Raw genomic sequence first — 61,821 nt, 5'->3', positions numbered from 1 at the left:
TGTACATATTTTAACTTGTTTTATGCTATTGTTAACCACCCAGAGACAAAAGTTTGGGGCGGTGTACAAATTAGATAGATAGATAGATAACATTTAAAACAATGTAAAAGTTTACAGCCATGTAAAAACCCTGGAAGGCCAGGCCAGACAAATAGGTTTTAACCACTATGACCATTAACCATCTTCTCTTCTCCTTCCAGGAAACGTGCACACCACCCTCCTCGTGACTGTCAGTGTGATTGCTGTTGTGTTTGCCCTCTTTGGTGTCTGCTTTGCCTACTTCTTCTTCTACGAAATTGTCGACTGGATCAGGGCTTGTCTGCATGCCCGCAGAGAGCTGCAAACCCCACTGGAAGACCCCGACAGCCCTTCCTTCAGGCTCTCTGTCATTGACCCTCCCCCTAACTATGGCACCTGCATGAGCAGGAATGCGGAGGACCGGCAACAAGGTACCTCTCGGGTGCCCTTGGACAATGACCCTCCTCCCAGCTATGAATCCTGTGTGAGCACAGCACCCTTGAGTGCTCAGGGTCTTCTAGGCACCTCTCTTTTGCCTTCTGCATCTGCCAATACGCCGGCTGTGCCGGCCATGTAGATTCTGCAGCTCTTGAGTGGGAGGAACAGGGATGTAGAAAGATTGGAGTGGGCCCAGAGACAAGAGTTTAAAATGCCCCCTCCCCTCACTGAAGCTCAGCTCATGAAGTAAAGAAATCTTAAATGAGGCTGAATAGTGGTAACAAAAAGCAGAGTAAAATTTACACACACACACACACACACACACACACACACACACACACACACACCCTATGTGCCACAATAGAACATCATCCTAAATTATTTTTAAAAGGTTTTGTAAGTTGTGGACAATGCAAGTCATTTTATGGTCCTAGAGAAAGACATGCTGTTCTGGCAGCTCCAGGTCTTAACACTCATATCAGTTTCGGAGGAGGAATACAACTGAAGGAAGCCTGAATGGCTGTGTGGCTGGGGGAGTCAGTCATGTGACTTGCCTCTAGGGGGCCCCTAAGGCATTGGGCCCCCAGACAACTGTCTCCCCTTGCCCTATTATAGTTACGTCCCTGGGGAGGAAACCACCTTGTCTCCAGCGGTGCTTCAAGTGAGAATTCTTTCACCACCACCACCTCCTCCTCTTGCAGAGCCTATCTTCAATCCTCACATTGGGCCTGTCCTCTAATGGGTCGGGGGGGGGGATTTGTTCTATTTTTTCTTCATTTTAAGGTATTTTTCCGATTGCGATTCCCCTAACCCCCTGTTTCCCATTACACTCAATGTCTCCCTTACTGTGAATTCGCCAACCGCGAGGGTTTCCAGGAACAGAACCCTCACAGTTGGCAAGGGACAACTTTATTGATGTGTTTGAACTTGGATGCTGGGGACGACCTTTGAGGATACCATAGACAGCCAGGAAAACAAACCAATGGATCATAGAACAAATCCATCCAGAATTTTCTCTCAAAGCACACCAGGCCCAAACTATCATACTTTGGACACATTATGCGAACATCCAGCTCCCTTGAGAAGTCCATAATGCTGGGGAAAGTTGGGGGAAAGAGAAGAAGAGGACAACCAGCAGCAAGGTGGATGGGCTCAATGACGACAGCCATGAATGCACCACTGAGAGACCTTAAAGGCTAAGTTGAGGACAGATCATCCTGGAGAGAATCTATGTGGTCGCTAAAAGCTGACACCGACTTGACAGCACTTCATCACTCACTCAGTCAGTATAAATGATATATAAATAATTGAATTGGCTGGTATAATGGTGATGAGATACGCATGGTGACACTCAAGGCAAATTCCTTTGTAGACCGTTGAGACCTCTCTATGTATATGTTTTGATACTCTTATTACCCGGTCCTATGTATGATTTTAGTTTACTTTAATTTTATTTTCAACCTTATTTTTTTATTACTGGTCACTGACTGTAATAATAATAAATTCAAATTCCTTTGTAGACCTTCTTTTTATTGAGTATAAAAGGGAATAAATCCAACAAAATTCTATTAAAATCAAACATTTCGACATGAAGACATCATTATCAATGCTTGATGTTTAACAGTTTTTGAACCGGCATTCTTATATAGCAAAAGCTGAAACTCTCCCAGCCATGTGAAAATGATGAAAAGCACAGGGGAGACGTAAATAATCTAGAAAACAGTTATCTTGCATCAGGAATAGCTTTAAAGCAAAATACTGTAATTATGATTTTTTTTACTATTTACAAAAACTAACGTACATGTTCTAATGTACAGATTTAGAAACTCAATATAATTGTGTGGCTATGTATCAGAAATGTCTGTTAGAGTATTTTCCCCTTCTCCTTTATTTTTCAACCCATTGTGTAAAACTTGAAATTTAGCCTAGTCAGAGGCCCCTCCTAACATGAAGCCCTAAGCTGTAACTTACTTACCTTGTGTTTAAATGAGGAATTGGTCCTAGGTTCAATCCTTACAACATCTGCAGGTACACCTGGCAAAGACACCTTTCTGAATAGTGAGTTAGATCAACCAAGGGTCTGGTTTAGGCAACTTAACTTAATGCATCTGGGGTTACAGCTGGGATTCTGTCTGCTATAGGCTGGGTCACTGTCTTAGAGGAACTTCATAGCAAGTGGTGGAAAACATGACTGAATAAATTACCCGTTGCTGCATATTCACTCAGGTCTAATTGCAACCACACCAGATGAAGCTATAAAGCTAGCAGAGGGTTCATTTGTCAGCTCTCTCATCTCTGCTGGAAGCAAATAAAGTGCCAGGAGATTTTTGCTGCTGCCCTTGTTTTCTTTCTATTAAAAATAGCCAACCCTGCAAAGAAGTATCTTCATCTGCGCATTTCCTTACCTGCTCTCTCCTTGGTGGTTTCTGGACTCTGCAAGACATGCTTTAACGGGGAAGAAATGAGGTTCAGGGCCTTGCTGGAGACAACGTAGCAGAAGAAACCCCATGGGAAAAGCAAATCATCTTCTTTTAACCAACTTATTTATTACCTTTCGACAAGAGATGAAGTTGTTAAAACGACTATGGTAAAATGGGCTCAAGATGTGGGCTATAATATAGAAATGGCAGCCTGGGAAAAATTATGGAAAACTGATTTAAAGTTCACTGCATGCTATCTTTTAAAAGAAAATTATTATAAGATGATGTACAGGTGGTATTTGATGCCTAAAAATTGGCATTAATGTATAAAAATGTTTCAAACAAATGCTGGAAATGTGGACACTCTGAAGGAACTTTTTTTCATATGTGGTGGTCTTGTAGGAAGGCTAAGGCCTTTTGGGACATGATATATAACGCGTTAAAGAAAAAATTTTTTAATGACATTTCCTAAGAAGCCAGAATCGTTCCTGCTGGGAATAACGCAAGGGGTGTTTTCTGCAACCAATTTAACATTCTTTATGTACGCTACTACGGCGGCCAGAATAATATATGCGCAGAAATGGAAGAGTAATGAACTGCCTTCAAAAGAAGATTGGCTGATAAAAATTTTGGAATATGCGGAGATGGTAAAACTCACAGTACTGATAAGAGATCAAAATTTGGAATGTTTTAAAGAAGATTGGAAACCATTTTTATTATACTTAAAGAACTATTTCCCTAATATTGATTTTACAACAGGGTTTGAAATTTAGTAATAATAGCAGGTTGGGTAGATCAAAATCAAGTTTGTAAGGTTTAAGATATATGTTTTGAATTACTATTATAGCAAGGGTTAATTCTATAGTTGGTGATTCACGAGGAGGTGTGAATGGGAAGTCAATAATTGTTTAATGTGATATGAATGTTAAGATATTGTTAAAATCAATAAAGATTTAAACATTTAAAAAAACACTTATTTATTACCTTTCTATACCACCCCATTCTGAAGTCCTGTGGTGGTTTACAAAGCAAACGGTAAAACCAAAACTAAAACCAAATTAAAACAGTTATATACAAATGTAAAACCTTTTAAAACAGCAGAACAGCAATAGAAACCAACTGACAGCTGATCAAAGGCTTGGTGAAATAAAGGTGCCTAATAAGCACTCCTTTAAAAACTGCTAGGGAAGGGGAAACTCTTACAACAGAGAGTTAGTTCCTGAGCCTCAGGGTGGCTATAGAAAAGATTCGGTCCTGAGTCACCATGAGAGGAGCTGGGGATAAGATCTTAATAGGGGTGAGGGCCTGAAGGAGAAGGCACTCTCCTAAATACCCACAGTGCAAGCCACCTCACACCAAACCAAGGGTTCCTGACATTTAAGTCTGCATGTTTAATCTATGGAACTCTCTGCCATGGGATGATGTGGTGATGGCTGCCGCCAGCTTGGATGGCTTAAAAAGGGGCTTAGACAAATTCATGGAGGACATGAATTTCCTCTATCTAGTTCTAGCTCTGCCTCTAGCTCTAACTAGTTCTTCCATCAAAACTAGTTCTCGTGGCTATAGACTAGCTATCTCCAGCGGCAGAGGCAGGGTGCCTCTGAATACCAGTTGCAGGGGAGCAAGGGCAGAAGAGAAGGCATTGCCTCTTGCCTGTGGGCTTCCTAGAGGCATAGCTGGTGGTCCACTAAGGGGGCAAAAGATGCTGGACTAGATAAATGTTCTTATGTCCCCAGATGACTATACATGGGTTCAGTTCAGAAGTGAATCTGGGGAGAGGCTCCCACTAATGCAGGATGCAGATAGGAACTATACTGCTGTACATGTATTGAGTCAACTTAAGCAGCGTGGCGGGGAAATGCTTGACTAACAAGCAGAAGGTTGCCAGTTTGAATCCCCGCTGGTCTTTCCCCCAGACAATGGGAAACACCAGTAGCGATTTAGGAAGATGCTGAAGGCATCATCTCATACTGCGTGGGAGGCGGCAATGGTAAACCTCTCCTGCATGCTACCAAAGAAAACCACAGGGCTCTGTGGGCGCCAGGAGTCGACACCGACTCAACGGCACACTTTACCTTACATGTGTTGAACATAATGCATGAATAAGTGAGAGCCAGTGTGGTGTAGTGGTTAGAATGGTGGACTAGGACCGGGGAGACCCGAGTTCAAATCCCCATTCAGCCATAATACTAGCTGGGTGCTGCTGGGCCAGTCACTTCTCTCTCAGCCTAACCTACTTCACTGGGTTGTTGTGAAAGAGAAACTTAAGTATGTAGTACTCTGGGCTCCTTGGAGGAAGAGCGGGATATAAATGTAAAATAATAATAATAGTAATAATAAAGTGTTGCTTTGAATGCAACATGTGGACTGGGCTAAAGTTTAAGTAGATGAAGACTGCATTAGAGTTTATATCTATTATTCATCTGGTAATGTATGTTAAGCAGTGTACAGTCAGCGTGTCATCCTTGTGCAAGGGCCAAAATTGTGGCTCAAATGCTCTTTGGGGCTCCATTATGGATTCAGGGGATACAGTCGGAGATGGATTCTATTCAGTCCAGATATCTCAGAGCTATTTTTAGAGTGCCGAGATGTGTTTCCTATGGCGCTTTGTGTCTGGAGTTGGGTTCCTATTCCATTGCCTGTCGGGCTTGGGAGCTTACACTAATTCGCTGGCTCAAATTTTGCCTTGGGTCTCAGGGTTCATTGTATATTCAACTCATGTGGAGGGACAACTTCCCTGACCCTTGGTTATCTGTGGTTACCAAAAAAGTGCTGAGTTTGGGGCTTTCTCCCTCCACTTTATTGTCTCTGTGCTTTACCAGCGCTAAGGCTATTATGATCCAATGTCTTATAAACATTGAGTATCGACGCCTCGTCTCCTTAGCAAACAGATACTGTTCTCTCCCATATATCTTGGTATTTCCCTCCCTGCTCGAAATCATCCTGCTAAATATCTCTCCATGCTCCATCTGGTTAAACTGAGGTCAGCCTTTGCAAGAGCCAGGCTGAATGCTTTACCCTCTGCCTTGCTCCTTAGAAGGTTTTGCAAGGATTCCCTTTTCAGGGCTATGTTCTTGCGGAGAGGGCTGCTTAGAAACAGTTGCTCATGTGCTTCTGTACTGCCCTCTGTTTCATGATTCAAGGAAAGAATTATTGACCCCTCTATTTGATCAGTTCCCAGGCAGGCCTGACTCATTTTATCTTAAGTTATGTCTTGCTGATGTTAATGTGGGTATTACTAAACTGGTTGCTAAATTTTTATATGGGGCTATGAAACTGACCTCTCGGCATGGGGTTTTATGAGGCTGATTGTGTATCTTTAAGTTATTTTATGCTATATATTTATCTATGGTAACTGTGTAAAGTTTTAATTTTGTTTGGCTTACGGCTGCAAATAAAATGATTGATTGAATAATTGAGTGTACAGTCAGTATTTTTGTATACAATGTAAGCGATGAATAAAATTAAGACAGCCTTCTCTGTAGTCAGGCCTCAGCTGTAGAATGCGCTCCCTATAGAAATAGCTTAACATCATTATCAGTCCTTCCATGAGCCTAAAGACACATTTTTTTTTTTGTCTGAATCTTAGTGACTCTAGTCTTAAATGGTTTTTAATTGTTTTAATTGTTCCTGTTTTAAATGACTTGTTTTTATTCATGCGAACCACCTAGAGCATCTGAGTTAGGTGGTATAGACATCTAATAACAATAATTTTAATTCACTAAAATAATTAACTTCCAATATATTTCTTCATTAGTCAGTTATGATAAGAATTAATTGGTTTGTTTTAAGAACTTCATTTTGTATGTGTGTGTATATATGTGTCTGTATCTCTGGGCCAGTCACATATCTCTCAGCCTAGCCTACCTCACAGGGTTGTTGTGAGGATAAAAATAACCATGTATATCACTCTGAGCTCCTCGGAGGAAGAGTGAGATACAAATGCAATAAACAAACAAACAAACAAACAACAATAAATAAATATTCATGAAGGAAGCCAATTAGTTTTTTTATCATCACAACTAATTAATGAGGAAATCTCGACTGGAAGTTAATTTTAAATACAGTTATTTAATAATAACAAATCATTATTATTATTAGCAGTAGTAGTAGTAATTATATATAAAATGGGTGTGTGTGTGTATACACACACACACACTCTTTCTCTCTCTAATGCTATCTATCTAAACATTACACACACACATACTAATGGATTCAATAAAAGGGTCTCCCTCAGTGTGGCTGTTTCCAAACAATGACGCAAGCCTCACTGAGAGTCGGGTTGAATTCTGCAAAGCGCGCTGCGGCGGCGGAGTGACGGTGCGGAGTGTAAGGGCGACGCGCCCTCACCCAAAATGGCTACCACGGCTTCTCCGTCGCGTCACGCGCTCCCGTCCGCTCAGAGACTCTCGCGGTGTTTGGCTGGGCAGCAGCCGCCGCGCAGATGGCCCGGAGGGCGCAGGGCGAGGCCGGGCCCGGAGTGGGCCCCGCGTGAGGGAGCCGCGGGGCGGGCCGGCCAGGTAGGCAAGGCAGGCAGGCAGGGAGGAAGGAAGAAGCCGGGTCCGCCTCGGCCATGGAGCACATCACCACGCCGAAGGTAAGAGCCGCGGCGGCGGGGAGGCCGGCCAGACCCGGGGCTCGGTGGGCCCCGTGCACTCTGCACATGCTCAGAGGCCTGCTGGGATGGACTTCAATCACGCTGCCCAGGGTGGAACCTCTCGCCTCCAAGGCCGCGCTCTGACTGAGGCCCCGGCGGGCCCAGAGTTCCTCTTGGCATGTGCAGAGTGCACACCCCGCCCCCGCTTCTCCGTCGCTTCTTTTTCTGCCCCCTGCAAAGCGAGGCTTGCAGAATTTCTGCCTTAAAAAAACCCAAACCTACTCCTCTTTCTTTTCTGCTCATTCGTAAAGGAAGCCAGGTAATTTTTATCATCGTAACCAGTTAACGAGGAAATCTCGACAGGAAGTTCATAATTTTTAAATACAGTTATTTAATAACAACAACTTAATATTATTTCTGCATGCAAAGCAGCAGCCCGGTCTCACCCTTTTCCCTCTGCACCGATCGGAAATTCCCTCCCTCTGAACCATTCCCGTTTATAGAGCCCTTTGCGGATATTGTTAAATTGATCACAGCGTTTGATCATCAGCAAAGCTGATTTGGTTGTTTTGCAGCCACATTTATGCTGGTTACAAAAACATGATTCTAATAATCCACAGTTTTTATACTTGTCTTTTTATTGTTCTAATAAGTGTTGATGCTCTAGGGATGCTTGAACATTATTTGACAATATGTGAGCAGCAGTTTTCTCTCTTGATCTGTCAAAAGCCTCACTCGTGGATTTGGTAATGTACAGCCAGCGGGGAAATGCCTTGACTACTATGGGCAGCACCTATATCGGGCAGCAGCAATATAGGAAGGTGCTGAAAGACATCATCTCATACTGTGCGGGAGGAGGCAATGGTCAATCCCTCCTGTATTCTACCGAAGAAAATCACAGGGCTCTGTGGGTGCCAGGACTCAACACCAACTCAAGGGCACACTTTACTTTTACCTTTACCATTGTTTTGCTGTCTGTGTCTTAGTAGTTAAAAGTTGAAAGATCTGACACTAATTCTCTGCAACTCGAGTATTCTTTAACTAGGAGTAGAAATCTCCGCAGTCAAGCATGGCACAGCGGGGAAATGACTTGACTAGCAAGCCAGAGGTTGCCGGTTCGAATCCCCGCTAGTCTGTTTCCCAGACTATGGGAAACACCTATAGGGCAGCAGCAATACAGGAAGATGCTGAAAGGCATCATCTCATACTGTGTGGGAGGAGGCAGTGGTAAACCCCTCCTGTATTCTGCCAAAGACAACCAAAAGGCTCTGTGGGTGCCAGGAGTTGACACTGACTCGACGGCACAACAAGCCCAAGAAATCTCCAGAGAACTGAGCAACATTTGTCCATAAAGAGAATTGAGAGGCCTGCTCAGGAATAAGTGACTTAAGCAGTTTATGCCATGTATGAATAACAGGAGAGCAAATCAGTTACTAAGAGGGGGAGGATAACCAAGTGCTTGGGGCAAAGAATTCAGGAGAGCCCAGGTTTAAATCGGGAGAAAACAATAGTAGAATTGCAGGCTGTTGGAATGGGAAGAAAGTATGGAAGGAGAGCTGGTCATGTGGTGGCAAGCGTGAATTGTCCCCTTAGCTAAGCAGGGTCCACCCTGGTTTGCATTTGGATGGGAGACTACATGTGTGAGCACTGCAAGATATTACCCTGAGGAGATGGGGCTGCTCTGGGAAGAGCATCTGCCCTAAGCAGGTAGACCCTGCTTAGCTAAGGACAAGTCATGCTTGCTACCACAGGACCAGCTCTCTTCTCCGCCTCAGGCATGGTTACTGAGAAATAGGTGGCTTCAGTGGGCAGCCTTATTTTGAGCATTCGCAATCTAAAAGTTGGTATCCCTTAACCCAAGTACTGGAATCTTGTCTGAATGTGAACCAACTTGAATGGAGGATAGGTCTGTAGAGTATCTGCTTGTATGCAGAAGGTTCCAGGTTCACTCCCTGGCAGCATTTCCCGGTAGGGCTGGGAGAGACTCCTGTCTGAAACCTTGGAGAGCTGCTGCCAGTCAGTGTAGACCAGTGTTCCCTCTAACAGAGCTTCCCAGATGTTGTTCACTACAACTCCCAGCATCCCCAGATGCAAGGGCCTTTGGCTGGGAATGATGGGAGTTGTAGTCCACAACATCTGGGAATTCCTGTTGGAGGGAACCCTGGTGTGTAGACAGTACTGAGCTTGATGGACTAGTGCTCCAACTCGGTAGAAAGCAGCATCCTGTATTCCTATGAATGCACTCTTTTTTTGCCTTTAACCTCAGTTCCTTTATTTAAGCGGCATAGATAAGGAAACGAAACACTACATGAATGAGGAGTAATCAGGCATTCAGATATCAGGAAACGGGGGTTTCGGCATCCTGCCACCCTGTGTCCTCATGATACCAGCCTCATATCTTGCATTCCAGCTTCCTGTTTTGCGGCTTGCAGAAGTCACAGGAACTTACTTGTCAAGCCCTTTTCCTAACCCACAAGCGTCGTGATGCAACCGAGAAACGAGCTCAGGCTTCGGTTCTCCAATGCTGTGCTGTGTGAATTCAGTCTCTAGTGGAAAACATGCCGGATATATTGACGGGCAAAGTCAGACTTGCAGGGAAGCCAGCCGCTGAATTCTAAAATTAATTTCTGTAGGTTTACGGCCTTCCCCATCCCCAAAACTTGAGGCAGCGAAGTAAGGAGCTCTCTCCCCAAATTTCATCAAGGCATCACTGGCATTCCCTCTCCACCTTTGCCAACTTGAACTTCCAATTCAGTCCTGAATGCATAGGGCAAGTCGGATTCAAACAATATGTTGAATTGCCCAACATAAAAGGTAAAGTGTGCCATCGAGTCGGTGTTAACTCCTGGCAATCACAGAGCCCTGTGGTTTTTCTTTTGGTAGAATATAGGAGGGGTTGACCATTGCCTCCTCCCACGCAGTATGAGATTATGCCTTTCAGCATCTTCCTATATCGCTGCTGCTCAATATAGGTGTTTCCCATTGTCTGGGGGAAAGACCAGCGGGGATTTGAACGGGCAACCTCTGGCTTGCTAGTCAAGTCATTTCCCCGCTGCGCCATCCAACATAACTTGCTTTTAAAACCAGGACATCAGATTGGGGTCAACAGCGTGGAGGTCCAGCCTGCATTGTGGCTCCAATCACCCACCCCCACAAATTGCTGTTCACGGAGGAGGGGGAAACGTGCACGCAAACAGTGCCTGTAAGTTTTCCTCTTTGTGCTTAATTGCAACGCTGGGGAATTGGCACAGAGGAAGCCGCTGGACCTTTGTGCAGTGGCCCTGATCCAAATCTCTCTCTTTCTCTCTCTCTCTGCATGGCTGCTTTTACAAGAAATAAATTCCATTGGGCTCTCCAATCACGGGGCTCCATCATAACACAGTTTGGCTTTCAGTTTCAAAGCAGACACTGTTCAGGTTGTCTGTCATCCGCATAAATGTTGCTGCATGCGGCAGAAAAACGACGTTCTGCTACATGCAGTAGCTTGTGGAATGGCCCTGGATGATGTCCACCTAGTTGCTTTAAGTATGATAGATAGATGCCTGTTTTGGTTGAGTCCAAAGCCAGCTGTGCTCTGGTTCCTCTCCCTCCCTTCCTCCTCTGACTGTTTCAGGTCAGCTGTAAGCCAAAGAGACCTGCAGTGGCAAAGCAGAGAGAGCAAGAGCCTGTGGAGCTATTGCAGCCCTAACCAGCCTGCTGTTCTGTAGGTCAAGAAGGAGACAGACAGGCTACCCGTCAGTAGTGGTGCCCTCTGGAGAACTCTGGAGAAGTCTCTTGGCTCAGTGAGTCTCTGGGGCAGACCCCTCTAGCAGGAGATTATTTATTTATCTATCTGTATACCACCTGACTCCAAAAGCTCTAGGCAGTTCACAAAAATAAACACAAGCACAACAAAACAGACTGTTAAAAACAGCAAGTGGAAAGTTTTTAAAACATTCAAAAGAGTACTCAAAGCTTGGCTGAAGAAATGTGTCTTAAGGGCGCTTTTGGAGGCTGGCAAAGATGTTGAACCGTGAATGTCTATACAGAGCACCTCACACAGCCTGGGAGCGACTACGGAGAAGGCCCGCTGCCGAATCACAGCCAGACGAGCTGGCGGCAGATGGAGACAGACCTCTCTCGATGATCGCTGGGGATCATGCCGAAGAAGGCGTGCTCCTACAATTTGATAATTGTATCAAAAGGCAGGATATTAATATCTTAACCAACACGATATTTTAAGGAGAGCTGGTCTTGTGGTAGGGAGCATGAATTGTCCACTTTGCTAAACAGGGTTTTCCTTGGTTTGCATTTGGATGGGAGACTACATGTGAGCACTGTAAGACATTCTCCTCGGGATGGAGCCGCTCTGGGAAGAGCAGAAGGCTCCAAGTTCCCTCCCTGGCAGCATCTCCAAGACAGGGCTGAGAGAGACTCCTGGCTGCAACCTTGGAGAAGCCGCTGCCAGTCTGTGAAGACAATACTGAGCTAGATAGACCAACGGTCTGACTCAGTACATGGCAGCTTTCTGTGTTCATGTGGCGGGGAATGTTGGGAGTTATAGTTCAGCAACAGCTGGAGGGCTAAGTTTGCCCCCCTCTGCCTGAGGGGATAGGGCCATAGCTTAGTGGAAGAGCAAGGTCTCTGGTTCAATCCCTGGCAGCATCTCCAGCGATTCTCCTGCCTGAAACCTTGGAGAAGTGGCTGCCAGTCAGTGTAGACAATACAGAACTAGTTGGCCCAAGGGTCTGACGTGGTATAAGGCAGCTTCCTGTGAACCAGTGGTCCCTCTGATTGTTATCATCTGGGTGCGGAATGAGTTTTGTTCTGGGCGGCAGTATCAAGGCAGCGTGTGCTCACGTGCATTCAGAGTGGGGTCTTCCTGATTCAACCTGAGCGGGATCGAGAATTAACGGAGTGGTCATCCAAAAACCTGTGAGCGCATGCACATGAGCACACCTTAGAGGGAGCCCTCTGTGAACTGAATCATTCAAAATGAGGCTACAAAAGTTAGTAGCCCACAATATGTTGTGGTTTGGTTTTTTTCATTTTACTCGCCTGCCTGCCTGCCTGCCTGCACACACCAGTGTAGTCACATGTGGCACAGCCCTAGCCTGAAAGGGTTTTGTGGGGAAATTAGCATTCTTCCTCCTTAGAAAAGCCACCTTGATTGGTCTCCTGGAAGTGACTTTTCTTTGCCAGCCAGTGGCCAGGTGAATAGTAATTGCAAACCCGACCTAATTGGTTCCTCACTCCAACAGACATATGTGAGAATGGGAATCTGTGCCTGGCAGCCTTAACAAGGATGTTTTCCCACCCAGCCAACAACGAGGTCACCAGTTTCTGAGCGAGTCTGTTGTGAGCATACCTGGGTGCTGCAGGTGGCTTCCATGTGCTGTGACTGAGCTGGTGTGTTGCTAATCTAATCTAATCGGGTTTTCTCTCTTTGCTAACCTGCAGGTGGAAAACGTCAAGTTACTGGATCGTTATACCAACAGGAAGCCAGCAAATGGGACACTCTACCTGACAGCAACTCATCTGATCTATGTAGATGCTTCAGCTGAAGTCCGGAAGGAGACATGGGTAATGCCTCTGCTGAGTGGGCAAAGAGACATCTTTTAAAGTGGGGGCTTGGTTATACAATCGTCCCTTGCCAACTGCGGGTTTCCCAGTCACAGATTTGAGTAACCAAAACTGGGAAATTGTGGCAGGTCCTCCCAGCCGTGCCCTGAGTAATTGTGGTTTGGCGAGATTGGGGGTGGTGGAATTTGGGGGGTCAGGAGGTCATTTCTGGGGGTCACAGGGTTATTTTCAGGGGTTGGGGCATTTTTTCCTATTTTTAACTTTTTTTTAGCCTTTTTGTGACCACAATTCCCCTAAACCCCTGTTTCCCATTGGTTATAATGCCTTGTCAACCGCAAATTCACCAACCACGCAATATGCCTTTTTCACAGCTGCTGCACAAGAGATTGGCATTTTCATTGAACTATCCACTGCTACTCTAAGAGCTCTTCCTTGGTTAGTCAGTAACAGGCCACACCTTGTTGGTGTATATGTGAAGTTGTGTGTTTCAGCAACTGGAGTCCACTTATCTGTCAGCAAAACTGAAGCAAGTCTATTCCAACTTCTTATGTTATCCTTAAATGTATCCACCTCAGTGATGTCTAAAAAACAGCTCGTCCATTCCCGAAGGACAATATTGATTGTTTTTCCCAATGCGTAGCCTGTATTTTCATTTTGTTTAGTTCTGTCGCATGAAAAGGAAAATTGTGTGATTGAAAGCAAGCTGGCAGACAAACCCTCCCCAACAGGGGTGTAGCTATAGCTGAGCAGATGGATTCAAAGAACCCGGGGGCCCCAGCTCCACCCCTCCCTATTTTCTTCATTGTCTCCCTCACTCCGAGGGGCTGCCAGAGAGAGGGGTGAACACGGCCCCCTCTCCCCTAGCTACACCCCTGCTCCCCAAATTACTAGCCTGCAAACTTCCTGCCTGCCCACACAGCTGTGTTTTAGTCATGTGTTCTTTACAAGAAAAAGAAAAGGACCTTCTTTCAAGCACCCCTGCCCTGAGACCATTCTTAACTTGCCCCAGGCAAGGGGCTTTGTTTAAGCAGAGTTCAAAGCATCTGCATCAGCCTGGACAGAGTCCATGTTTATCAAGTGAATCATCTTAATTACCAAGATGGATGCCTGTGTTGGATGGTGGCCTGGCTAGAAAGTGGAAGTCAAAACAATCAGCTGTCAAATTACAAAATCTTTCATGCTGTGGCAGTTTTCAGTCACGAATGCTGCCTGTTAGGGTTTAAAAAAAAAAATACAAGCAGGCACAGTTAGAATTATAACTGAAGTCAAGCGTTCTCAAACTTGAGTTCTCAGATGTTGTGGGACTACAATTCCCATAACCCCCACTGACTGGGGATTATGGGAGTTGTAGTCCCACAACATCTGGGGCTCCAAGTTCGAAAACCCTTTAAGTCTTATGCCAAGTTGTCACTTGTCAAACCAAGATTTCAGATGGCACCAAATTATCCAAGGTGGTGAAAACCAAAACTGAAAGCAGTGAGCACCAAAAGGATCTCTCCAAACTGGGTGAATAGCCAGCAGAATGGGAAACACAATGGTTTAAATAAGTGGTGCTTGCTGGCACATAATCCTAACCACATATACACTGATGAGGTGTGGCCTGTTGCTAACTAACCAAGGAAGAGCTATAGTTCAATGAAAATGTCAATCTCTTGTGCAGCAGCTGTGTAAAAGGCATATTCCATGGTTCAAGGCTCAGGAAATCCACTAGTCTACTAGTCTGTGACAAGTGAAAAATAATGCCTGACGAATGAAAAAAGTCCTGAAGAGTAATCTACCATTATACCTTGAGGAACCATCTAACGAGTAAAATATTTTGTCTGGCTGGTGAACTGAGCCAGAGCTTCTTGACCCCTGCCATGGTTGGAATTGTTGGGAAAGGGACTGAAAAGAAAACTGCTAATATTATAGTTCCTTTATACAAATCTGTGGTGCGGCCACATTTGGAATGCTGTGTACAGTTCTGATCACCACATCTAGATGATCTAGAACGGGAAAAGGTACAGAAGGGAGCAACCAAGATGATCAGGGGCCTGGAGTACCTGGGGCTTTTTAGTTTAGAAAGGGAGGCCATGATTGAAGTTGTAAAACTCTCCATAGTGTGCCGAAAGAGCAGCTCATAGTAGTACACAGTACTATGAACATAGTAGTGTTCATAGTAGACGTTTTCCTCCCTCCCTCACAATACCAGAGCTGGGGGTCATCCAGCAAGCTAATCAGGAAAAGGAACTACTTCTTCGTGGAGCAAATGAAAGGTCCCAGAACAAAGGCCAATATATAAATGAAAATAATAAACAAACCATGTATAGAATGCTCTCCTGTAAGCAGTGTTCTCTCTAAAAGAAATTTCCTCTGTGTGCGGAATGAGTTTTGTTCTGGGCGGCAGTATCAAGGCAGCGTGTGCACACGTGTATTCAGAGTGGGACCTTCCTGAGTCAACCTGAGCAGGATCTAAAATTAACTGAGCGGACATCCAAAAAGGTGTGAGGAAACACTGACCGTAAGATGTGATCGGGGCGGAGTCGCCCATTGGGCGAACGGGTTCAAAGAACCCGGGCCGCTGCCAATCGGGCCGCGAGTGCTGCCCCAGACATGCCCCCTGTGTCTGATGTCAGACGCGAGGGGTGCTGGGAGTTAAATGGCTGGCGCTGCGTTTGCGGCGTGGCCAGGAGTGGCTCTTCCCTGCCAAAGGGACATCAGACGCAGGGGGCGGGCTGAGTGGGGCCGCCACTGCGGCCAAAACACGGGCCGCTGGCAGACTGGCTCCGCCCCTGGTAGTGATGGCCACAAGTTTAGGTTCCTTTTAAAAGAGGATCAGAAAGGTTTGTGGAGGAAAAGTCTGTTGATGGCTATATGCTACCTCCAGGTGCTAAGGACCAGCTGCAGGGGAGCAGCAGCAGGTGATGGGTACGCCTCGGTTTCCTGCTTGTCAGCCTCAGACGCATCTGGTTGCCACTGTGGTTAGTGGGATGCAGGGCTGCTCTTGCGTTTGTTTGCGTTCTCGGGTTTAAGGCACTTCCTCCGGATGAGCCCCCGTGCTTATTTTGAGAGGTCACCCACAGGGGCGAAGTCGCACTGCTCTAACCTCTCTTCTCCTGTTCTCCAGATCCTCCATCACCACATTGCTGCAGTGGACAAGCTGCCCCTCTCTGCCTTGGGATGCCCACTGCTGATTCACTGCAAGAACTTCCGGGTGGCTCATTTTGTCATTGGGCAGGAGCGGGACTGTCACGAGGTCTACACCTCCTTGCTGAAGCTCTCGCAGCCAGGTAACTCGGGGAGTGCCGTCCGTGTCCAGACCCCGTTGCCAAAATGATGTGCGCAGGACAAGCTCTGGCCATCTGCCTGCGAACCGGGCAGGAAGGAAGCAGGGTCGGACACTCGGGCGCTTTCTGGCTCTGCTAGAAGAGTGGAAATGACTTGTAATTTGTTCCTGGCAGGACCTTGGCACACTTCCTTTGTGGTGTGCGGAGGTGGGCAGACATCGGCATTGTGGGGTCTGCTTTTTGGAGCCGTAGCTCATTGGTAGAGCATCTGCTTTGCATTCAGAAGGTCCCAGGTTCCATCTCTGGCAGCATCTCCTGGTAGGGCTGGGCAAGAGCCCTCCCTGAAACCTTGGCGAGCTGCTGCCAGTCAGTGTAGACAGTCTTGAGCTAGATAGACCAAATGGCCACAGGATGCATTCAGACACTCCATGCATGCCCAGGGCCATTGGGGAGGAAGTGGTGCATTTCAGGGGGCATTTCCTGCCATTCATTTCAGGACGAGGCTGTAGCTCAGTGGTGCAGCATTTGCATTTCATGCAGGAGGCCCCAGGTACACTTGCTGCCATCTCTGGGTAGGGCTGAGAGGCACTCCTGCCTGAAACCTTGGAGAGGTGCTGCCAGTCTGTGTGGATCGGGGCTGCTCAACGTCGGCCCACCTGCAGAGCTCTTAAGCGAGGGCTCCATCTCTCTTAAAAGGCCCTCCAAGCACTGAGAAAATCTCCTCTGTCAGCACGAGGGGAAATAGCGCTCACATTGAAGGTTGTGTTGCCAAAGTGGGCCCCCGCTTGAAAATTAGTGGAAATTACTGTGGTCGGGGCCCTGCGTGTCCCCTTGATGGGCCGTGCAAGTTTCCTGAGCCTGTGTTTGTCTCCGCTGGGTTTATGGTGCCTTTCCAAAGCCAGCCCTGAAGGCCGCTTCTCTTGTTCCGCTACTTCAGTCTGCGGAGACCTTCCCCCCCTCTTGGTCTTGCTCGAGAGAGCCTGTCGCGTCATTCGGGTTCAGTTCCTCCGCAGAATCCCACACTATCTTTTCTCAGCAGAGCACATAATTACTCATTATTTGCTAGCAGGTGACTGACAGTGGAAGATTACCTGTTTGGCAAACCGGCTACTTTATCAGATGCTGGCAGGCTCCCATCTGTCCCTGGAGAGCCTGCTGCCTTGAGTGGCCGCCGGGATGAGTTATTGATTGGATTTGCCTTTTGCAAAGGGGGAGGAGGAAACCTGAGAAGGCAGAGAGCAGGGAGGGAGGGAGCTACCATGTGTCTGTCTGAATACCAGGGCTGTTGCTGGCTTGGCCATGAGAGAACCACCCTGTTTCCCAGCACACCTGAGAGCACCTTCTTGAGACAGAAAGTTCTAGATAGACTCGGATGACTGTAGTGCAGAACCATCCATTTTCAGTGATTCTCCCCGCCCCCGACCACCCTTAAATAAATAGGTGCATAAGAAGCTGCCTTATTCACACTCCGGCCATTAGTCCATCTAGCTCAATACTGTCTACTCTGACTGGCAGCAACTCTCCAGGGTTTCAGAGAGCGATTTCCCCAGCCCTGCCTGAGGATTGAACCTGGGACCTTCTGCGTGCAAAGCAGGGCTACGTCTACTGCTGAGCTACGGCTTCAGATACCGAGAGACCACAGATGTATCGTGTTGTATGACAAGTTTTGAGTAATGAACTAAATGCAGAAAAGCGTCCATGGAAGGCACACAAGGAACCTTTTGATTACCTCACAAGGTAGTGGTGAGGATTAAAAAAAACAAAAACCCACAGCTTTGGGCACTGTCTCGAGTTCCTTGGAAGCTGCGTAGGCTTATACACATGCAGAAAGAGAGAGAATGAAAATGAATGAATTCTGTAAAACCTTAAGCACTCTCCAAGCTTTAGAAATCCAGGCACTGGCCCAGTTGAGCTGTCACAACCCACCAAGCATGATGAGTTGGCACTCCCGGGCAGCTCTTCATAGGGGAGGAGGTTGGAGGTTTCCTCTTGCTGTCCGTTGTTACATCTGCACCAGGCTGCTAACCGGATGGAGCTGCTCTTGTCATTAGCATTTCGTAATTCACAGGTTTGGCTGCTGGCAAGAGAGGCGACAGCCCTGCTGCCTGCCTGTGACTGATTTCCTGACCCAGAGCTCTTCGTTGTAAGTGGCCAGTGGCAGCCCCCGCCAGTGTGGCTACTGGAATCATTGTTTATTGCGGAGACATTCTCGCCTTGCAGTGCTGGGCGGCTCCTTTAAGGGGCACGGAGCCCTCTGGAGCCCGAGGTGTGCACGAAGCAGCGTAGCTCTTCTCAGGCTTTTCCTCCTAAAGTGCTGAAGAGAGGCTCTGACTCCCTTAATGGCCTTCCCAGCACTGAGAAAAGCACAGGACTCTGCGGAGGTCAGCATAGTGGGGAAGGGCTCTCACATTGAGGTTTTTTTTTTTGCGAAAGTGGCTTCCATTTGAAAAGTAATGAAGATCACTGTCCTAACCCTTTCAGAAACCGTCACCACCACTGAATGTAAAGAGAAAACCGCAGCAGGTCCTTCTGCCCCTTCCCCTTCCCTCTCCTCTTCCTTCTTTTAAAGTGGCATAGTTGCAAACATTTCCTTTAGGGACACATTTTCAATTCCACCCTCTCCCCATTAATTTTAATGTTACTCTACTATTTAAGGGAATTTCATAGGCTGCCTGATCTGTTTTGCGTGAAAATCACCTCCAGGCACAGAAGTTAACGGAAGCTAGTTCTCTATAACAGGGGTCTCCTGTTGGACTACAACTCCTATCATCCCCAGCTGACCATGTGGCTGGAGGTGATGGGAGTTGTAGGGTGACCACAACTGGGGGCCCAAGTTTAAGAAACCCTGTGAGAAAATGACTGCTGACAGTTAGTTCTGGATGTGGGTCTTGGAGCTCGTAAATATCTCTTTTTCTGTGTAAACCACTTTGAGAACTTGGGTTGAAAAGCGGTATATAAATCTCTGCAGTAGTAGTAGTAGGATCTTGTGGGCTGGTAACTGGAGGGTTTGTTTCCAAGCGGAGGGAAGTGGTTAAGAGCCTGTCTGATCCAATGCATATCCACTTCTCTCTAGTGTGCGTTGCTTTCACAAAGACCGTCCGGCCTGAGCTCACATTGCTGATTTTGCTTCTTTCCCCCAATTGCTTTTGTGCTCTAGTGAAGCCCGAGGAACTCTATGCGTTCTCATACAACCCCAAGATGCCCAAAGACAACCGGGAAATGGGCTGGAAGCTGATCGATGTCAAAGTGGACTACCAGCGCATGGGGCTCCCCAATGACTACTGGGAGGTCACGGATGCGAACCAAGACTATGAGGCAAGGCTTGGCACAGGGCTTCCTTCAGTGTCTCTGGGTGCTCTGGGGTGTAGCCCTCATGTGAAAACGTCCATAGTCCAGTGTCGTGTTGCTTAAGGAGACTCAAAATGGAAACTTTCAACCTCTTCCCCTTTTGGGTAGCGGAGGAAGAGGGTGGGGGAATGACAGCCATAGGCTCACTGCAACTTGGTCTTGTAATACTGAACTACGGTTTGCAACTGAACCAGGCTGTTGTTTTGGAACTTCTGGGGGTTATTGTACAATAGGTAGATCTGGCTTAGGGGCCACCAGCTGCCAGCGGAATCCACCTACCTGACTAGGTTGCCTGGAAGGGCTTTCCTTTGTGTGCTGACGCTGGCTGAAGCCCATCTGCTGAGCATGTGGAACAGGGCCTTCTCGGTGATTGCCCCCAGGCTATGAGACTCACTACTGGTTGCGATGTTTCAAAGGAGATCAAATACTGCCCTCTTTATCCAGACTTTTGGCCAATGAGTTCCTCCTGGCTCTCTATCTCTAGGTTTTAGCTGTGTGTATTTTATTGATGTTTCATTATTGTTTTTAACTTGTTCACTGCCCTGGGGTCTTGTGGGTCGGGGGGGGGCGGTATAAGAATATAATGAATAAATGGGGCCACAACTAAAAAGGCCCCGCTCTCTGTTTAAGCCAGTCTTGTATGCCCCGGGACTGTAGCTTGAGCCAATCCTCGTCTCCAGACTAATGTATCTTTAATTGAATTGTAAACCGCCCGAGCCATTTTGGAGGGGCGGTGTACAAATCAAATAAATAATTTTTTAAATAAATAAATAAATAATGCTCGACATGCCTTCTTGAAGGGCAGGCTTAGAGTGAATATCTAGGTTGAGTTTGTATTTCACTTATTGGCAGCCCTGCTCTCTCTTCCGTGCTGATTCTGAACAAAAAAGGACGGTGTTAATGTGATTAAGCATTTGCAACTAATTTTGCTTTAATATCCGTGGCCGGTGGTTATGGTCGTTGAGTGCCAGGCTGCAAACCTGTAGGCTTTGGCAAGCTAATATTGCCCCATGGATAATTCAGTATCTCCATCCTCTTTCGCCGCCTTTTCCTTCCCTTAGGTCTGCAACACCTACTCCCGAGAGCTCGTGGTGCCTAAAGCCGCTACTAAAGCAATGGTGCTGGGCAGTGCAAAGTTCCGAAGCCGAGGTCGGATACCCGTGCTCTCCTACTTCTACAAAGAGAATAATGTTAGTCATGCATGTTCTCTTCTTTATGGAGTTTTGGCTGACCGGCCAGGCCAGGTGGCCTTTTCATATTGGGGTTGTTAGATGTTAAAAATCCAAGATTTCGTGGCTTGAGTCTTATTTCTGCTTACAGCCTGATGAAGTGGTAGAGTGGTTCTGCATAGCTTTTAAAAAAAAAAAATCAATCCCAGTTGGATGCAGCATACATGTGTTTTTGGTGGGGGGAGTGAGAGAGAGAGAGAGAGAAAGTGCCTCCCAGTCTAATTTGGCACCTTTCCAAGTGGTGGTTTTCTTATTTTTAGAAGCCCTATCCAGACCCAGCACAGCATCCCTCCAGTGGCTTCTGAGCCCTTGGTGGACAGACACATTTATTTATTTTGGGGGGGGGCTTATTAAATGGACCTCTTTCTCATTGCGGAATAAAATGCTGACTGTCTAGTTTTTAACTTGGCTGCCTCTGCACCGCCCAGGGCTTCAGTATGGACAAAATTCATTCGCAACCAGATTTGTGTTCCTGGGGAAACTCCCCTCTGCTGGCGGGGGGGCGGGGGCGGGGGTAGGGATGTGCACCAGCCAGTTCGGCACTTCCAAAAGGAAGCCAGCGTTCGAACCAGATTGACTGGTGGGGGTGGGTGCGTGGGTGCCTTTAAAAGAGCAGGCAAGGAGCTCCTTACCAGCTCGCCCGCATCCTGCCTCTTTCCCCCAGCGGATGCTCAGTTTTGGGGCTGCACGTGCACCCTGCGGAGTGCATGAACTGTCCATGCACATCCCTAGTGGGAGGTTAAGGGAAATTATGCTAAGTAGGCATGAATTCAGTCCCTCAAACTTCGAGGATTCATGAAATTCACCACAATATTTGATTGCAGTGAAATAAGAGGCAGCCCACTGATGATATTTCACCGGTCAGTTGACTGGCACAACACCCCTTGGGAGCTCCTCCTAAAGGTTACACAAGTCACTGGTCCCGATCCAATCCTGTGACACTGCTATGGTGGAGGTGGAGGGCAGTGGGCAGGCGGATGGACTTGTTAACACTGCCCACCCTTGTGTGTTTCAGGCTGCCATCTGCCGGTGCAGCCAGCCGTTGTCTGGGTTTAGTGCTCGCTGTCTGGAGGATGAGCAGCTGTTGCAGGCCATTGGAGACGCCAACCCCGGAAGTCCGTTCATGTATGTTGTAGACACAAGGCCAAAGGTACCGCTTCCTGGGATCGCTCTAGTTCTGCTGGGCTAGCTAGACCAACAGTCGGGCTCGGTAGAAGGTGGCTTCATATGTCCTTATCATGATTTGAGGCTGCTTGCATGGTGGATACTTTTCTCTGGTACCTTTTGTGTGCTCTCTAGTTTGAGCTCAGTTGGTTGCTTGGTTCAGTTTATATGCTGCCTTTCATAAAATTCATCCCAAGACGGTTTACAACAGTGACTACAATAAAATTCCATAAAAGTACATTAAGATATTTAAACTCAGTGAAGACCATAAAAACACTTAGCCTAGAAAGTCAAGGCCATTTATTGTATTGTGGCAGCTTGCTGTTATACAGAATCTACCACTAAACAAGAAGACCCTTACACATTGAACATTAAGAAGTATTACGAACGGTTTTTAGAAATCATGAATCATGACACCAGGGAAATAGCAACATCTCTGTGGTGCACCCCTTTATCCAGAGCATTTTCTTTAGCCTTCGAACGCAACAACAGCGCTGGAGCAAGAAATGTTGCTGTCCTAAATGTAGCATACTTTATGGTATCCTTTAGCAAAAACAATGTCTCTCGAGGAGACTATCCCGTCTTTGAAGCTAACAGTGAATGGATACACTTTGGTCTTTGTGCATCGCACATTCTAATATAAAATGGATAGGATCTAAGATCTTAAGATCTAAGAACCGGAGACTGCAAAGGCAGACGCTGTTTCTTCTAGGAAGACCTTTAATTCATCCCTCCCATTCCTGCAAGAGGAAGAACGTTCAGCCGGGCTTTGGAAAAGGCTAATCTTAGCTGCTTAAAAAGGCTCTTCTGAGAATGTGCTTATCAGTTAGCTCCCTAATATAAGTAGATGTGGGATAGGTAGGAAAATATGTATATAAAATGGGTTTGACTTGCATTCTCTTAGTGGTAAGACTGTTGGACTAGGACCGTGGAGAGCGACACTCACTGGGTGACTCTGGGCCAGTCACTTCTCTCTCAGCCTAACCTACCTCGCAGGGTTGTTGCGAGGATAAGCATAACCACGACCACCTCTGTGGGCTCTTTGGAGGAACAGTGGGACATAAACGGAAGAATAGAACGCATATTTGTTTGTTTGCATCTGCTTCTCAAAACCTTTGAGTTGTTTCAAAGTGACCCAAAGAGATGTCGGCGGAGCAACACAGCTTCCCCAGAAAGCAGTGCTGTGTAGTATCTTCCTCCACTTCACTTCACTGGCTGCCACCAGCAGGGAGTGCGTGAGCACACATTGCGGGGGAAAGAGGAAGACCCCCGGCCAGGGCTGCTGCTTCTGACAGTAGCCACGTGACTCCCATAATATTTAGTGAAAACACTTTGGGGGTAAGGGGCAATGTTCCCTGTAGCATGGATCCCCAGAGGTTGTTAACTACAACTCCCATAATTCCCAGCTGTAATTGCAGCCGGGGATTATGGGAGTTGTAGTTGACAACCTCTGGGGATCCATGCTACAAGGAACACTGGTAAGTTGGTGGGTTAGCAGGGAAGGAGAGCTTGTCTAGTGGTAGCAAGCGTGAATTGTCCCCTTTGCTAAGCAGGGTCTGCCCTGTTTTGCATTTGTATGGGAGACCACATGTGTTAGCCCTGTAAGATAAGAGCACCTGCCTGCTTGCATGCAGACAGTTCCCAGTTCCCTCCCTGGCAGCATCTCCAAGACAGGGCTGAGAGAGACTCCTGCCGGCAACCTTGGAGAAGACGCTGCCAGTCAGGGTTGACAGTACTGAGCTAGATGGACCAATGGTTTGGCTCGGTTGAAGGCAGCTTCCTGTGTTCCTAACACTGGTAAGGTCTCAGGATAAAAGGTCTGGGTGTTCCTGTTTTGGTCTCTAAACTGACCTTTCTGAAACAATGCTTATGCAGCCAAGGGTCTGTGCATCTGAATGTTCTGCTCAGTCTTTTGCTGTTTTGACTCCTCCAGTTGAATGCCATGGCCAACCGAGCTGCTGGGAAGGGCTACGAGAACATCGACAACTATGACAACATCCGCTTTAAATTCATTGGGATTGAAAACATCCATGTGATGAGGAGCAGCCTGCAGAAGCTCCTGGAAGGTGGGCCGGTTTGCTCTCTGGCGAGCTGCTTGCTTGTCGCTGCTGCCCCAAAGGGTGACACTCTCTGGTCTCGAGAGCCGGTGTGCTTTGCAGGGGACAGGAAGGAGATCAGGAGAGTCCGTATCTGGCCGCGCTCTTGCCTTGCTGAAGAGGCTAGCTGGGATCCAGATTTGTTGTAAGGAACAAGCTGGGAAGGGAGGTGCTTCGTAGTTTTTAGAGGAATTAACCAGCACCTATTGCAGAGTCCTTCATTGCAGGGTCTGGGGGCCTGTGGCAGTCCCCATCCATCGACCCTGAGTGCAGCTCCCCAGCTACCATATTTACCCAAACAGAAGGCGACTCTGAACGTCAGACGATGCCTTAAAAGATAGAGGTTCAGTACAGCTTATTTCTTTACCAAAAGAAAGAGGGCTCTGAATTCAAGATGGACCCCCCCCCCGCCATTTAACAGGAAAGAACTGGGAGGCGGGGAACGTCATGTTGGATTTGGGTAGATGCGGTGGTAGTCTTTTGGGCCTGTGTGAAGCTTCAGTCAAAGCTGAATACTCTGTGCGGTGAGACAGCCGTTCTCCTTTTGCAGGGCTGCACTCAGGGATTTGGAGCCCTCCTGGGTCCTCCTTGGACAGATGGCGTGCAGAGAGCACCCTACCCAGTGCTTTCCTCCTAGACCTCTTAAGAGGGGCTCCATCTTTTAAAGGGCCCTCTCAACCCTGAGAAAAGAGCAGTCCTTTGCCGAGGTCAGCACGGGGGGAAATGGCTCTCCCGCTGAACACTTTTCTGCCCAAGTGGCCCCCCACTTGAAAAACAGTGAAGATCACTGACCTATGGACCTGCTTGAAATTTTAAAAAGCCCTCGGAGAATCCACGGTGGCATACGAGGGGTTCCCAGGCAGTCTGCTGTCCACTTCCTCACTTAGCTCCACCAAGGTCCTTGGCTTGTGTGCCCTAATGTGATGTTCTGATCTACACCTTTGGTGTGTGGATGTAATTCCGTCGAAAAAAGCACAAGCCTGAGGCCAAAATTCTCTTAAATGCCTCCTTTGTGTTGGCCAGCAAGGTAGCAATTTCTGAATCTTGGTCGTGTAGACAGAGGCCCTTGGTGGTTGCAGGGGATGCTCTGGAGAGCAGGACCAGAGCGAGGTATCCTACCAGCCCCTTTCCTCTCACTCTTTCAGTGTGTGAAACGAAATCTCCTTCCATGAGCGACTTCCTTACTGGCCTCGAGAATTCGGGTTGGCTGCGGCACATTAAAGCTGTCATGGATGCCAGCGTCTTCCTTGCCAAGGTGAGAACCTGCCTCTTGGGTTCCCAAACGTGTGCAGTCCGGGCAGCGGTCACTGGAGTGAGAACTTCGCTGCCTGGGGTGTGCTTGAGGGGAGGCTGGCGATGCCTGCTCGGAAAAGTGTGGACGGAGTGGCCCGGCGGTGGTCAGGTCTCTCCTGGTGACTGATTCCTACATGGGATATGGACACTTCCGTCTGCTTCCATCAAGGCAGCTCTGCAAAAAGGCAAAGCAGAAACACTGCCCAGATTTTAGACACGGTTGGGGGCAGCCGAGTGGGAAACAAAGACCTTCAGAGTTCATGAGGGAAAGACCCATGGAGGGTGGGGGGGAAGGGGCAGTTTCACTCTGGTGATCTCAGCACATGGTTTCGTGCTGAAACCGAGAAGGATTTGGGCCTTTGCATTCTCTAGGATCCATCTCTCTCTGTTTCGCATTTGTGGCTTTACATTTTTCTCCCACTCTCACAACACTAGAACCAGGGGTCATCCCATGAAACTGACTGCCAAGAAATCCAGGACTGATATAAGGAAGTACTTTTTCACATAACACATCAGCCTATGAAATTCCCTGCCACAAGATGTGGTGATAGCCCACAGCCTGGATGGCTTTAAGAGCGGTTTAGATACATTCATGGAGGAGAAGTCTATCAACAGCTACTAGGCTATAGGCCACTTCCAGCCTCAGATGCCTCTCAATACCAGTTGCAGGGGAGTAACTGCAGGAGAGAGGGCCTGCCCTCAGCTCTTGCCTGTAGGCTTCCAGCGGCATCTGGTGGGCCACTGTGTGAAACAGGATGCTGGACTAGATTGGCTTCCTAGGGCCTGATCCAGCAGGGCTGTACTGATGTTCCTATGGTTGATTAACCATCCTAGATTGGTGTAGACTCTCCCCTCTTAACCCAGCATTTTCTGCAAAGTGACAGTCAAACGTTTTGAGGTGAAATAGTCAACAGTGTTTGAGGGGCTGTTTGTTCTCCCATGTTTTGCAGGCAGTGAAAGAGGAAGGAGCCAGTGTCTTGGTGCATTGCTCAGACGGGTGGGATCGCACCGCCCAGGTCTGCTCTGTGGCTAGTCTCCTCTTGGATCCATTTTATCGGACGCTTAAAGGATTCATGGTGAGTCCAGGGGGGACATGGGATCTTGAAGCAGTCAATTCAGGCCCATGGCTTTGATTTAAGGATTGGTCTGAAGTGTAAACAGGCCCCAATTAAAAGGCATCAAACTGCTTCCAATTTGATTTTTGAGCACTTGCGGGATGGAGGGGTCTGTGCAACGAAACAAATTGATCTCAACTGGCTGGTTTTGGAGGGCTTGGGTTTTATAGATGACTTGTGCTGTGTGACCCTTTTGCTCATCTTCAGGAGTGTGGCTGCTTGGGATGAGTGCAGGAATGGTACCGGTGCGAGTGGAGCGCTCACAGTTTTGAACTCTCAGTACATTTTAAACAAACCATGCAAATAGAAAAAGCAACACAGTCATTGGGACAGAACCTTGGACTTCAACTCCCATAATCCCCAGCCACAAGGGCCTGTGGTATTCATCATTGTATTCGTATTGTGGCTGGGGATTGTGGGAGCTGAAGTCCAACACCACCTGGGTTCCCCAATTTGAAAACACCTTATTTACAGGAATTTTTTTTTAAAAAATTCCCTTCCAGTGGGGAAGCACTGAAAATGAGAATGTATTTCCTGCAGTTGTGGGGTCCATCCTGCTTTGTCTGTAGTCCAGGCCTCACTGTTTGGACTTGTGGCACGTTTGCCACTGGTGTGGCCTTCTGAAACGTTCTCCACTCTGGCATTTCAAATCTTATTACTATTTCAGTGAGTGAGACTAATTTAATTGGCAGGGAACTCCATGCTTTATTTCATTTTGCTCAAACCCATCTCGTAATTAAGGCGACCTATTCTTGCGTTAAATTAATCCTCCAAATGTATCATAATCTTCTTCTTTCTGTCCAAAGATAGGTGTGTGAGAACCACAGTAAATTGGGTCCTCTCCTTGATTGTAATGTTAGCTAATTTGGGAGTTGTGTTGTGTTTCTGTCTTTGCAAAACTCTTGGAGGGGTTTAACTGCTCCCTTATTGGGCAGATCGCTTCAGATTCACCTCTCCAGACATCCCTCACCCCTCTTGCCATATTTATTTGAAATGAAAACTTGATCATCCAGGACAAAAAGACTCTAGTCCTTATAAACATGCAGGGCGGAGTGTGGATTTAAAATCTCCATGCACCAAGCTATCTTTTCAGGCCATCCCTCCATTTCAGCTGGCCAGATCTGCACTTGCTTTCGGGGGATATTTGTGATCTGGGATGCTGCAAACTTAGAAGGCAGCAAAGCTTTCTAGGAGCCAGCTTGAAGGGAGGGAGAGATGGAGACCTGAGTGTATCTGTTAGAGCTGGGGTGGGCACATTTGTGGCTTTAAATTCCCCCACACACATACACACACACTCTTACAACACTAGAACCAGGGGGGGTCATCCCATGACACTGATGGCCAAGAAATTCAGGACTGACAAAAGGAAGTACTTCTTTTACATCACACACAATCAGCCTATGGAATTCCCTGCCACAAGATGTGGCAGTGGGTGATGGGAGTTGTAGTTCAACAACAGCTGGAGGTCCAGGTTTGCCCACTCCTGAGTGAGAGGAATCTTCCTTCTGCATTCAGTGCTCCTCGTGAAAGGAAGTGAGGTTTGCACTTTGTAAGGCCTGCCTTCCTACTTCTTCCAGACCTCCATCTTGTTAGGTTGAAAACTGCCTCATTCCCGCTCTTCGGAGGTAACACATTGCTTGGCGGTCGGCTGCCTGCATGCTGTTGGTTTTCCTGAAGCAAGTCCAACAGCCCAATCTGATGAGGGTTGACTCGGAAGTCGCTAAGCAGCATCCCTCCCGTGGCTGTTGCTGGTGTCCATCTTACGTTTCTCTTTAGATTGTGAGCCCTTTGGAGGCAGGCAGCCCTTTTATTGACTTGTATCTATGGGGACTTTGGTTGACAAGCAGTATATAAATATCCGCCGTCTTCACAAGTCCGTCCCACTGCGTTGAGCAGGAATCTCTCCGAAGGTGCTTGCAACTCAGTTGGTCTGCTGAGCCACTTTGTAACTTCATTTTTCTCTCTCCAACGACAAATTAAAGGTCCTGATAGAAAAGGAGTGGATTGCGATGGGCCACAAGTTCTCACACAGGTAAAATCGGATTTGTGGGTTACAATGGGGGAAGAGGCTTCTTGCCTTGGCAGACACGCATTGTTGCTTTTGCCGAGTGTTCACATTGCACTTCGGTCCAGAGGGTCTGACCAGGACTGGGTAGACTTGGGTTCGAATGATTTCTAGAATCCCTGCAATTATAATTAATGGTGCGATATAAATATGTGTGTTTATATTTCTCCTTGGCTTGGGGTTCCCAGGGCGTTTCCCATCCAGTCACTTGGCCTGACTGCCTTACCTTCAGCACTATTACAGCATTGTACACCTCCAGATAACAACTAAGCTGGCCCGGAAAAGCAGCTGCAGTTTAGAATAACTCTGGGCAAGCAGTTATCCCCACTGCTCCAGCAAAAGATCCTTCTCTTCCTTGCACTATTTCCCCCGTTCTCACCGTAGACAGGGAGAGGAGTTTCGTGCACTCTCCCAAAGTAATGGAGACGGAGCTAGACAGTTGAACTGACGAAAGCAGATTACTGGTCCGCCATTGGCCAGTTTCTGGTGGGCCTCCTAGGAACATAGGAAGCTGCCATATACTGAGTCAGACCGTTGGTCTATCTAGCTCAGTATTGCCCTCACAGACCAGCAGCGGCTTCTCCAAGGTTGCAGGCAGGAATCTCTCTCAGCCCTGTCTTGGAGATGCTGCCAGGGAGGGAACTGGGAACCTTCTGCTCTTCCCAGAGCGGCTCCATCCCCTGAGGGGAATCTCTTCCAGTGCTCACACTTCTTGTCTCTCATTCATATGTAACCAGGGTGGACCCTGCTTAGCTAAGGGGACAAGTCATGCTTGCTACTACAAGGCTAGCTGAGAATCTAGCTGAGAATCTTGCAAAGGAACATCCTGATCCTGAAAGGTCCCGCGTGTGTTCTTAAGTGAGAGTGCATGCTCAGACTTCAAGACAGATCTGCTGTGCCTTTGCTGCATCACTATGCACTGTGAGTTTAAGCCACAGTGGAAAGGCTTCCCAAGGGAAAGATACCTGGCCTGAAAGCCATTTTATTCCAATAAGCATTTTTAAAACCACTGCTTTTTGGTCAGTTTCTTTTGTGTTTATATTTTCTTTCAGTCCAGTTTCTCTTACGTTTATATGTTGCGTGTTTTATGTTTTGCTGTGGGTGTCTGAAGTTTGTAAGCTGCCCTGTGTGTATTTTAAGGGAGAAATACAAAAGAGCCAGTTGGGGGAAACAAAAAACGCAAGTCGCTCACGCAAGACGGAGGCAGCCCTGCCTGGTACGGGGGACCACTTTCTCCCCCACCCACCCCGCCGGCCCGATTCCTCGGAGAAGGATGAGAATGCCTCGGATGGTAAACAGGCCCAGTTTCCTTGGAACGCTGCTGACTGCGTGGCTTCCTTGCCTTGCTTTCCGCCTCTCCAGGTGTGGCCTCCTCGAGGGCGACCCCAAAGAAGTCTCTCCCGTCTTCACCCAGTTCATCGAGTGCACCTGGCAGCTCACGCAGCAGTTTCCCTGCGCCTTTGACTTCAACGAGCGGCTCTTGCTGGAGATCCACGACCACGTCTACTCTTGCCAGTTTGGCAACTTCCTGGGCACCTGCCACAAGGACCGGGAAGACTTGAAGTAAGTGGCCACTCCTGGCAGGCCTCCCTTCTCGTTCTTGACCCTTCAGGGTTGCGTTCTCCGAAGTGAGCTCTGAGGGGGGATATTCCCAAGTATTGAGACTACAAAAGCTGTTTTAGGAGGTGGGGAAGGATCCCTACGTGGGGCTGCCATTTTAGCCATTGGCCATTCAGAAATTCAATGCATTCCATGGTCATTGGGAGGCAACCAGGGCTTTTCAGCAGGCATTCCCTGGCGTTCAGTTTAGTGCATTCCCTCGAGCCCCTGCCTGCTTGCATGCAGAAGGTTCCAAGTTCCCTTCCTGGCAGCACCTCCAAAGACAGGGCGTTGAGAGAGACTTCTGCCTGCAACCTTGGAGAAGCCGCTGCCAGTCCGTGTAGTCAAGACTGAGCTAGATGGACCAAGGGTCTGACTCGGTAGAAGGCGGCTTCCTATGTTCCACCCAGGAATTGGCTGAATTGCAGTCATTCTCTGTCAAGAAGACACATTCTACTTCTCTGGGTCAGATTGGCAACCTTTTGGAAGCGTGATCCAAGTCTATGTATGTTCAGTTTCATTTAAGGTTTCGTGTGCCAGTAATACATTTTAGCGTAGAACTATAATGGATATAATTATATTATTATTGTATGTAAAAGCATGAACCCTTTAAATAGTTCCTGGACAAGTTTCTGCGAAACTCCCACAAATAATGTCCATCCCTGAGTATAGTTGTGGGGGGAATTCCATCTCCCCTTTCTGGACACGGGGAAAAGGTGCTCTAACTGGTTCCTTCTTAATTCAGTGTGCAGCCTCCGCCTCATGAGTCAGTGTGAATGCTACTCAGAATCATTTCAGATTGCTGATCCTCGTTCTAGATATGACATTCCTTGATTTCTATCACGGTCACCAAAAGCTGCTCTGCATGTTAATTTAATGGCAGCTCTAACCATCCTTGTTATCCTGCAGGATTTTTGAGAAGACACATTCCCTATGGCCTTTCCTTCTCCAGAAGAAGGAAGAGTTCAGAAATCCACTCTATAAGGGATTCACTGCTTATAAGGAGCTGCGGCCCAACACACTACCTTTCAGCTTCCAGTAAGTTCCTCGGTGGGGAAGATGAGCTGGGGGGAAGGATAACTTGGTTGCTGCCTTGGATCTGAGGAATCCCATTGCCTTTCTGTCTTAAGTGTCTTGCAGTGCAGAAGTTACTAGATGCTAGAAGGCCTTCAATATTACAGGGAAGAAGCTCTAAATAAGGGGACACTTTTTAAGTGTGTTGCTTGACTTGCTCAGAAGAAGAGAAGGGATGTGTGAGAATGTCCAATGATCACACGCTTTGCTGTTGTCTAGGAAGAGCAAGTTTATCCAACTAGGGAGGAGAGCATTTGAATGGGAGACTGCATGTGTGAGCACTGTGAGATATTCTCTCTAGGGGATGGGGCTGCTCTGGGAAGAGCCCCTGCCTGCTTGCATGCAGAAGGTTCCAAGTTCCCTCCCTGGCAGCATCTCCAGATAGGACTGAGAGAGACTCCTGCCTGTAACCTTGGAAAAGCTGCTGCCAGTCTGTGTAGACAATCCTGAGCTAGATGGACCAATGGTCTGACTCAGTATATGACAGCTTTTTATCTTCCTAACTCCCTTTTTAAAAAAAGTATATTATAGTTTACTGTTACTACTATTTATATACTGCTTTTCAACAAAAGTTCTCAAAGTTGTTTACATTTTAAAAAGAATAAGGAGAATATGGTTCCCTGTACCCCAAAGGCCTCATGTCCAAAAAGATTTAAGATCTCTAAATGTTCCTCTTTTTCTTTAAAAGGAAAAATACTTGCCATTCCTCCTCTGCTTTCACAAACCTTAAAGTTTCAGAGGTCTTTGCTTTCTTTCTCCTTTAGGTTCTGGTGCGGCATGTATAACCGGTTCGATAAAGGGATGCACCCCAAGCAGTGTGTGTTGGATCATCTCCTGGGCTGCATCAGCCAGAAATCGGAGCTGGAGGACATTGCGACCGAGCTGGAGAATGTGAGTGGGGCGCAGCAGTCGGATGGCGTTCAGAAAATGAGAATCTAATGTAAAATATTCAAGACTTTGATCATATAACTGGGAGTGGGACAACGGGATTGTTTTTCCACCTGGAGGCAAGTGCAGAATTATCCCAAATTGGGACAAGGGGCTTACATAAGAACAGGCCTGCTGGATCAGGCCCAAGGCCCATCTAGTCCAGGATCCTGTTTCCCACAGAGGCCCACCAGATGCCTCTGGGGAGCCCACAGGCAAGAGGTATGTGCATGCCCTGTCTCTCCTGCTGTTGCTCCCCTACAACTGGTATATAGAAGCATCTTGCCTCTGAGGCTAGAGGTGGCCGATAGACACCAGACTAGTAGCTATTGATAGACCTGTCCTCCATGAAATTGTCCAAGCCCCTTTTTAAAGCCATCCAAGCTAGTGGCCACCCCCACATCCTGTGGCAGAGAATTCCATAGATTAATTATGTGGTTCTGATAGGAAATTTTACATCTCTGATCAGAACTGTTGGAGGTCTCCCCCCATGGAACTGGGTCGGAAGTCCAGTTGGGGAGGTCTGGTTACGACTGCTGCCGGCTCATTTGGTGGCGACTCGGGACCAGGCCTGCTCTGGACCAGAGCTTGGGACCAGAGCCAATGCTTGTGTGTGACGCTTGGCATGGATTGAGTCTTACTAGCCGTTTCCCCTCCTCCTGCCACAGAAGCTTCCCCTCATAGATGGGCCCCTTCTGGATGAGATTTCCATCCTCTCCAAAATTGCGGCTGTTTCTGCTGGCTGTTCCAAATCGCCGATGCTCAACACGCCCCAGGACTATGAAGGGGAGGCCCCTGCCTTGCTGGCCAACGGCACCGTAGCAGGGAGAGAAGGAGACCGGCCGGATCAGCCGCCCAAGAGCAAAGAAAGCCCTGTGAACCCCCTTGACATTCCAGATGGCGGTGACAGTCCTGCCACCAACGGGACCGTCCCGCCTGGAGCGGAAGCCGGAAGCCTCCAGAGCCACTGAACGCACCGGAGCCCTTTGCTGTGAGCCGTGGAAGAGCAGCAATAAAACGTGCCAGCCCTGTGGGTCCCAGTGCTGGGACAGCCCCCTTACCCATGTCTGCCTAAGTGTTGTGTGATGTATTTTGGAAGGGGGCCTGGCGGGAGCAACCCGGAAGCAGGGCTTGGAGCTGGGCTTTTGGCTACTGCCAGCCAGACAGGGAGCACACTTGCCAAAATGGCTCCAGAGGCCCCCTTCTTAGTCTCTGCCTACTTCTCTGGTGAAAGCCCGGTGAGTTTCTGCTGCAGTTGACACGCTGCCGCCATTGCTGCTTTCTGGGGCCAGAAGGAGCTTGTCAGCTGGGGAGGTTTGGGAGGCCGCCTGGGGTTAGATAGGTGGGGACTGCAGCGGCATGAGCAGGCCATGGAGGGGAGCAGAATTGGGGTTCAAAGAGGATTGTCTGGACTGGCTTCGGACACCCTGCATGGGACTTCCATTCTGTGGCAGCGCCCTCTGCACATGTTTTGTAAGCAGTTGTGCCTTTTTAATTTTTTTTAAAGCAGAGATGGCTGTCATGTCTGGCTGTTGGCAATACAATGTTTTATTACTGTGATGTGTGGCTGTAAGGTGCAAGTGTGTGGGTCGTCTTTGGTCGTCATTGCCCTTTTGGAAGCAAAAAACAACAACTGCTGCTTCTGCTCTCTTGCTGATAGTTATCTGGATATCCATGTGAATCGTCTTGAATGATCTCACAGTGCATCAGTGAACTGGCGATAGAGACTGTGGTGGTAGGTCTTCAGGCCTTGGCTTCCCAAGAACCATTGAGCATTTGTGCTTGGTGAGCATCTCATGCAGTGGAGGAGGTCGGGGGGACGACCCTTATGCCCCCTTTCCTCCACCACCCCCCAGATAAAATTACACACGAAACAGAAACCTCATCATGCAGAGTCCTGGTTCAGCCAGCGTTCCTCAGTAGTCAGCTAGCACTAGTTTTCAGGCTTTTGTTTTTTAAACCAACTCTACGGATAAAACGCTGCACTGCTTTGACGTGGAGGAGGGCATCTGTCTGTCTCCCGAGAAACACACATTTGGGCTCAGCCTGGCAGGTTTTTAAGCATGCAAGATTGACCTCGCTCTGTTTCTGTCGTTTTGACAGCCAGCCTGTTCCTGTTCTAATAAAAGGTTCTGTTGGGACTGTGTCTCTTGACATGATCAGAAACATTCTGATCATCGCCAGTTCACTAGCAGTTTCTGCCACGTCAGCACATGTCAGTCTTTACTTTTACCAAAAGCCTGTTCACATCTTAGTTTTCAGAATATAAAAAAGGGAAGGCAGTTAAAAATAAGCCTGAGGTCTTGATATTAGGTATAAATAGTGTGCATATGCACGCACACCTGTTTTTGCTCACTAGTTATTTTGGGACCAACAGCATTGAGGCTAGTTCATATATTCATTGGAAGTTGCACAAGTTGTACTGCTTTCCTATAAAGACTTTATCTTCTTTATTCTTTTGCCACTCTTTAAACGAAAGAATATTTTAACATTTTAAAAAAGGCATTCCATAAGACAGCCTGTCTGGTAGACAAGAAAAACCAAACTCTGCATTCCTATTTACTGAATTGTACCAAATCTTCTAACACCATTATGTACCACAGACTTGGCTTTTCCATGTAATTTGCAACTTCGAGGTAGAAACGTATGTTGCCTGACTTGTGTGGAAAACCATTTGAATGGAAAACCTCATTGATGGCCTTGTCTTGTGAAATAACTAGTCACAAACTTTACAGCGCTATATTTCTTTGGCACTGCAAAAATATCTGAAAGCACTTGAATTTTGGGTTGATAGAAGTTTCAAGCTCTCCATTTGGCAGACTTTATCTACCTACTTACATATTTTGAACCAAACGTTGTCCCACTTTGTGCTTCTTGCAAACGTAAAACTACAATCCCAAACACACCTGCAATGGAGTAAGGCCCATGGAGCACGTTGGCCATCGGGTCTTATTTGAAACAGCAGGCATAGGGTTGCATGCCAACTTTCTTAAAGAAGTTAACCAGCTTGTCTCTTCTGTTCTTTCAGGGACACATCTTAAGAGGAAATAATCTATTTTATTACTGGTTCCTTTAGTCTTGCTTTCTAAGCCTTGCTAGACTCTCATCCAGGTTCGCAGAGCTTTTTCTCTCTCTCTCTATTTTTTATCTTTAATGCGTTTACATCTTTCGGAAGTGTTTGCCTACGTCGATTGTATATACAAATGTGAGATCTTAGATAGAGATGCTTATGGAGTTTCCCTCTGAATTTGTTCCAGGATTGTGGTGTTCTAGTTACCTGATGTTGTTTCTGGTGTGGTCCTGATGCGTTGATCTACCGTGTTTCCATTTTTGGACAAAGCCTGGACATCAGTCTGCTTTGCATATGCAGTGGGCCGCAGCATTCCATGGGCATTTTATTGTTCTTTACCAGAGCACATGAGCATGAATTAAATGGCCGTGCGAAGATGAACTTTGATATGGTGGCATCGAGATTGTTCATGCTCTGATGTACAAATAGCTGTACATGTGTGATCACATTGAGATTGGACTTTGCTCATATCTTAATGCTCACCATGCGCTGGTGTGCATCCGTCACTTGTAGGGGAGGAAAAATAAGGCGAGCTGAAAAGTGCAGTAACTCTGATTCTGAAATTAATTTTAGAAATTCTCCAAGATAAACCAGAAGACAGGCAGACTAGAGTGGAGCAATGTGAACCTACAGAGCCATAACTGAAAGGGAATGAGCAAAATCTGCTCACCTAATTTAAAAGAGACTTAACTTGTAAAATATAATATTGGGGGCGGTATTGCCTAAGTCTAATCGTAGTGAATGTATTTCCTGATGCATTATTTCATGTTTGTTTTTGTGAACATTGGGGAATATATTCTTTATGGGATGTCGTGTAAGGATCAAAAATACTTTTTTTTTACTTCATTAAGGGATTCTGTTGTGTCTACCTCTCTGATGTATTCATAGGAGATCAGTTCGTATTCTGTCTTTTCTCAGGTGAAGCTACTGGGAAGAACCAATGCTTCCTTAGAACAGGGGGTTCTCAAACTTGGTCCACAGATGTTGGACTACAACTCCCTTCATCCCCTGTGGTTGGGGATGATGGGAGTTGTAGTCCAGCATCACCTGGGGTCCCAGATTTGAGAATCCGGAAGCAATTGGTTTATTAAATGGTCTGTTGTTACCTATATCCTGGTTTTAAAAACAATATAAATAGGAAGTTATTTCATTACAGTATATAAAATTGCAGACTTCAGAAATCTGTTATAGAAACACTTCTAGTTGCTACTCTGAAGCTTTTGCAACTGGTCTCTTTCAAGCTGTGCCAGGTCTGCAATTCTCACTGTGCTTCCTTGGGAGTAGTTCCCACTGAACTCGGTGGGACAAACTTTGAGTAAATATGCAGAGAGCTGGACTGGTGAGTATTTTTCCAAAGCTGTACTGTGTCCCACCGAGAAGAACCAGATAATCTGAATCCACGAGTTTCTCTCTTGCATTTGCCACCTGCTTCTGTTAGAGACTCATTATTTCCTTGAGGGGAACCTTTGCAGGTAGACAAAAGTATTCGTTGTGAAGAGAGAGCAGGGTTCTCTATGTAATCCCCTAAGTTTCTGTAGCAGTCGTGAATGTGTCTCAGTAACAGATTGTGTCAATAACAGATGTCCAAGTAATTCTATTTATGCAAGCCCTCAGATCAGTTGAGGCCAAAGAAAACCAGGATGCTTGTTTGTCAGTAGTGAAGTGTCTACTGAAATATGTTTTTGTGTGTAGAATCTGCATTCCAAGGCATCATATGTAGGTCTGTGTACTGTGCTTTTGCAGGCAAGAGAAATTTGCAACTGCACAGCTAGCGCTGCTCCCTGGCAACCAGCTCTTAGTGGTGTCTCTGATTTGTGAGCAGTCTTTTCTGTGTCGAGCACACACAAAAATCCCAGAGCTGTTGAAAGCACCAGAGTATGTTCTTGGGTCTCCTATATCAGCTCTAATTGGCACCCTGCTGTGGCACCCCGGAGAGCTGGGTTTTGTTAAAGCTTTACCTGCTGGTAAAAGAGTGACTTTGGACAAATGTTCTTTGTCAGTGAGGGGAAGTCTGAAAGCTGTTTCTGAGCTATCTGTACATATGTTCCATGGGGCTTTTTTTGGGGGGGGGCGCATGGCGGCTACATTGCACCCTCCAGTCCTTCCTAAACTCTGCCCAAAAGAGTTCCCTCTCCCAGTCTTTTCTGCATACTACTATGGTATGGCACAGTTTATAAACCACAGCCTTAAGTTTTGAGGCTGGTTCACACCACCTTTTTGTTAGCCATGGTTCCAAGTATTGATCTCTGTGACAGGCGGGCTGGCCTTCAAAATGGTCTGATGTGGATCATGACTGTGGCTTGTCCGTGTTCTAAATGTGGGGTGGTGGGTTTTTCCAAGGACACAGACCCCACTCTCAATGCTAGGTCAGTGTGGTCAGCTTGGCCAAGTGCAGGTATACTGTAGCCAGACTCTCCGCTCTAACCATGGTTCCTCTCAAGCAGTGGGTTTTCAAGTCCTGGTTGGAGCTAACCATGGTTAGCTTCCGTGCCTACATAACACTAAAACATGGCTTAGTCTGGTGAGGGAAGGGAGGCTGGAATCGGCATGGCAAGGGGGAGAAAGCACCCCAACTCACTCCCAATCTCTGAATGTGTGGTTCAGCTCTGACAGAGATGTGGGACAGCCCGCCTTGCTTCCAGACCCACCTAATGGTCACTGATGAGGTTAGCATTGCATCTTGGGAAGCGGGTTTGAAAATGGCTGCTGGACATCAGTGGTCCTGAAACAGAGCTCTGATTTACGTTCTGCTCCTGTTCCGTTCAGACGTCTTCTCAAAAATAAAACTCTCAATGTCATAGCTATCACTCTTTCCTTCCTCGAACCCTTTAAAGCTGCGATCTTCAAACATTCTCCCTTTGGGGAAGCAGGACCCCCAGGACACCGTCTGAAAAGACTGTGCTTTAGAGCAGACCCTCTGGTTGAAGGGGGCCAAATTTCTGTAGCGTTCTCGATAAGCCAGTGGATGCCATCTGTAGTTGCTGTGGGCTGTAGTTGTGCCCTATCAAACCTTGAATTGCTGCTGTACTGCCGCTTACGTTAATCCAGCTCTGCGTATGCATATATATATATATATATATTTGTGTCAATGGAGCAATATTGGGGTCTCTTTTTTATGTATCATTCAGCCTGATAATATACTAAGCATCCAGAGATACCTTCTCAAACTGCTCGTGAGTTTCCTTTTGTGGAAACAGAAATCAGTATTCAAGCTGAAATATTAGGCAAATCTTGTAGGTTTGCTGGGTTTTGGTTTTTTTTGTCTTGAATATCAAACTAGGTGATCAGTGGTTTCCCTGTACAGTATGTCATCTTGAATATGTGTTCCAAGTCCAGTTTCATCCAATGCACTGCTGAAAATAACGTTTTTACTGCTCCTTAGAGAGGAGTGTTGTGTTCTTATAAATGTTTGCAGGTCTCATGGGCAGTTTTAGTTTGTAAGTATTGCCATTTTTATTTCTTACCAAAAGAATAAATTCCTTGCATTTCTAAAACATAGCTTTTGTGTGTTGATGTCTCTTCAGTTTACTTCCCTGGCTACGTTTTAATGCTCCAATCATACAATCTCCGTGTATTTTATCGTTTGGTTCTTATAAAGTTCACACTCACTTAACTAGTATAAAGTTGTTGGTTTTTTGTTTTAATGTTTTTTTAAGTGCACAGAACATTTTGCATTATTATCTTGATGTAATTCTTACAGCAACCCAATAAATATTCCCGTATTGCATCTGGAGAGCTCGACCTGAGTGGTTTGCTCAAGATGAGTTCTCAGCCTTGTGTCCCCAGATGTTGCTGGTCATTGTGGCGGGGGATTATGGGAGCTGTAGTCCAGCAACATGTGAGAACTCAAGGCTGAGAACAGGTGGTCCTAGTGAGTTCCTTTTCTTGATTCAGTTGCTACATATTACAAATTTCAGAATTAAATTTTAAAACGTGCAACATTGTGTTAAAATAAATCAATAGCACGCCTCCCACTTCCACTCCTGATCAAATCATGCTTGCCTTCTCACTCACACATGCACAGTGGACCTCTCAGAGTGATAGGCCCTGGATGTTCCTTTTCCCCACCTGATAAGAGGTCCTGTCTGAGAACTATATGCAAGTTCCTCTGAGCTGTCTTCAGATGAAGAACATGGTGTAATATGTTATTTCTGTAGCAGCGGGGGAAATAACTTGCCTAGCAAGCCAGAGGTTGCCGGTTCGAATCCCTGCTGGTATGTTTCCCAGACTATGGGAAACTCCTATACTGGGCAGCAGCGATATAGGAAGGTACTTATTGTGCGGAGTCAGAACTCTAGAGACAATTTTGATCTGCCTGTTCTAGATGGGGTCACACTTCCCCAAAAGGAACAGGTTCGCAGTCTGGGAGTACTTCTGGATTCACACCTCTCCCTGGTTTCTCAGGTTGAGGCGGTGGCCAGGGGTGTTTTCTATCAGCTCTGGCTGATACACCAGCTGCGCCCGTTTCTCGAGATCAATGACCTCAAAACTGTGGTACTTCTGCTGATAACCTCCGGACTTGACTTTTGTAATGCACTCTACGTAGTCCGGAAACTTCAGTTGGTTCAGAACGCGGCAGCCAGGTTGGTCTCTGGGTCATCTCGGAAAGACCATGTTACTCCTTTACTGATGGAGTTACACCGGCTGCCAGTAGGTTTCCGGACAAAATGGTTATAACTTACAAAGCCCTAAACAGCTTAGGCCCTGGGTACCTAAGAGAGCGTCTTCTTCGTTATGAGCCCCACTGCCCATTGAGGTCATCAGAGGAGGTCCGTCTCCAGTTACCACCAACTCGTTTGGTGGCTACGCAGAGACGGGCCTTCTCAGTCGCTGCCCCGAGATTGTGGAATGCGCTCCCTGCTGAGATACGATCCTCCCCATCTCTGGCAATTTTCAAAAAACACCTGAAAACCCTTCTTTTCACCCAAGCTTTCTCAGCTTCCTAAATTGTGGGGGGTTTAATTTCTGGTCTATTTTAAAATTCAGAACCCGATTTCAGGGTTTTGAATCACTGTAATTGTTTAATTGTTGTTTTTAAAATGTTTTTAAATTGTTAATTGTTATATTGTTTTTTTTAATTTGTTTTTAGCTCTTTACTGTTTTAGTGCTGTGTTTTAATTGTAAACTGCCCTGAGCCATTTTGGAAGGGTGGTATACAACTCAAATCAAATAAATAAATAATAAGATGCTGAAAGGCATCATCCCAAGCTATGTGGGAGGAGGCAATGGTCAACCCCTCCTACCAAAGACAACCACAGGGCTCTGTGGGCACCAGGAGTTGACACCGACTCAGCGGCACACTTTACTTTACACATCCTATTTCTTTCTAAATCAGTTGTGTGTTCTGGCCTTCTATAGTAGAAAGGAAAAATGGAATGCACCACCCTCTTTAGTGGTGTTCAGGCATAGCTAGTTCTGGAGTTCCACGGAACCCTAGTGCCAGAGCGTTGGAGTACATAGCGGACTTGCTATCCACCTTCCTCACAGGGCGATTGTGGAGATAAGCATAAAACCATGTACATTGCTCTGGGCTCCTTAAAGGAAGAGTGGAATAGAAGTCAATCTGGCCGTAAGGATTCTCTTGCTGGGACAGACCCAAATCAATCTAGTCCAGCATTCTGTGTTCAAATGTGGGCCAACCAGATGCCTTCCCTTTTGTATATCTTCAGTATGAGGTACACTGTCTCTGAACTTGGAGGCTCGGGTTACATCTAGTAATGGCTGACTGGCCTCTCGTCTTCCATGGATGTGTCTAATGCAGTCATCCCTGGCCAACCACGGCTTTACCAACCACGGTTTTGAGTATATGTGAATAGGAAATTGTGACAGGTCTTGCCAACTGTGACCCTCGTGGTTGGTGAGGGGGTTTTGTGATTTGGGGGGGGGGTTCAGCGATTTTGTGGGGTTCAGAGGTCTGATCTGCTCATTTCTCTTGCTGACCTTGCTGTCTCTTGCCAATTTAAAATGTCTTTGAGTTATTGGGGGGGGGGGGTTTCAAAAAATTTCCAGAGGTTCAATCTGCTCCTTCTTCTTGATGACTCTTGGTGATATTACAGGGGTGTGTGTGTGTGTGTGTGTGTGAAAGCAATTTTCCCCTTTATTTTCCCCTTTACTTGTAGGTCTTTTTGTGGTTGTGGTTCCCCTAACCCCATTTCCCATAGACTTTCAGTGTCTTGCCAGCCACAAATTTGCCAACGGCGAGGGTTTGCCAGAACGGAAACCTAGCGGTTGGCAAGGGATAACAGTATGTAATCGTAGCCCCAGTAATCTCTCTTGAGCTGCAGCTAATCAATAATTGCAAACGACTGTCATGGCGTGTTAACGTGATTGATAAAACAATGGATGACCAGCGTCCAGAAGCGTGACACAGATGTCAAAAGTTCTAGGGTTGGTTAGGCTCTGAGACGGAGGGCAAAGATGTGGAAGTTGATTTGATTTATTTTATTTTATTTTATTTTATTTTTATTAGAGACATTTAATATACCGCCCACACTGAAGACTCTGGGAGGTGTACAACAACAGGCAAACAGGCAACATTAAAAACTACATTACATTAATAATTAAAAATTATTAAAGAACTAAAGTAACTACCAAAAAACAGAAAAATGAACTACAGGGCAGAGGCCTGGCGAAAAAGAAAAGTCTTCAATAGCGATTTGAAGATCGGTAAGGAAGGTGCTAGCTGGATCTGTAGGGGGAGAGAGTTCCAAAAGAGTGGGGCAGCAACCAAAAAGGCCCTTTCACGGGTCCTAGAGCCCCGAATGTCTCAGAAATCAGGAACCAACAGAAGGGCCGTCTGAGCTGATCTAACCGGACAGGATGTCACTGGATGGGAGAGGCGGGACTGTAGGTAGACAGGCGCCAGGCCCCCACACAAGGCTTTGACTTCCTGCAGCTTCGTCACAACAGTGGCACAAAGCATCTCCAATTCTGGGCTCATTTTGGTAACACAAATCTAATTTTCTCTTTGGAAGCTGAAGCAGCACTGGCAGAAATGGCGTGGATTTTCTCTTAGAAGAAATACTAAAAAGAAATGCTGTCTCTGTTGAGAGGGTTGCTCATAGGCGCCTGTTGCTCTTCACAGCTCCTGCCTTTCTGAAGACTCCGGGAGCTCTTAGATATTTGTGTGGGTTTGGGCTGTGTTTTAAAATGACGCAGAACTTGACATCAATGAAATTTGCCTTTCTCCTCAAATTAGCCTTTTTCCATGTGGCTAATTGAATTGCTAGGATTAATCCAGAGCCCAGCCTGTAATTTCCATTGGGGGGTTCTCTTTTGTCGAGGATAATAACTTCCCTCGCGTGGGCGATCTCAATTTCCTTCCATTAATGAGCATTTATCTACAATTCAGAAGGCGGCTGGCAGGGTGGACGTTATGGGTGGATTATCAGAAGGAGCTGTGGTTTTTAATCTGTGCTGAAAGGCACACAACACCCACGCACAGAGTTCTGTGTCAAGGAGATCCAAATTTGGTCACCTGTATCAATTGTGCAACTTAAGCAGATTATATATTCCATTTCTGCCTTGCTAGCATGGCTCCAAAGAGCCCTTGAGAAGCTTATGGCAAATATACTCTAAACCAAGGAACTGCAATCCTATGCACAGCTGAAAATACGATGGCCAATGGATACAAATAGCGGTAAAATATATTGTAATTTGCTCTCCAAAAACTAAAGCTACTTAGGAAAAAGGAGTCTTTTGGGCCGGACTCCCAAATGCCCATTGAAATTAAAACACACAGATTCTTTCCAAAGAGAGAATCAAGCTGGCCTGATGGATTTCTCTGGGGAAGAAATTCCTAACACAGGAGCCATCACCACTAAGGCCCTGCACATTGTCCTCACCACTTTGATGTTGGACAGCAAAGGGATGCAAAGGAAATCTGCTTTTGCCAGTTCTTTTCAGCCTCGAGGGATTATGGTCTGACAAATGCATGTTGAGATGGTGAAGGTTCTCCTTCCAAGGAGGCTGTTCGTGATAAAAGCTTCACTTTCAAGGTGTGTGTGTATGGCTGTTGCTAACGCGATACAAGCCAGTTCATTTCATTTTTTTAAAGGTAAACTCCATACAACACTACGTCTGAATTTCTCAGACTTGCACAGGAGATGGTGGATTTAATACTGAAATTTCTGATTCAGTTATGTCCTCTAGAGGGCATGGAGGAAATTGCAGGCAAGTTTATTTGTTTCGTCCTTGCAAATTTAGACGGGAGTTCGGTGACTAGTACTTGTATCCATTGTTCTTTTCCAGGAATGGTGCCTGTTGCATTTTCATGGCTAATAACAGCAGGGAGTGGGAGCTAACTCAGGAAATCAGTGTGAGGGAAGTGGGCTAAAATCCCCTGCCCCATCCCACAGTCCTGATCAGAAATGTACGGCACCTGGAGCTGGTTTTTGAAAAGGAAAAATGCGAAGGTAGAACCATCACACCAGCAGCAAAAGCAGCATCCAGCACCTCTCTGGAAGAGCCAAATTTCTGCTGCTCTATTATCCTAAACCAGATCATTCCAGAATAGTACAAACCCATGTTGGCAGAAATGCATTTTCCTTTATACACGTGGCCTAAATTTTCATATACCATGTTCCTTACGAGGTAAGGCTACAACACCTGGGCTTTTTCGTTTAAGAAAAAAGATGACTGAGAGGAGACTTGATAGAAGTCTATAAAATCATGTATGGTGTGGAGAGAGAAGTTTTTCTCCGCCTCTCATAACACTAGAAGCAGGGGTACTTTTTCAAACAATTCATAAACAACTTGTGGAATTCTCTGCCACAGGATGCCAGCAGCCTGGATGACTTAAGAGGGATTTAGATACATTCATGGAGGACAGGTCTATCAGTGGCTACTAGTCGGAGGGCTATAGGCCACCTCCAGCCTCAAAGGTAAGATGCCTCTGAATCCCAGTTGCAGGGGAGCAACAGCATGCCCTCAACTCCTGCCTGTGGGCTCCCCAGAGGCATCTGGTGGGCCACTGTGGGAAACAGGATGCTGGACTAGATAGGCCTTGGGCCTGATCCAGCAGGTTGTCCTTATGTTCTTATATGTTCATTTGGCTCAGGGGAGTGTTCCAGATTCTACAGAACCATTTGGAGAGGTCCTGGTTTCATTCAGTAGGAAACAAGTGACATCTTTGCTGGTTTTGATAAAGGGGTCAATCTAGAACTGATTGGAACAGCATCTCCAGTGCTACTACTTTTTCCATCCCAGGACCTCTTCCTTGAGGATAATTTTGTCAATCCACTGGCTGCCACTAAAGCCACTTCACTCTGTCAGATAAATTCTCCTCCCAGGTTTAAAACGGGCTTCAAGTGCGCTGGTCAAGGTCCAGGAATGCCTTTCTCAGCAGACTGGGTATGATAGCAGCTGCTCAACCGCACTGCTAGGCTTGTCACCCACCCTTTTAAGGTCTCGGGGCATGCCTGTGTATTTCCACTTCTAAAAAAAGAAGTTTAGGGGCTTAGTCGTCTCGTAAGTCCTGCAAGTCGTCTTGCCTTCTTAACTGGAAGCCCTGCTCTCGGATTCAGGTGTGCAGAGCAAGCAATGCTTGCTTAGTTCAAAGAGGGGGGCGCTCTGCACATGTTCAGAGTCCCTGTTGTGTTAATATGTGCCAGTGCTAAGCTCTGCAGCTGGAAAAGCAATTGAGGCTGGTGCCTTCCCTCCAGTGAAGCCCTGATAGACAAATGGAAAGTGTGTATGTGGGCATGAGAGACGATGCATTGATTTAACACCTAGGCCTCGGGAGACCTGGGTTCAAATTCCCATTCAGCCATGTTGCTCAGTGGGTGATCTTAGGCCAACCACTCTTTCACAGCTAACTTACAGGATTGTTGTGAGGATAAGAGACGGGAAGGAAACCCATCTATGTTCCTTGGAGAAAGGGGATGGGATCATAGCTCAGTGGTAGAGAATCTGCTTGCAGGCAGAAGGTCCCAGAAGGTTCACCCCCTGGCTGCATCTCCGGGTAAGTCTGGGAAAGGCTCCTGCCTGCAACCTTAGAGAGCTGCTGCCAGTCAGTGTTGACAAAACTGAGCTAGATGGACCAAGGGTCTGACTTGGCGTAAGGCAGCTTCCTATGTTTCTAAGATACAAATGTCACGAATAAATAAACATAAACAAACAGTGCCCAGACAGCCTCTGCTGCTGCACATGGCAAACATGTGTGGCCAGGGCATGTCGCCGAGGGAGAACATCCTCCAGGTATATCCATAATTCGGCTCTTCTTCTCTTGCAAGGGAGTCAGGCAGCCGGTGAGAACACCCACCGAACGGCATGGGGGGAGCTAGGAGCAGATGGCCTGGCGATGAATTCCCCCCCCCCAAGAGTCTAATAATAAGCCCAACTAGGGCTGGGGAGACAGATGATGCTGTTTTTCAGAGAGCAGAAACTAAGTTGTATGATGGAGCCTTTGCCACTCAGGTTCTGTGCGTGCTTTCCTCACACTTGCTGCTTTTGACGAAAGGTGTGAGTGCGAAAGGGGCGCTATAGGCAGTGCTGGTTCTTTCACACACTTTTGACTGGAGGTGGGTGGGTGTCTATCTCCTACCCCACCAAATGTGTGAGATTTACTAGCATTCGAGGCATCAACCAGGCCTGCTTCCCACATGCCAAAAGAATCACAGAATGTTAGGGCTGAAAGGGGCCTCGGAGATCTTCTAGTCTGTCCAACCCCTAAGAACAGCCCTGCTGGATCAGGCCCAAGGCCTATCTAGTCCAGCATCCTGTTTCCCACAGTGGCCCACCAGATGCCTCCGGGAAGCCCACAGGCACGAGGTGAGGGCCGGCCCTCTCTCCTGTTGTTGCTCCCCTGCAATTGGTATTTAGAGGCAACCCTGTTCAGTCCTGCAATCTCCTGTAGCACCCGGAGAGACACCTGCCCAGTCTGTTTGAAAACCTTGAGGGAAGGAGAGCCCACTGCTCCATGAGGCAGTCAGTTCCACTGTCCAGCAGCTCTTACGGCTGATGTGACACTGTAATGACTCCTAATGTGGATCTGAAATCAGCATCCTTGTAATTTTTACAATCATCTCATTGAAAGGTTAATACATCACTTGGTTTCTCACTATCAAGACGTATGCAATTGGGCTCAGAGGCAGGAGGCCTCGGAATAGCAGCTGCAGGGGAGGAGGTCTGCCTTCATCTCCTGCTGGGGGCCTTCCCAGAGGCCTCGGGTTGGCCCCTGTGGGGAAAGCGGGTTCCAGACCTAACTGGGCCTTTGGGGAGGCATCATCTTACACTTGGAGTACGAATCCAGCTACATTGGTTGAAAACTGCTTGTGAACCTTTGCAGCTGCCTCACACCTGGGTCAGACCACGGGTCCATCCCGGTCAGTATTGTCCGCTCTGACTGGCAGCAGCAGCTCTCTGAGGCTTCATGCGGGTCTTTTTGGAGATGCCAGGGGTTGAACCTGGGCCCTTCTGCAAGCAAAGCAGATGTTCTAGCAGGAAGCGACACTTCTGGCCCCAGCCTGAATGTGCACAGGAGCCTAGAAAGGTGCCTTACAGCGAGTTGGGCCCTTCTTGGTCTCTCTAGCTCAGTCTTGTCCACACTGACTGGCAGCGGCTGTTCACAGTTTCAGCTTTAGCTAGAGATGCCGCCAGCCACGGAAGAGCCTGGCACTTTCGGCATGCAAAGCAGTTGCTCAGGCTCCTCCTAGCAAACCCATTAAGCTGCTTTTTCCTGAGTCCGACTTGCTCCAGTAGCTCTACCTGATCTTCTACACTGACTGGCAGCCCGCCGCTCTCCTGCGTTTCAGAGAAGGGCGGCAGGAGCGTTTGCTGCCTGAAGATGCCCGGGAGGGGACCTGGGAGAGAGCGGCCTGGGGGGGGGGGAATGCTGCCGCAGCCGCGCTACCACACTCGCTCCAGAGGCCATTTCTTGCTTAGGGTCGCCGCTCAGTGACCTGGGGAACTACCGTAGTCCCGTCTTTGGGGTTTGACCGGCCCCGGCCCCGGCCCCGGCCCCATGCGCAGGAGTCGCCCATTAGCAGGAGCCGGGGACGCGCTGAAGACGCTGCCAACCGATGCCCGCACGTCGGAAGGGAGGCATCCTCTCCTCCACCTGCAAAGGCGGACGACGAAGCCCCACGCCTCGCCCTGACCTCCCGCGGGCTCTTCTTTCCCCGCCGGGCTTTCTGGGGCTGGAGGCGAGTTCGGGCGCCGTCGGGGCCGCAGCAGACCGGGGGGGGGGGCTGTGGAGACTCTCCCAGAATGGAAGTGGCCCGAGAAGGCGCCGCAGCCAGAGGGGGCTAAAATTAGCCCGGCGGCGGCAGCAGCAGCAGCCCCGGCGGGCAGTGCGTGACGGTGGCGCAGCTGTGCCTCCCCCCGCCCGGCCTGTCGTCCAGCAGCCGGCCGGCCGCCCCGACGCCCCCTGCCTTGCCTTCCCTTCCCTGGGGAGGAGAGTCTCCCTGCCTGCCTGCCGGCCGGCCGGCCTGCCTGCCTGGGGGGCTCACCCCAGCCCACCCGCAGCCACCTCACAGAGGCCCGCCGGCGACGTCGCCCACCCGCGGCTCCCCCGACGGCGCGCCCTCCCGGCCCCGCTAAGTGACTCGGCAGCCCCGCTCGTGAGTACCGCCGGCCAGTCCGCCGTCCCTTGTGGCCCCAGGGCTGGGAGGGCTGGGAGTTGGGCCCGGCGCGCTTGTCCAAGTCGACACGTGCAGGCAGCAGCAGCAAGCACAAGCGGCAGCGGAGGTGGGGGTGCGGACTGGAACCCACTCCGGCTGCCGCGGGGCGGGCGCGCGTGTCCAAGAGCCACCTTGGCCCCTGAGGAGGAGTTGCTGGTTTGCGGACAGGGAGCTGTTTGGGTCTGGCTAACTTCCCATGATGGGGAAGGGCCCGCAATGGTGACCCTGCAGTGCATGGACAGCCTGCAGCATCTCTCAGGCCTTTCGGCTTCACCTGGAATTGCCCCGGCTGGCTTTCTGGTACGCCGCCGCTGTTTGGGCCACGGTCGGGCGATAACCCGTTGTTGTCTTCATACTCGGGTGTGTGCAGAAGGGCACCTGGGTCATTTTGGAGACTGGGCCTCAAGGCCTTTGGAGGCCCCCCCCCCCCCCCCTGCAAATTAAGCATCATCATGCTCCCCCGGGCGACCACAGCTCCGGGGACAGACTCAAGGGGATTTGGAGGCCCTGGACTCTATCTCTGTGTATGTATGAATGAGAGAGAGATCGAGATCTCCTCAGTTCTATTTTTCACAAACTCTGATTTACTCTTTGCACTGATTTCTGGGAGGGTATCCTCCCCTCCTCCTAGGAACATAGGAAGCTGCCATATACTGAGTCAGACCACTGGTCCATCTAGCTCAGTATTGTCTTCACAGACTGGCAGCGGCTTCTCCAAGGTTGCTGGCAGGAATCTCTCTCAGCCTGATCTTGGAGATGCTGCCAGGGAGGGAACTTAGAACCTTCAGCTCTTCCCAGAGCGGCTCCATTATCCCCTGAGGGGAATATCTTACCGTGCTCACTCATCCCTTCTGTGAAGCATTATAGTGATAGTATTTCAGAGGTGAAGAACTTTCTTTGTTATTTCTCTGTGTAAACCGCCCTGAGCCATTTTTGGAAGGGCGGTATAGAAATCGAATAAACAAACAACTTTTGTCTTTCCTTGGGAAGGGCTTTTGGCCACACCTCCTCGAATGGAGGGACAGGAAGGAGATTGGGTAGAAACGCACTTGCTGCACATGATGAACTGGTCTCTGAAATCTAAAGCATCCTGCCGTATGTGTGCACTGCACATGGAAATACTTTTTTTTTAAGCATCCCAGGAAAAGGCAAAACAAGCCTTAAAGAAGCACAAGTATCAGGAAAAAGGTCTTCCTGGTAGCCCCCATGGGGACATACTATATTTTAATGTGGGCCCACATGCACTGAAACAGATAGGGAAGACCCTCTAAGGTACAGTGGATATAAGTTGTTTATTGCGCCCAATGTTTTGTAGAGAAGACATTTTCTCAAAATAAACTTTGGCCACAGGGAATGAGCACAGGGGGAGAGTCTTCTCCAGAAAAACCTTGGGACTAGTAATAGTCGATCCCCACTGAGCCTGAGGGGTTCTTCTCTCTGAGGAGAGCTGGTCTTGTGGTGGCAAGCATGGATTGTCCCCTTTGCTAAGCAGGGTCCATCCTAGTTTGCATTTGAATGGGAGACTACATGTGTGAGCACTGTAAGAGATTCCCCTCAGGGGATGGGGCCGCTCTGGGAAGAGCCCCTGCCTGCTTGCATGCAGAAGGGCCCAGGTTCCCTCCCTGGCAGCATCTCCAAGACAGGGCTGAGAGAGACTCCTGTCTGTAACCTTGGAGAAGCTGCTGCCAATCTGGGTAGACAAGACTAAGCAGAATGGACCAAGGGTTTGACTCGGCTCCAGGGGCGTAGGGAGCTCTTCGGCAGCAAGAGGATGTCGTCCTCCCAGCAGCTTCCCCTCCCCCTGTGATTTTTAATCATGCGTGCCCCAAGCTGGTCCCCTGCGCCTGGCCTCAGATCAGTGGGTGTAGCCCGTATCGGAGACGGATCCAGTCAGGACCTCAAGGCCTGTGGAGCCCCCCCCCCCTCTGCAAATGAAGCATCATCAAGCTTGGCCCGGTGACCACACCGCCTGGGACAGAATAAAGAGGATTGGGGGGGGCAGGGGCAGCGGAGGCCCTGGACTTCGGCCCAGAGGTCCAGAGGTAAGAGCACGGCACCTCTGGTTAGCAGTCCATGGAATTGCTGACTGGGAGCTCCTTTTTCTGCCTCCTTGTCCTCGCGAGGCAGGCGGGGGAAGGATCTCCCAGTCAGCGATTCATCCCCAGTACTGGACACGCCCCCTGCATCTGACATCACGCAGGGGGTGTGGCCACTGTCTGGGTCCATCCAGACCCCCTCTCCATCCTCCCTAGTCCGTGTTTCATTGAATCACTGACTAGCTGGGATTCCCTCCCTACAACCGCAGCTGGGGAGGAGAGGGTGTGGGAGGCGGCAAGGGGATGTCCTGACCAAGGTCGAGGGGGTGCCTTGGCATCCCCCTTCCCCGCCCAGACCCTGGCGGCCGAGGGACGGCCGTCCCCTCTGACTCCATGGTCCCCAGGCCCCACCTGGCCCCTTCCTCTGCCCCTCTTGCTTCTGCCTGCGCGCCTTTCCTCTTTCTCGCCCTGCTTGCAGAGCAGGCTGCAAAGGAAGCCGGCCAAGCTGGGGTGGGGGCCTCTTTCAGCCCAGGGTCCTGAGCTCTGCTGCTGCCGCAGAATGAGACCTGCAGGAAGCACTCCTGGCTTCTCCATTGGAGGCAGGCCGGAAGGAGGGCTGCCTGCCTGGGGAGAAAACTTAGGAAGTTTCTGGGATGAAATGCAGCTGGGATTCTTTTTTTTAACTCCCCACCCACCCCAGGCTGAGGCTGTTTCATGGCCGGGCAGGTGAGGCTTGCTTGACATTCCTCTGCAGCAGACATGTCGGGAACGGACTCTCTTTGCTAAGTGGCCTGGATGGCCCGGAATGCCCCCTCCCCGCCTCTCCTTGAGTTTCATCTGGTATTATTTATTTATTTATTTATTTATTTATTTATTTATTTATTCAATTTCTATTAATCTATTAATTAATTCAATTTTCCCTTCCAGAAATGGCTCAGGGGGGGGGGTTACACAGAGAAATAATAAATAAATAAGGTGGATCCCTGTCCCCAAAGGGCTCACAAACTAAAAAGAAACATAAATCAGACACCAGCAACAGTCACTGGAAGGATGCTGTGCTGGGGATGGATATGGCCTCTCCCCTCGTGCACTTTGCCCCAAACCTCAGATAGCTAACCCCCACCCACCCACCCAATGACTGTTAGAGACAGGAGGGTGAACACAGAGTGGTGGGCAGCGTGAAGATTTCCCTCTCTCAGGGCCTGGCAACACACTTTATTAAGCAGGTTACCAAGCATGGTGTGCTGGGGTTCACCCCCCCCCATAGCAACCGGGGGTTCATCCATATCAGGACCATACAGGTGGGGAGGAGAAGGAATTGAACCCTTTGCCCTTGTCATTGTCCTGTCTGGGATCCTGCCCCCCCCCGGCAAGATGTTCCTTACAAATATTGCATTCAGCGGCTGGAGTTGCCCATGTTTTCAGAGTGCATATATATATGTGTGTGTGTGTGTGTGTGTGTGTGTGTGTGTGTGTGTGTGTGTGTGTGTGTGAAAGCATCCATGTGAACAGCAGAGGCTCACCCTACTGGGCTGGGGGGGGGCGCCAAAGGAGGCCTCTGGTTTCTGGCAGCGGCTCGGGTGGGTCCTCTCTCTCCTGCACTGCCTGCAGGCTGGCGATTCGTCAGGTATTGCTGCACGGCTTACTGCTCAGCTCGACCTGACGAGTGGCCAGCCTGCAGGCCGTGTGGCTCTCGGGCGGGGTGGGAGAGAGGCGCCACCCGATCTGCCTCCTTGGGTGCCCCCCGGCTCATCGGGACGAGCTGCTACTGTGCGTGAACACCAGGATACCACTTGGCCTACCTCATTTCCAACAGTCGTTTACTCAAGTTGGTGGCCCCATTCACACGTGCCTGTCCTCCTTTGGTGTCAGGGTCATCAAGCGAGGAACACGCAAGCGTAAAGCAGCCTGGGGAGCCCGATCTCCGTGGCTGGCTTCTGCACTGCGGAATTGGGAACGCCCCATCCCTACGCACAGCTACCTGCCACCAAGGGGCGTCCCTTTCATGCGGCGCGATGCAGCCGTCTTCTCAGGTGGCAGATATGGGACTGAGCTGATCCTTTCCAGCTTCTCCTCGCCCTCCTACCAAAGCTTGCAGGGGAGAGAAGGAGGCGGCTGCGGGCCACCCCCCCCCCTGCCCTCAGCACCACTCCTAAGTTTGCAAAGGTCAGTCTGGAAAGGGGGCCGGCCCCCACCAGGGGCGTGAGGCGAGGCCACACTTGGTGCCTAATCTCAGACACCCCAAGAGCGGGCTTCCCCTCGTCCGGCTGCCGCTGCCACTTCTCCACTGACTGCTTATCGGTTCCAAAGGCAAAGCAGATCAAAGCGCCCAACAAGAACCAATAAGCAGATTACAGCGATTGCCCGTAAAACAGTAAAAACAATAAAAGCAGCAGAAGGGGCGGGGGGCGGGGGATCCCACACTGACAATAATATGAGCAAAACCAAAACCAGTCAGTCAAAAGGCAGCCAAGACAACACAGGGGAAAGGTGGTAGCAGCCGGTGATAGCGGAGGCAGGGAATGGGGCCCCGAGTTCTGCCCCGCCCCCGTGCGTGACATCACGTGCATGTGGGCGTGGCTCGAGAGAAAGGGGAATAAATGCACCCAGCTGGCCAACGCTGGCTGGGAATGAACTCCAAAGGGCTCGTGCGGCCCTTCTGTGGCTCGCGGCCGGGTTCTTTGAACCCGGCCGCTCAATGGTGGCTCCACCCCTGCAGTGTTCTCTCTAATGTTTTTCATCTGTGTGCAGGATGAGTTTTGTTCTGGGTGACAGTATCAAGGCAGTGTGTGTGCGTGTGCATTTGGCATGGGCTCTTCTTGATTCAACCTGAGTGGGATCTAAAATTAACTGAGTGGGCATCAAAAAACTTGTGAGCTTGCACATGTGCGCACGCCCTAGAGGGAACACTGCATCCCTGGTAGCAGCCACCTCCAAAAAGCAACCTCAAAAGCCAAGTTTTTGCCAGTCGGCAGTGGGCTGGATGGACTTCTCCCAGCAGGCCATTCCAGAGGGTAGGGGCCACAGCAGCAAAGGCCCTGTCTCACACTTCGCTCAGCAGGAGACTATGGGGCAAGGCCTCCGCTGCTGAACAGAGAGTACAGGGAGGCATGTATGGCTGAAGGCGGTCTACAGGATTTGAGAGGGTGGGATAGGGATCTGGAGGACCGGGCTATCAACAACTACCAGACTTGTTAGCTACAGTGTAGACTTCCACCCGGATCAAAGGGGGCATCTGAACAGCAGGTGCTAGGGAGAACCAAGGAAGGGGTGGCTTCCCTATTTCCACATTTGTAGGATTCCCAGATACACCTGGTGTGGATGCTGGAGTGAATGGGCCATAGCCTCATCCAGCAGGGCTTTTCGTATCTTCTTAAGGTCTGAGAGGGTGAAACTGGTTCCCTCCCAGAATCCCCAGAGCTGCTTTGCCCGGCAAGAATGCAGCCACACTCAAGCCGTGGCCGTCTGTGTCTTCTGCTAGCCAGAAGCACACCACACCTTGCAAGGGTGTCCCCCAAGAGGTCTGTCTCTCTGACGATGTAACCCATTCTGGTTTGGTCTCCCAGCTCTCCAGCACTGCACAGTTCATGATGAAAATCACCCTCAAGAGACACGCCAAGATGAGCCTGCTAGACATCACCAAGATCTTTGCCATGCTGCAGCCCAGCGAAGAGGAAGACGGGGACGAGGAAAGACAGGAGCTGAATCTCGTGGTGTCCCAGGACAACTACCAGCTCCTGGACGAACTCTTGTGCCAAGAGAGATACAAGAGGTTCATCAATGCTCGGAGCGGCTGGGGGGTGCCCGGGACACCTCTGCGCCTGGCCGCCTCCATGGGTCACGTGCGGTGCCTCGAGGTCCTTCTGGCCCACGGAGCCGACGTGGACAGCCTGGACGTGAAGGCCCAGACCCCGCTCTTCACAGCCGTCAGCAACGGCCACCTCGACTGCGTCAGAGCCCTCTTGGAAGCGGGAGCCAACCCTTCCGGCAGCATCTACAATAACTGCACACCGCTGCTCACGGCCGCGAGAGACGGAGACGTCGACATCCTCCAGGAACTCTTACACCACGGGGCAGAGGCCAACGTCAAAGCCAGGATGCCCGAGTGGGCAGCCAACGGGGCAGCCTGTTCGGGCCCTTTGTACCTGTCGGCCGTCTACGGACACTTGGAGTGCTTCCAGTTGCTTCTGGCGCATGGGGCTGATCCCAACTACAACTGCACCGATGAGAAAATGATTGCCCGCATTAAGCGGCCCAAGACTCTGCTGGAGCTCTGCCTGAGGCACGGATGTGGGGCGGAATTTGTCAAACTCCTGATAGATTTTGGAGCCAATGTGTACTTACCGGGCATCGCGTTAGATAAGATCTCTGCAAACTCTGAGGTGGTGGATTTGCTAGCGAGGGAAAGAGGTAATTGATGGAGGTGAGAGGGGTGGGGTGATACTTTAAAAACATTTGTTAGAGGGTTTTTTTAAAACATGTACAGGTTGCCGGTTCGAATCCCCGCTGGTTTATTGTTTCCCAGACTATGGGAAACACCTCTATCGGGCAGCAGCGATATAGGAAGATGCTGAAAGGCATCACCTCCTACTGTGCGGGAGGAGGCCATGGTCAACCCCTCCTGTATTCTACCAAAGACAACCACAGGGCTCTGTGGGCACCAGGAGTTGAAATCGACTTGATGGCACACTTTACTTTACTCTGACATCTATGGCTTGTCTCTAGAGGGAGCTTGTGTGTCAAAGTTAACCTAGTCAGCTAAATTCACTTAAATGCAAATATTTATGCATTAGCAGATATTAACTCATAAAATTAAATTATTACCGTCAGCATTTTTATTTGTGTATATATCATTTTAAATACACTATACAGAGAACTTTTTTATATATAAAAAAGTTGTAATAGCCAAAACTTCCCACTTCATCCATAATCATAGGTACACAGGAACATAGGAAACAGCCTGATACCAAGTCAGACCCATGGTCTAGCTAGATCAGTTATTGTCTACACTGACTGGCAGCAGCTCTCCAAGGTTTCAAGCAGGAGTCTTTCCCAGCCCTACCTGGAGATGCTGGCAGGGTTTGAACCTGGGACCTTCAGCCTGCAAAGCAGATTCTCTACCACAGCTATGGTCCTATTCTCATGAGCCACACCATTTGTGACTCACACCATTCGTCCATCTGGCTCATTATTGCCAGCACTGACTGGCAGCAGCTTTTCAAGGTTCCAAGCAGGGGTCTTACTCAGCCTTTCCTGGAGCCACTGCCAGGGACTGACCGTGGGACCTGCTGCCATCCCAAACGGCTCCATTTCCAACCCACGTCCTTCCCCACAAACCCGTGTCTATCCTTTCAGGAGAACCCCCCAAGCTGTGCACCTTTTCTTTTGGAGGGGATGCAAACCTACCCCAAATGAATTGAAGCCCCTCTCTGACTAGCTCTCCTGCTGACCAGTTTGGAATCTGCACGTCTTTCTCAAAGGCCTCCCGCTTCCTCGATTCTTTCTGAGCCTTTTCTCTTTGCTGGCAAGGATTGCTTCTTGCCTCCACTTCAGACCCCGTGTGGGGGCTTGGGCTGCTCAGCTGCTTGATCACTCAGGTGTCTCCTTTCCTTTTTCTCCCCCTCTCTGTCCAGCTCTTCCCAGGCCCTTGATGTCTCAGTGCAGACTGGCCATCAGGAGGTACCTCCAACTGTCTCACCGGCTGTCTGCTGTGGATCAACTGGAAATCCCACCTGTGCTGCTGAATTACCTCAAACACCAATCGTAACTGAAGATCAGAGCTGGAACTGCCCAGGGTTACGAAGCATTGTCACTGGATAAGAAAAGAGAAACAAAGAACCTTCTAAGGATAGCGAGTGCCTTGCTAGCCGTGTGTGTGCGTGTGTCTGTTTGTGATTCCACATGACCTGAAACTCATACTGTTTTTTAATGTAAGAGATGCTAAGAGAAATTCAGACCTAAATCCAGGCAATGCAGCATTTCTGTGATGAAAATCGGGGCATGCTTGAAGTGTCCTCCTTTTCATGACAAAGATCACTGTCTGAGATCTGTCTTGTGAGTTAGAAGACTGGCCAGAACCATTGGGGCTGAGGGTTATGGGAGTTGTAGTCAGAGAGGAAGATTTCATAAGATTTGCATAATTTTCCCAGATAGCAAAATTTCCAGATAGCCTAAAATACCACATCCACCTGAATCCAAGACTAGGTTTTTTCTGGGTTCTGTGTTGTTAGAAATCAGGGGGGTTGTCTTAAATTCAGTCCTCTTCCTTTCAGGTAAATATAGACATAACCTGTGTTTAACCTGTGTTTAACTTCTGTTTTTAATGGGGGGGTGTATCTTAGATTCAGAGTTGTCCTCTATTTGGGTAAATGTGGTAGATTGTAATTTGATTTGGCATTTTATTTGACCCATATTTTTAGTTTTTTAAAAAAGTATTACTCTCCTCTTTTCTCTGCCACACACTTCCTAGGGATAATCACCTGAAAAACATTTACAGCTTTGATTATGGCCAAATCTTTTGCTTGACAATTGCCAGCTGCTTCGTATTTGGCAAGATTATGGCCAATTACTGTCAAGCTTTTCTCAGGTTGCATGGACATCTAATTAATTGTTACTAATGAATTTTATGAAACAATGATTTATTTATTTTTAAATGAGGTGGTTTCCACAGAAAAATAAAGTATGGGAAGTTTTTTGTTTCGGGAAATTTTCCATTTTGGAAAAAAATTCAGCCCCACCTCTTGGGTTGTAGGACAACAACATCTGTGAATCCAAAGGAACCCTTTCGCTAAGCTCTAAGGCCCAATTCGGATGACCTTGAGATGCAAAGTGGGAGATGGTCACTGTGTGAAACAGGATGCTGGACTAGATGGGCCTTGGGCCTGATCCAGCAGGGCTCTTCTTATGTTCTTATGGTTTGTTTTTTAAATTGAGTGTATAAGATCACAACCACTAGAGGCCGCTATTGATCCAAACACGGGGCAAACTACATATTACAAGGGAAAGTCATCAATGGGGTTGTTGACATTTTTATTTTAACTTAAAGGGAACCCTGGTCGGGGTGGGGAGGGGTATCCCAATCTGACTGCAGCCACAGTACTGGGGAAAGTGGTGTCTCTTCAAATTCTTGACTGCCATTTTTGCAGTCTAAATTTTCCTGATCAGCTGGGGAGAACTATGCAAGTATGCCTAGTAATAGATATCCCTAGTAGGGCCCATGGCTGGCTAGAAACATACTCACTTTGGGACTGGATTCTCATCTCCTCTTATTCTTTGGGGCTGAAAAGGGCTTCTCTTGGGCTGTTCACTAGAGGCCGATGCATGGAATAGTGCCTCAGGAAGACAGGAAAAAGTTCTTCGGTCTATGTTGCCTTGGTCATGCTGCTTCCGGGTTCTGTGATGTCTGAGTCACAACAACACAGGAAGCTGCCTTATACTGAGCCAGACCTTTGGTTCATCTGCCTCAGCACTGTCTACACTGACTGGCAGCAGCTCTCCAAGGTTTCCAGCAAGAGTCTGTCCCAGGCCTACCTGGAGATGCTGCCAGGGACTGAACCTTGGACCTTTCTGCATGCAAAGCAGATGCTCCACCACTGAGCTACAGCCATGGGATGGGAGCATTGTGGGGTCCTGGTTCCTGACCAGTAAAACTTAAAACACTCATTCTTAGGCCCAGTTCTCACAAAGAGCAACTGAGGTGTTAAACCGATTTCTGGATCATAGCACTTCAGACTGTATTAGGGAGATCCTCTTGTCGTCGTTATGCCATCAATGTGCACATAAGGGGATAGATCCCTGCCCTGAGGAGATTACAGGCTAAAATTTGCTACAGGAGAGACAGCAGAGAGAACTGGGAGGGAAATAGAGACAGGAAGAATATGCAATGATTTCAGTTACACTGACTTTAGATTTAGCCCTATTATTCAGATGTGTGAATGACTGCACACCTGTGTTCATTTTAAAGATGAACCTGGGAACTGACCCCTTTACAAATGCAGGTACAAATAGAAAGTGTGCTGCTGTGGCTGAGTTTACCATAACGTGTGAATAGCTGTACATGTGGACAGATTTGTATATGCATGCACTGTATGCATATTGAACAAAGCATGAATAGGGCTTTAGTTATGGTAGGGTATGGAGTTTCATGAAAAACATCGACTTTGGGAGAGATTGTAGGAAGAGAGGAAGTATCTCACAGGTGTTCTAGGAGCCAGTTCTGGGAGGCACATGGTCGAATCTCCATGAATTGTTCCTTTGGCTAAGCAGAGTCCATCCTGGTTTGTATTTGAATGGGACACTTGCATGCGTGAGCAGCCCTGTCCTCTGGGGATGGGGCCATTCTGGGAAGAGCACCTGCCTGCTTGCATACAGAAATTTCCAAGTTCCCTCCCTGCCAGCATCTCCAAGATAGAGGATTTCAGGCAGAGGCTCCTGCCTGCAACTTTGGAGAAGCCGCTGCCAGTCTGTGCAGACAATACTGAGCAAAGTGGACCAAGGGACTGACTCAGCATAAGGCAGCCTCCTCTTTTCCTTTGTAAATCTTCCTATTTATTTATTACATTTATAAATCACCCCATCCAGAGGCTCTGTACAATAACTTTCCCTACACAAAGCAATCTTGATATCCAGGACATTTCGAGACCTGTCCCTGATGTGCTGATTTTCCATGTGCAGTTATTTTCTTTCCTCCAAGGCAAAGTATTCACCTATGTTATCGCCCATCTCCAGTCCAAAGTGGCACAGGTTTACTGCCCCATCTGCTGTTTGAACAGGGCCTTGCGCTCTGTGATTTTCACGTGCTGAAGTTCCCCTCTGAGAGCAACTTGGAGGAAGCACAGAAGACTAGGAAAGGGTCTGCATTATTTATTCGCTCAAAATCGAATTATAATGTCAAGGGCTGTGAACTCTATTAACCAGCCTCTATTAAGCCATTGGTGGATCTCCTGCGGGAGAAGCTGGAAAGCGCCATCCTTCTGTGTTGATGAAATTAGGCTGGACAGACCAGTAGAAAGTATGTTGTGGAGAACCATGGTGGTTGCTCCAGTAAGGGCTTGAATGTTGAATTCGTCGGTGGTAGGAGTTGCTTGTCGATTTGGGATGAGGAAAGTGACTCTGGGTCCAAAAGGCTTCCACAGGGGTCCCAAAACGACTGGAATGAGCTGCACGTTGACCTGCCAGATGTTCCCATCTGTAGTTTATTGTGTGAAAAACAGACATGACTTCTGATCTGTCTGGCTCTTTTATTCAACAGATACATTATTCAACAGAGCTGGTCTGGTGGTAGCAAGCACAAATTGTCTCCTTTGCTAAACAGGGTCTGCCTTAGCTCGCATTTGAATGGGAGCTGACATGTGAGCACTGTGAGATTTTCCCCTCAGGGGATGGAGCCTCTCTGGGAAGAGCAGAAGGTTCCAAGTTCCCTCCCTGGCAGCATCTCCAAGATAGGGCTGTGAGAGAAGCCTTGGAGAAGCCGCTGCCAGTCTGTGAAGACAATATTGAGCTTGATAGACCAATGGTCTGGCTCAGTATAGGGCAGCTTCCTATGTTCCTATGCAGGCAATGCAAACGTTAATGCTACTGTCGTGTGTGAAAATGCACCGCCTTTTTTCCTCTTGACTTGTGAGAAATCGCTGTGTCTGCAAGTCCCAGCCAAAAAGAGATGTAACCAAACAGAAGAATCCTGCTGCTGGGGTTTTAAAAAACTCACCGTGTGAAAGGGGAATGCTTTCTCCCGAGCTGAAAAGAAACGGAATGCACCCAGAGGTAACACTAAACCACGGTTTGCCTGTATGAAGTCAGGGTTGGGGCCATATTCTGCGTTGCATGCAGAAGGTCCCGATTCATTCCCTGGCTGCATCTCTATGTAGGGGTGGGAAATTCTTCCTGCCTGAAGCTGGATGGACCAATGGCGTGACTTGGTATAATTCACTCTGTCCCGATGCTAACCACCTCACCTTGCCTCATGGAAGGATCGCCCTCGCTCCTTTGGTGCGGAATAAAATGTTCAGTCCTTTCCCTCTGGGTGCTTATGGAACATTTACATTGGGGCTTGTGGCTCTGGCAGCAAAAGCGGGACCGCTGTTTACGAAAGTGTGCAGCAAGGGAGGTGACCGGTGACTCTCCCTCCTCGAAAGGCACTGCTCACCTCCTCCTTTTCACTTGCCGACAGTGATGGGGTGCCAAAGGTGGTGCCTTTCCTCCACGGTTCTGCAGAGCTGCTCCCACCCTTTCACAGACAGCACCAAGCTAAGAACCATCCAGATTGCAGCTACTGTGCAGCCCCGGCTGACGTGGGCTAGATTTGAACCGACAACCCAGGGGAGACATAATCTGTTAACAGTTGAATGGATAAAAGGAAGGCCATCATTTTCAATGTAATCAAAGGAGGACCAGCTGCTAGGAGCAATAACAGCTGCGCATGTATATTCATTCATGGAAGTTGCCTGATTAGGGCTCTTTTTTGGCTATTTGTTTTATTTATTTCTATACCACCTGATACAGACATTTCCAGGTTAAAACATAACAAATAGTAATACAATATAAAACAGTTAAAATTCATAAAACAGATTAAAAACTTTCTCTGTGAATAAAAAAACATATTAAAAGTAAAATTTCAGTTAAAAGCCTGGGAAAACAGGCATGTCTTGAGGGTCTTCCTAAAAGCAAACATCATCATCATCATCATCATCATCAATAATTTTTTAAAAAAATTAATTAACTAACTTTATTTGTTAGCTGCCCCATATCAAATTCTTCTCTTGGCAGCTCACAACAGAGGATTAAAACAGACAGTAAAAACACACAACACATAAAATCATAACAGACAAAAAAAGTGAAAAGAAAATACAAAATACAATACAAAGCAGCTTAAAAACTCATTTTAAAATTAGTTAAAAATCAGACCAAATCTGAAAACCTGAATTGAAAGGCCTGGGTGAACAAAAAGTATTTACCTGGCATCTAAAAGAACAAAGTGATGAAGCCAGGTGAACCTCACTGGGGAGGCTATTCCATAAACGGAGTGCCACCACCAAAAAGGCCCTCTCCCTGCTAGCCACCCACCTCCCCTCATTTGGCAGGGGCACCTGGAGGAGGGTCTCCAAAGAAGATTTTAAAGTCCAGGTTGGGAAATATGGGGCAAGGTGTTCCATCCCAGTCCCAAGCCATTTAGGGCTTTAAAGGTAAATACCAGCACTTTGAAAACAGAGAAAGAGATGCTCTTGTTTCAGCAGGGAGTGTATTCCAGAGCCCTGGGGCAGCCACAGAGAAGGCCCAGCCCCGAGTCACCACCAAACAAGCCGGCGGAAACCATAACTGGACCTCTCCCGATGAACTTAATAGGCAACAGGCTTCACAACAGAGAAGGCCTCTCTTAAGTACCCTAGACCAGTGTTCCCTCTAACAGGGATTCCCAGATGTTGTTGCCTACAACTCCCATAATCCCTGAGTAAAAGCCATTGCAGCTGAGGATTCTGGGGGTTGTAGTCAACAACATCTGGGAATCCCTGTTAGAGGAAACACTGCCCTGGATCCAAGCGATTGCCTCCTGTGGTCTAAAAAAGCCCAGCCTCTGTCAAATGCTGTGAAACAAGCCCATGGTTTGCATGGATGGCTATTTAACTTTGAGTGGGGAGACAGAAGAAGTTGTCTTGATGCTGGAAGCTCCCGCCAGTACCCTGGCCCCAGAGGGGTAAGCAACCTTTGGCAGGCGAGCTGTTGTTGAACGACAACTCCCGTCATCTGCAGCCACAACAGATTGTCTCTCAACAAGAAGAACTGTCATTCAACAACAGCTGGAGGGCCAGAGGTTGCGTACTAGCTCACGACTCTCCTCTCCTGCCCCGTTGTTAAGAACACGCCAAGGAGGAGGATGGCTCTACACCCT

The 61,821-nt window shown here is 48.2% G+C and overlaps 1 protein-coding gene across 5 annotated transcripts; it reads left to right on the top strand.

The window, feature by feature from the left end:
* Window positions 1-7,288: 7,288 nt before the first annotated feature.
* LOC128335444 (myotubularin-related protein 8-like) lies at window positions 7,289-56,629 on the top strand. Of its 5 annotated transcripts, XM_053273713.1 has the most exons (14): window positions 7,289-7,473; window positions 12,913-13,035; window positions 16,142-16,304; window positions 19,459-19,616; window positions 20,711-20,839; window positions 21,894-22,028; window positions 23,976-24,108; window positions 25,284-25,393; window positions 26,382-26,507; window positions 28,529-28,578; window positions 29,974-30,174; window positions 31,120-31,248; window positions 32,049-32,175; window positions 32,880-38,779. In XM_053273713.1, exons 1-14 carry the CDS (start codon window positions 7,450-7,452, stop codon window positions 33,180-33,182), a joined length of 1,911 nt encoding a protein of 636 aa, XP_053129688.1. In that variant the 5' UTR covers window positions 7,289-7,449; the 3' UTR covers window positions 33,183-38,779. The 5 variants fall into 5 exon arrangements, with proteins under 5 accessions (XP_053129688.1, XP_053129692.1, XP_053129691.1 ...); XM_053273717.1 differs by lacking the exons at window positions 28,529-28,578; window positions 29,974-30,174; window positions 31,120-31,248; window positions 32,049-32,175; window positions 32,880-38,779 and adding exons at window positions 27,967-27,974; window positions 53,512-54,347; window positions 55,571-56,629; XM_053273716.1 differs by lacking the exons at window positions 7,289-7,473; window positions 12,913-13,035; window positions 16,142-16,304; ... (9 more) ...; window positions 32,049-32,175; window positions 32,880-38,779 and adding exons at window positions 47,589-47,841; window positions 53,504-54,347; window positions 55,571-56,629.
* The last annotated feature ends 5,192 nt before the right edge of the window (window positions 56,630-61,821 follow it).

Source organism: Hemicordylus capensis, chromosome 11 (assembly GCF_027244095.1).
Source record: "Hemicordylus capensis ecotype Gifberg chromosome 11, rHemCap1.1.pri, whole genome shotgun sequence".
NCBI classification, from domain to species: Eukaryota; Metazoa; Chordata; class Lepidosauria; order Squamata; family Cordylidae; genus Hemicordylus; species Hemicordylus capensis.
The sequence above is the reverse complement of the archived record's forward strand: the minus strand, read 5'-3'. Positions and strand labels throughout refer to the sequence as shown.

What these genes read in the sequence shown, in the direction of transcription:
- LOC128335444 (XM_053273717.1), top strand. Translation starts at nt 7,450, where the DNA reads ATGGAGCACATCACCACGCCGAAG. An exon ending in AAGTCCGGAAGGAGACATGG is followed by an intron (nt 13,036 to 16,141) that starts GTAATGCCTCTG and finishes CCTGTTCTCCAG; the next exon opens with ATCCTCCATCACCACATTGC. An exon ending in TTGTAGACACAAGGCCAAAG is followed by an intron (nt 22,029 to 23,975) that starts GTACCGCTTCCT and finishes TGACTCCTCCAG; the next exon opens with TTGAATGCCATGGCCAACCG.